The sequence below is a fragment of the Cynara cardunculus genome (assembly GCF_001531365.2).
Source record: "Cynara cardunculus var. scolymus isolate 2C chromosome LG 7, CcrdV1, whole genome shotgun sequence".
NCBI classification, from domain to species: Eukaryota; Viridiplantae; Streptophyta; class Magnoliopsida; order Asterales; family Asteraceae; genus Cynara; species Cynara cardunculus.
In genome coordinates, this window is record NC_037534.1 from 8,319,043 (window position 1) to 8,381,486 (window position 62,444).

Here is a 62,444-nt window from a genome sequence, read left to right on the forward strand (position 1 = left end):
AGTTTTTCAGATATTCTTAGCCTTAAGAATTCTTAGTCATAATGATATGTCAAGCAAAAAACCCTCTTTTGTATTTTCAACTTCTCAATGTTCCAAGTCTTTAGATTTCAACCTTATTATAGCTCCTGATGTATGTTCAAAGTGTCACAGCCACAATTGTCACCCTTAAAGGCCGAGGTAATTCAGAATGAAGTTGGCATCTTTATCGGTCAAAAAAATATGCTGACAAGGTATGCAAAGGTTTCGCATGAAAGAGTGTAATTGACTTAGAAATCTCATGGTGCCTAGCTTCAAGATGGAAAAAGATGAAGAAGGGACAAGAGTGGACACCACATAGTACGAGCAAGCAATTGGCAGCTAAATGTACTTAACGTGACGAGACCTGACCTAATGTATCTGGTAAGTTTAGCAAGCAGAAATATGGAAACGCCTAATCAGCTGCATATGCAAGCTGTCAAGAGGGTATTCAAATATGTGAAAGGCACTACCGACTACGGGGCGTATTACAAGAAAGATGAAGGAGCAGAAGAATTGTGGACTTCTTCAGATAGTGATCATGATGGCGACTCTGACGACAAGAGAAGCACTTCTGGGTATGTGTTTATGCCAAGTCTCTTGATCTTCTAAAAAGCAACGAGTGGTTAGTCTTTCCACAACTGAAGCCGAGTATATTGTGGCTGCTGCTTGTGCATGTCAAGCTGTTTGGTTGGGTAGGATTTTGAACAGCCTAGATGGGGGTAACAGTAAGTGCACTATGATACAATGGGATAATTCTTCTACACTCAAATTGTCCAAGAATCCATTTTTTCATGGGAGAAGCAAGCAGTTCCAGGTTAGATATCACTTCCTTCATGAGTTATCTGATGATGGTGTGATTGAGTTGAAGTACTGTAGAACTCAAGATCAAGTTGCTGATGTGATGACTAAGACCTTGAAACTCGAGGTCTTTGTCAAAATGAGGGAGACGATGGGTGTATGCGAGATGGCATTAAAGTGAAATGGACAGCAGCAGCTCCTGTCCAGTTCAGGGAAGATATGTTAAAGTTATTGCCGAGTTTGTGCTGTTGTTCCATAATAAATTTCAGTAGCCAGTGTTTATTCCTTTATTCTGTTTTTGACGATTTCAAGGTAGGTTTTCCTTATTTGTAGGATTCAAATATCATGGGTGATTTTTCTGCTGATTTCCAGCTTTTTTCAGTTGTAGTTGGCTATATAAAGCCTTAAAAGTTATTCAATGAAGTCAAGCTTTTGGGCTCTCAATTTCTGTTTGTTTTCTTATTTTTTGTGAGTTTCAACAATTCATACGAATACAGAAGACTTTTAGCATTTAAATAAACACAGTGCATACCTTATGCGACCTCTTCCCAAGTGAAACAAAAGTTGTGCCAAAAGAATGCTGACAACTTCAACAGTTTCACCTTATTATTTGAAGAAAAATAAAAAATCCAGAAGTAATCACGTCTTCTTCAATTGGGCATTTTCTGTATATCATTTCTTAACATTCTTATTCATATGCAGTTGGGCCTACACACTTTTTTCAGAAAACTGGTTGCAATTTTGAGTTTCCTTTTGACTTCTACTCAAAATCCCATTCATTTATTTTATAGAAGAGACAATCAGATAGAATAAGGCTGGTGACTATTCCCTCTTCAGACATTAATTATGAACGATTATGTACTAAAAATCAGTAATACAGAAGAGATACTTACTTGATCTTGCACATTCCAACTGAAATGTTTACTCAAGTCAAGAGCTCTATCATAAAATCTAAAATGAAACAGATCTATTTCTCAATATAATCTTCAGATTTGAAGATTCACAACCAGTGGCGGATCCAGGAAATTTATGGACGGGGGCACATAACAAAATACCATATCATTAAAAATAAGTAGTTACATTATACAACTGTTCTCTATGAGTTTTCATCATTTGAAAACGAGTCATTACGTCTTCGTTTGAAACGTTAGTAAGTCCTTTTTCTACGCACATGTTACACAACCATTCAGAAAATCATCACAAACTGGAAAGGAAAAAGAACAGAGCAATGAACACCATCCTACTCTAATTCAAAGTTTAACCAGATGAACAATTCATAAAATCGGGTATATTCAAGAGTAAATTAAGCGAAGAAACAATTGACATGCATATTCTTCTGTCATGGGGTTTGCTAAAGACTTGGAGCTTTTATCCAGATTCTCTCGTGGCCTCATGGGATTTTATTTGGAGCTTTTTATCCATTGATTGGCAAATAGCAAAGCTGGAAGAATGAACAGTCTCTACTCTCCAAAAGAACCAAAACTATTGCAAAAGTGTTAGGTACTCTAGTAGAAGAAAAGGGAACACCAAATTGCAGGAACAAGTGATGAAGTGAGCAATAAAAGAAGAAATTGAACCTTTTGCAGATGAAATAGAACCTTTTGCAGATGAAATCGAACTCCAAAGCTTTTGTTTGAAGAAAATCAGCAATCGAACCACAAATCGAACTCCAAGGAAGGCTCGTAGGCGCCGGTGGCTCGTGGTCGGAAGATGGCCGAACGGCTGTAGGTTTTGGGCTGGGGTGGGGCCACGGGAACAAAATTCTGGCTTCTTGATTTCCTCTCCCAAAATCCGTCAATTAACATTTTAGAAAATTCGTTGGACCGTTCGTTCAAATCGATCAAACCAAATTAAGCGGACCGTTTTTTACCGTTAGAATAGTCTATGATAAGGTGTTGGAATTGTTTATAAAAACAATTTATCTATATTATTATACTAGATTATAAAGTATTTGATAAAAACTCTTAAAAATTATTTTTTATGCATAAAGTAATGTTTATTAATGCATATTACTTAAAACTCAAGATTGCAACTATATTGACATATTGTGCGTAAGTACAACTTATCAAAGCTTCATATCTTGATTCGTGTAACTAACTGCAGATAAACATAATCAAATACAGGATAAACAACTAAAATATAATTAGAATAATCATTGAGTTCTAACAGAATACTTAATTATTATCTTTATAAAATGTTATATTATTAAACCAAAAATAAATTATTTCRTTATTAAACTTAAATTACATTATAATAAAAAATTAAAGAAATTACATAAAAAATAAGAACTTTTAAATAGTTGATTTGATATTAACATTGATATATTTTTTTTAAAATTTTTATGATATTTCAAATTTATATTTTATTCAAAAATAAAATCATTATTGCTTTCTTAAAAACACATAAAATCGTATTATAACATCGACAAAGACAAATAATAAAATAGAACATTAAAATCGAGATGTGTCTCGTTGCATTACGCGAGTACTCTTCTAGTTAATTTATTACGGTTACGGTGTGGTACCGATAATAAGCATTTTTGAATGTTTGGATAAACAACTTATATCAATGTCAAACCGGTAATAAGAAGTTTTTAAAAAAGTTAAATTCTTCTAACTTATAATAAGTTGATAAGTGTTTTTTTAGAAAAGTATAAGTTATTTCAAATAAGCAATCCCAAACACCCTGTAAAATTTCAAACCGTTTGATCTGGTCTTGTCTAGAGTTTAAATGTTTTTTTGAGTTGTTTGACCGAACTAACCTCCAAAAATACGCATATTAGTTATATTTAGTTTCTCATATTATATAATCAACTTTATGGCACAATTAAAAAAGTTCGTACAAGACATTATGTTATATTCTTTATTTTTCTATCGACAGTGTCTATCTAAATTGGCAAAATTCCAGAGTCAGTCAAAAATTAAATCCAAAATTTCAAATTGTTTTTCGATTTGCTCAATATTTGTCCAAAATTTCAACTATTGTTAGTGGATTTGTTTAACATTTTTTCAACTTGATCAGTGTTTTTTAGTTAATAGAGATAGATGAATCTTTTATAATTTGATATCCTACTTTATAATAATGTTATATTGATAGAAATTTTGTTTTGAATGTATATGTTATGTTTTTCTAAGTTTAAAGCCATAAAAGGCCCAAACTACCTAAACTGGTCAGAACAGACCGTCTTTTATGGTTTAGGTTGACCGGTTTGGTCACATGTTGTCAAATCGAGCTATGGTCTGGGTTAACCGATTTGGTTACATGTTGCCAAACCGCTCGGTTTGAAAATTTTAATAGGAAAGGCATTGTGGTTTGGTTATGGTTTAAGGGGTTAAATCGTCCAAATCGAATCATAAAACACCCCTGCCGCCAATCTTCACAACTAAAACCCCAAAGCTAAAATATATAAGTTGTACAGATCTCGGGTTAGTTATATGAGAGAAGAAACAAATGTTACCCAAAAAAACTAAATATCATATTTATATAACCTAAAGTTACAGGAATGGTCCTTCAAAAATAGACTTAAAAAGTTGAAAAATATTGTGTTCGTACTCACCCCTTTTACCAAACCTCTTTGTACATCCATTTTTATCTCTTTATGTAGCGTTTGGCACATACACGTAATTGGACTGAACTGGACAGGATATAACTATACAGGACTAGAGAGGACTAAACATGCAAGACTAGATAGGACAAGTTGTCTGTCTGGTGTTTGGTACAACTAAGACTGGATAGGACAGGACTAGACAAGTTGTCCTTAAAAATTGTTTGATGATTTTATATATCATATAATAGTTATAAATGACACAAATTAAGGTTAGATCAAGTTCAGGGATTAGTACTTTTTAGTTTTTGTCTCATCTTGTTCCACCTGTTTTGGTGGAACAAAGAAAAGCTTTTTTGTCTCACTTTGTCTCATCCAATCCTAGTCCTTGTCCATGTCACATGTCGTGTCAAACGTTGGACAGTGAGTTTTTTCCCTGTCCCATGTCACGTCAAATGTGCATGAGTTTTGTCTTGTCTTGTTTTATGTATAGAACACATATATTACCACGTAGACAGTTGATACATCGCATTAAATTTGATGGATACAAATACCAGTGTAGAGATCCTCCTTGTGTGTGTAAGAAAAAAAAACACTTACTAGTTATTAGTGTATTTCAAGAGAGAAAACCATGTGTGCTTAGTGTGAGATTCTTAAGGGTGTTTAGCTTTCACTTATTGGTCTTTATGACTTAACGGGCTTATTTGCACAAACATTTTGGCTTTTTACGTGTAGCTTAATGAAAAAAAGGCCAACTTATTCGCACAGTCAATAATGCTCACTTGTCCAAGTTTGGCCAACAAAATTACCTTTCCTACCCCTTAACTGAAAACACGTGACCTCTCTTCACGACGACTCTCTCTTCTCGCCTTATAACCTAGTCGCTACCAGTACATAGATGGCCTCTCTTCACGAGGCCTGACCTCTCTTCACGACATTTGACTTCTCTTACCGACGACCATCGCTCCACAATGACCTCCCTTCCTGACAACCTTCATGTAACACCCCCAAAATTGGGAAAACAAAAATTTTCCATAGATAAACCATATATGTGGTATACAAAATCCCAAAATACGAGCTTTACCCAAAAAGGAACAATAAACATCAGTTAATTACAATTTTAAGTAAATTGGTTTTAGGTTAACAACCTCCTAATCTAATCCTTAACAAACTAGATTACAATCGGGTGTCATCTAAACCATCAAAAGACTATGTCAATGCTTGGTGTCCCAAAAGTTTTTCCCCTAAGCTCTCTCTACTATAGTCGGTCAAACCTGCTTGGCAACCCCACCATTAGGACCTAAGATACATGTCTACACAAAACAGGTATTATGCCAAAAAGTCTAGTGAACATGAACATGAACATGAACATGAACATGAAATAAGCAAGAGCAATATAATTATCTAAAACCATTTATAATCCATGTATAAAATTTGTTTGGAATCAACGCGAGAGACTAGTATTCATTGAAAGTGAAGGGAACACATAAGTATGTCACTCCTACAACGTTTTCGCGTGACATTTCAAAACTTACAGTCCAAGTGTCCCAAAGACCTCTTAACAAGTTTTATCTTAAGAATCGGTTGATCTTATGTCTATTCCTACGAATAACACCTCAAGGCTTGACACACTTAATGTCTACCTCCAAGGTAACACCTCAAATGGCGGAGTTCTTAGTGCCTACCTTCAAAGTAACACCTAAAAACTCAACCCTCCTAATACCTACTTGAAGATCCATCCACTCATTTAATGACAAAATGGGACATTCATACAATCTAATGAGGTAAATATACTTCGTAACTCAAATGAAAGGCTAGCAGTCCAACCACCATGTTTCTCATATTCAATAAAATCCTCAATTTACAATGACCCCAAGTTAGGTCAACAATGTTACATAATAAAAACCCCAAGACTTTAAGCCAATCTTCATGTGATCACTTTCCAATTAAGGTTTAATCATGGAAAAGGATAGATTTATGACCTCAATAAAATTTCTTCCTTCAAATGCACAAAGTGTCCTCAAATGAGGTTATATGACTAAATCATCAAAAAAATGAGATAATACTTGAAGTAAGGATAGAAATGTAAGCAAGGTAAACATTTTGAGATGTATCTAGTTTTACAAAGCATTTTTAACTCACTCGCTTGGTTTTCTTTATAAAAAACCAAGAAATCGATTTATCATGTATCTAGTTTTTTGAAGTTTGATCCTATACTTGAATCCTTTAGCCTAGAAGCCCTTAAATGCTCCCAAGAAACCGATTTCCTGGACTTGAGTGCTTCTAAGCTGAATTTAATGGGAAGGGGGACAGGTAGATATGAGAATTTAATGAAATAAGAGATGAAATCTCGCATTTATGTCACTGCTACGATTTGTGACATTGGCATGCGACCCTAGGGTCGCGGCTCAAGGGTCACTCGTGTCTAAAAAGGACACTCACGGTACATGAAAGTGCTATGTTGTTCTTGCGATGCTAGGGTCGCGGCTTAAGAGTCGTTGATCCCCAAATCTCCTAGGTATTGTACAAAACTTACGACCTTGGCATGTGATGCATGAGTTACAATGTTAGGGTCGTACCTCCCGTTATTTGAAATTAAGCAGATCTCTAGTTAGCATCTTGCAGTTGCGACTTGTACAATAGAATAACTAATTGCAACTGATTCTCAAAATATTATATACTAAAGGTAAATCCAAGACCACTGCCTTTTCATATCCTCTTCGGCTTTCTAAGTCAAGTTTGCTCCCTGATGATGCTTACCTTGAACCTTGACCACAGTCACTTCTTTGTGACGAAATTCCTTTGACCTTCTTTCTAAAATGGCGTCAAGTTCTTCCACACATCGGTTGTTTCCATCCACATGAATTTCTGATAAAGGAACGACACTTTCTTCTTCCGCCAAGCACTTACGCAAATAACACACGTGGAATGTTGATAACTATGAAATTTCAAGTTTTAATATATGTTAATAGACTTAAAACCCCCATTTTTGTGTTGTTTTATCCTTAAAATATATTTGTTTGTGTCCCTTATTATCTTTATTGTTGAATAGGAATAAAAAGGTGTAACATAGTTTTTTTAATATGCTTGGCAATTGCCTCTAAATGTGTATTATTTATTTAATAAGGTAGATTATGTGTTTTTATTATGCTCTATAGAGGACTTGTAGCAAAATCTTTAAGAATTTGAAGGGTTTCATAGGTTGTTATAGAAACCAACAACTTCATTCTCTCGTTCAAAGTTTGAATAACTATGAACTCAAGGTCTTCAAACTTTGTCTTCAGATTTAATATTTAGCGCTCGTCGGGTCTTTAGACTCGTAAAACTTTGAAATATTCTTTTCCAGAGATCTGAAGAATGTCTCTTCAGACTTGTAAAACTTTGAGGTTTTCTTTTCTAGAAATCTGATAAATGTCTTTCAGCGTATAGTTCAACCAGAGGAGCTCTGGTCCTGAATGATCGTGAACCAGAGGTTCTGGTTGCTCTTTCAGTGAATCCTCCATCCTAGCGTTCAGAGACTCTGGTCGTCTAGAGGGTCTCTGGTTGGTCTGAATTCTGGGTGGCTTTGCTTTTGGCTGTTCAATTGAACCTTAAAAGGCTTGTAAGATGAGTTGTGGAACCTTCACACTGACGGGCTAAGTAGGAGACCCAGAGGCTCTGCATGTGCTATGCAGAGGCTTTGTATCTGGGAGTTGAGCTTTGTATCCGAGTACTTGGCTATTTGCGCGCAAGACTTCGGTCTTCATACCCTCGGTGTCTGAGCTCTGTGACCAGGATCTGCATCCGAGCTCTTGGTTTCGGGCAACTTTATGACCAAGTCCTTTTAGACTATATCATCTTCAGACTTTGTCTTCATATGTGACACTTAGCATCCAGAGCATAGTTCATCCAGAGGGGCTCTGGCCCTTAGAACTTAGTATCTAGAACCAAATGACTTTAGTATCCAGAGGTGCTTCGGTCATCCATAAGAGCTTTGGTCCTGAATGCTTGTGCACCAGAGGCTCTGGTCTTTAGAACCAAAGGCTTTGGTTACTCTTCCAGACTTAGCCGCTTTAGTAGTGCATATTCTCTGAACCTTCCATTTTTGGCCCAAATTATTTTAATTAAACTTTAATAATATTTAGGCCTATTTTATTCCTAACACCTTTTCTTTCATATATACAACATACATCATTTTACATCACCATCAATGTTTTTGCTTTAGATATACATGGTTTTTAAGTAAGCAGATCTTATTTTGAATGTTTCAAAAATAAAAAAAAGGTGAATGAAAAATATGATAAACCATGAAAGCCTTTTTGAAGGGGGTGCCTCGTAATTTCGTTAGAAAAGAGTTGTAACCTTTATCTAGTATGTTGTAGTTTCTCTTTAGTTGCTGGTCTCCAAGTGTCTTGAATATAGCGAGTATTCCAACCTCCATGGATAGCTGAACAAATTAAATCACACCACATTAATTAATTGTTAAATGGTTCTAACAAAAATCGTTAATAAGTACATAAAGATAAAGACAAAACTTTACTGTGACTTCTATGTTTTTTTTTTTGAAAGGTAAAAAAGAAAGGACGAGGAGGAGAGCTTCGACATGACCATCACCCTCACCAAGCCAACCAATATATAAAACAACAGATCCAGCAAGAAGCTAGACACAAGAGGATACAAAATTCACCACAACAAGCGAGAACAAAAGAAACAAAAACGAAACATCCCCAGACGAAAGCCAAAACAAACCCAAACCAAAGACAAGCAAAGAGACTAAACAAACCTTTTTCATCTCATGAAACGTGTTGACCATGTGGACGTCTGCCCATGAGTTCAAGGCGGAGACTAATATTGCTTCAATATTTGAGAAAAATTTAGAACCTTCAAATTGTTAACCGAAAATAGTAATATACACTACAACAAAATCAGGTCTATATGACGTTAAATTTTTTTAAGTATCCTAACAGACCATTTTATAATACTCAATTTATAGAAACAAAAAATAAAACGTCCTATCTAAAGACGTTGTAATAAGTTTATAAAATGTTTTGAACGTCTTAACAAGAGACATTTTTAATACAAATCGTTGCATTAGAAATTTTACAGGATACTATTTAAAAAAGTATCATATAAAAACAAGTATCGTATAAAAAGATGAGTTTATAGGACACTAAGAAAGCGCCCTATAAAATTCTCAATGTGACGCTTTGTAATAAAAGTGTCATAAAAAATTGGTAGGATGTCTAAAAGTGTATTATAAACTTTATTACAACGCCTTTAAATACGACTCTTTATATTTTAGTCATATAAACTGAAGTCTTATAAAATAGTCTATTAAGATCAATTGAAAATTAGTGACGTCATATACACTCAATTTTATTTATTATGTTTTTGGATTATTATAAACTAATAGGAAAAAACTTTAGATTAGTAATATAACATTATATGGTAACTTAAACATTATTTTTTTATGATATTTTAAAACAAATTTTTATATACAATTGATATTAATAATTTAATATATAGTAGGTGAAAGGAAAAATAACAAAAACTAGAAACTGCAAAGTAAGAGACTCAAATCCCTGACCTCAAGATAGGGGCCAAGAGATAATAACCATTTAAGCTACCATCACATGTTTTTTTTTTGATGTTCATACATGGTATTTCAGTAAAAAAACCGGCGCGACATGGCCCCCAAAAGCCCCTATAGTGTTCCGCCACCAGGAGTCGGGAGGGAAGGTCGAAGGGAATTAGGGAAGCGTTTCTGCGTTTGATTATTGGTCTACTCGAGGTGTCAATCAAAGAGGCGTTCGATGTCATACAGTCATAGGTGTCGATCGAAGAGACGAATCTCTGATATAAACGAGCTTGGGCTATGAATGATGCCCCTTGGACTGTGGATGCCCTAGGCAAAGACCCATGTCGCCGGGTCGGTCCCGGAGAGAACCAACTTCATTTCTTGATTACGATGCTTTCTTGATGCAAAATAGGTAATTTCTTGAGTACAAGTTCCGAGAAGGTTTTTGGGTGAATTCACTCCATCCAGACCCCCGGCTGAATGAGATGCACTCGGCTTGTTGGGATTCGTTTGTTGAGCACAAGGGCTACTCTTGTAGTAGCCTAATTCTTCAAGGATTTTTAGAAAAAAAGGATCTTTAATATATAGCAGCTGTAGCAGTCATTCTTAGAATAGTGGTACTCCTAGAGGTCCTAGGGGGCTTATTTTGAGGCTTATTAATGAGTTGAACAACTTATTCTCACAGCAGCTTATTGACACTTTGGCTTATCTGGTAAGATGGGTAAAGTGTGTTGTCCCAGTTCAGTTCAGCCAGAAAAAACCACCTCTACCCCTGATATTTTTACCACCCAAATCTGAAAAAAATCGAACCTGACAACGAGATCTCTCCACTCCAAATCCGAACTAAACTCTCGATTTCTCCGAAGACGCTCCTTCAACCGTACGCAACGATTTCTCCACTCTCGATATCTTGAAAGGTACGATTTTTCTTCCACCCACTGTCGATTTTTCTCGATTCGATTCATACGTCGAGTTTGCTTCAATTTCTTCAACTCACTGTAGATTTTGTTATTGTTCTACTCGATTTTGCTTGTTCGATGCCTACATTGATTTCTTGTTATAATTTCTACTCGATTTCTTGTTCGATCAGAGCATAGCATGACCGTAGGTGAGTGTGAGGTAGCCTGCAGGTTTGTTGCTCCAGCTCCAACTTCTGCTTTTTAAATCTCTTTCAGGGGCTGTTTTTGTTTGTTGCTCCAACTTCTGTTTTTGCAGCGTTGGTAAAATATAGAAATGCGATTAGTTAAAGTTAGGGAAGCAGATTGTACCAAAGTTCAGTTTCAACTGGTTGCTAAACTTGTTGCATTTTGTGCATGAAGGTCTTATAGTTTCTGAATCTGGCTTCAACAAAATGATTCAGAATACTCATCATCAGACTTGTCAATTTTGTTTTGTACATCTTCTTTCTAATGTATTATTGTGTACATATTTTTTCTAAACCGATTTTGCTTCTACTGATTTCTACTGCTTTGTTTGAAGCACCATAATAGCACCCATATGGAAGATTCATACCGAGGGGTAAATATGTCATTTTTTTTTCATTCAGACCGTTGATTCAGAAACAAAAAGTAAATACCAACGCCAATTTTATCCGTACAGGACTTGAAATTTGGTAAACAACCCCTTAGTTGGCTCTGATTTCTCTTCCATTAAATCGATAATCAAATGCAAATAATCTACTTTGAGTACAGATTTCGAGATGCGATTGTGCTAGGATCTTGCAATTTTGTTCCAAAATGTGTGAATTTGTGCATTTCTTTCGGTTCTATTAGTGTTGTTGAGTATGAAACTGAAATCATGGTGATTTGACTGTTTTTATAATTTTGGCAGTGGAGTAAACAATGTGGAAACTAAAGATCGCAGAGGGAGGGAGCCCATGGCTGCGTACGACAAACGATCACGTCGGCCGGCAAATTTGGGAATTTGATCCTAAGCTAGGTTCCCTTGATGAACTCGCTGATATCGAAAAAGTTCGACAGGCCTTTCATGACAATCGGTTCGAAAAAAAACACAGCTCAGATCTGCTTATGCGCAGTCAGGTACATTTTAATGAATGCCACCCGTTACACGAGCCGGATATAAGGTTACAAAATGTGTTTTTAAAAACACCCATTTCTAATTGATATGCAAGGATTTTACATTGGTTTTATCTGAAAAATCCAAACACATATAGGAGATAAAAGTACTTTTATTCTATGTATATGAACATATCTGCAGGTTGTGTTGGTACTTGTTGCCATTGAACGAGATTAGAAAAATGCAGGTTATAATTTCCTATTTACATGTATGGGGTCATTGCATTTTGGTCTCTCTAGTCAAAAGGTAGTCATATTGCCTAAATGTTGAGTTACATGATTGGTGACCCCAGCACAAGACAAGATATGATCAAATGACGAAAGATACGAAGTACAAGTCATATGAATGAATTAGATGACCGAGTAATGAATGATATGGTCCTACCTCTAGTGTCAGCATTCTATCCTCTCAATTCATGCCTTGTTCTACCTTATCTAGGTGTGGACCTATGGCTTGAATATCCCTGGCTAGCACGTGTTTTGCCTTGCACGCCTATGGACAAAAAAGGAAAAGAAGAGTGAATTTGCATGTCATAAGTAAAGTTCATTTAAATCCTTGTTAGTTTACAACTGGATAATTATCGTAGGCCTTTCCTGTTTGTTTAAACCAGGCTAGTTAGTTATAGGATAATAGTTAGGTTTTTGCTCTGGTCAGGAAAAACCCTCACATACATGGTTTAACTTGTTCTTTTCTCTTCAACAGTTTTCTAAACTAAACGAAACTTCTGATGGTAGGTGAAACCGTTCCAGAAAAGGCTGCTTTTGTCTGGCTGTAGTAAAAAATTTGGAGAAAAGTCATTTCTAGTGGTTCTTTACATGAGGATAGCAGCTAATCTCTTATATCTTTGGCATAAGGAAGCATGAACGCAGGGCGTTCCAATATGAGATACGGAACAAGTGCCCCCAAAATTTTGTGGGTCCAACTAATCATGTTTTAGTCTTGTGTTCTAACATCTATCCCAATTATACATGTTTTAGCCCAATCATAACGTTTCAGGCTTTAACTCTTTTAGCTGATTTGGTGATTCCTGATTAAAAAAATAAATGTAAGAATGAGTCTATTTAAGTGAATTTCATATATTACCTTGTATTTTTAAAACATTTTTGTTGTTTTAAACTGTAAGAACTTTAATATAATATATGGTATGAATTTTTGTATCTTGTTATATTTATTACTCGTCAGTTGATCTATATTTTTGTTGTAGGTGTGACAGGGCCTCCAAAAAAATTTGTAACGGCCCTGCATGATTGCCACCACATACACATGTTGTTATGTATAATCGATATACATTTAATCACAGTTCCGTTAGGTTTCTCTCTCCCCTACGGCATACAGATGTACTTTGTCCTCCCATATTTATAAGATATGTATTCTGTTGCCTCTTGGGGATTTTCAAGATATTTCTTATGCTAGTAACTGCTGTGTCTTAACCCATTCTACATTGTGTTTGTTTGGTTAATGGCAGAAGTACTGAACTTGAAATGCCTTCATGACATCAGATGATGAAATATTTAGATTTTTTTATTCCATAAGCTTCTGTTCTCGGTTCTAAGCTTCTGTTTTTGGTTGTTCTAATGTATCCTTGGACATCTAATACTATTTTCTGTTTTTTTTTAAAAAAAAATTGTAGTTCGCAAAGGAGAACTCACTCTCTGTTTTCCCACCAAAAGTCAATATAAAAGATGCTGAAGATATTACGGAAGATAAAGTAACCAATGTATTAAGAAGAGCTATTGGTTACCATTCGACCCTCCAAGCAGATGATGGACATTGGCCAGGAGATTATGGAGGCCCTATGTTTTTATTGCCTGGTTTGGTTAGTCTTATCTTTTCTCACCAAGTTGTAGCATTTGTACTACAGTGTCTTAAGTTAAAAACAATATTTCCATCCCTGTGAGAGTGCCAGCTGCCAGAAGTATCTTGTAGTTTAACTTTCCAGATATTGCAGTTGTCAGCATGGAAGCCTTTAAATTTTATCTGCAGATGCTACCTTCTTTAAGTGATCAATAATCAATGTAAATGCTGACTGTACAAGTTAATCTGATGAATCAGGTTATTACTCTAACTATTACTGGGGCACTGAATGCAGTCTTATCCAAAGAGCACAAACGGGAGATGTGCCGTTATCTTTACAATCATCAGGCATGTATAGTTTAGTGTTTTTCTTTATTTGGATATGCCCTTATGATATTTCTGTAACTGTAGTTCTAGGCAACAATCACTGGACATGTATAGCTTAGTGTTTGTCTTTATTTGGGATATGCCTTATGATAACTGCATAAATGTAGTTGCTTCTCCTATGTTTTGAACTTCCTTTTATATCTTCTGTATTTTTTATGTCATAATTAGAATAGAGACGGTGGATGGGGTCTACACATTGAGGGGCATAGCACCATGTTTGGTAGTGCCCTGAACTATGTTACTTTGAGATTGCTGGGTGAAGGAGCTAATGATGGAGAAGGGGCAATGGAGAAGGGGCGGAAGTGGATCTTGGACCATGGCGGTGCTACTTCAATAACATCTTGGGGAAAGTTCTGGCTTTCAGTATAGCAACTTGCCCCTGATCTTGTTTATTTGAATCTATGTTACCTATCTATGCGTCTTATATTTTGCTAAAATTAGGTACTTGGGGCATTTGAGTGGTCTGGAAATAATCCGATGCCCCCTGAGATGTGGATCCTTCCATATTTCCTTCCGGTGCATCCAGGTGAGTGCTTTGTATTCGTCATCATGATGCAAATATTATATAATTTGTAGTAAATCTTACTTCTAGTTTCTTCAATTCAAAATATTTCATCAGTTTAGTGGTAAATTGACTGCTAAAAACTTTATTATTTTTGTCATGTTTTCGTTTTTTGGAAATGAATCACGTTCATAGCGTATGGCTAATATTCTTAAAAGCTCAGATCTGGTGCAAGAAGACAAATCTATCTGATTAAACAAAGTAACAGCCATGTGATTGAGCCCTATGCTTTTACAACCGTCAAAATTCAAAATAGTGGTCACAACCGTGATTTGATATAGTGGTTATCGGATGGTAAAGCGGTCCATAAAATAATTAGAATTATATATATACGTATATATAATACTTTATATAGTATATGTATTCAACAAAAAATATACAGTTTAAATATCAAAACATCAACTTAAACAAGTCAAGCTTTACTCAGACAAAATAGCAAAAGAGTTTGTATAATTCTTGAACCCGTTGACCGTTAAACAGAAGTTGTAGGTTAAAAAAGACCGGTTAGCAAACCTGTCGACTGTTTTCCTTGTGAAACAGTGGAAGAACCAAAAAAACCTTGTGGTGGAACTTGGAAGAACCAAAGAAGCTAAAGGTGAAAAAACTGCCATTTTTAGCAAATAGCGGCTATAGCACCGCTATATTCGCTATTTTGAAACCAAATAAGCGCTAGATAGCGGTATTTAGTGGCAATAATAGCAGAAACACTATTCTGACCGCTATTTTACCATCGCTATTGTTCCCAAGATAGCAAACCGCTATTGCACCACCATAGCGGCATGATTAGCAACATATTTACATGTATTCTTGATGTAGTATGTAGATGAAGTTTCATGGATGAATTTATTTAACATCAATCAGTTTGATGCTTGTATATCGACTCGTGGCTTTGTAAGTATGAATATGTATAGATAGTTCAGTCTGCTCATCATTGGATGTCTAGGTTTCCTGCTTTATTGGCATTGTGATGTTGATATGGTTCATCAGATGCTAAAAGTTAGTTACTATCTGACTAAACCATTACCCCAACATTTCAGGTAGGATGTGGTGTCACTGTCGAATGGTTTACCTGCCTATGTCATACTTATATGGGAAGAGGTTTGTTGGACCTATCACATCTACAGTTCTAGCCTTGAGAAAAGAGCTGTTTACTGTCCCCTATCATGACATAGATTGGAATGATGCACGAAACCTTTGTGCTAAGGTTTGTATACTTGTTCCATTCGCTTACTTTCATGTACATACTCAGCTTTCATGATGCTTTGATATTTAGTTCACAACAGCACATACCACAGACTGAAGTTTGTAAATGTCCCTGGTTATTTCTAGTCAGACTATTGAGTCGATCATAGTTAGATGCTTTAATATAACAGAGTTATATTTTTTTTCTCGTATGATGGCATATAATGGAATGGTAAATAGAACACTTCTTAGATGTAGTTTGATTACTTAATCCCAGTTGATAAATATCTTATTTGTCGTAAACCTTGCGGCAGCTGAGAGAAACCCTTTGGGAATTAGAATAATCTTTCTCCAAGCAGCCACTTATAGGTGATATTAATTTCAGAGCTCAAATTGGTTTTTTGTTATGTTAATCTTCAATCTCAATTAATTGTTTACGAAATTCAGAATGGTGTACTTGTCTTTCTGCACCTTGTATTACAAGATCATCATACTAGTAAAACCACCCAAAACAGGAAACAGAAGAAAGACACTATTAAGTGTCATACTTTCATCTTATGACATGCTGCAAGATGCATCTACTTTCTAATATTACAGAAGGTAACTTTGTTCTGCTCCGAATACAAATACTGAAATACATTTTACTCGATAAACCAATCCTTAGTATCTTTATCATCATATTCTTTTCATATTTCTGTTTTCTCTAAGACTTCCTTTGTTATGGTTCGACTTGTTCCTGTTCCTTGTTTGACCTCTTTTTGAATCAATGGTGCAATTTCATTGATGATTGAAATCATTATTGAACATGTGCATGTAAAGAAAAAATTGGATGCTGTAACTCGTTTTTTGATCAATTGGCTTCCCTTGACTAATGTCGTTATGGTTCCTTCTATACTTGAGTGCGGACTTATATGGCCTAAACTGATTGATCCTTCTGCAAAGAGAGTCTATGTTTCCAGGAGTGTTGGACTTGCTTGCCTTACTTTCTGTCCCCCTTTCAAGTATTTGGTGTTTAGATATAGGCGTTATGTCATTCTACATTTTTGATACTTCTTTGGATTTCGTCTGGGTTATTTATTTCTCAGTTTGTGGCAAATTATTGTATCTATATAGCGGTGCTTTAGTTAGTGGACTTAGATTTGAAAATTTATTTTTAAATGGTAAAAGAGCCACAACTTTAGATAATCAACCCTAATAAAAAAAACTGGTATGAAAATTCCGTACTATTTTCTGATAACCCTTTTGGATGTGAAGTGTCGGTGTTTTCTTGAGTAGTTAGATTGCCATTGTTTATTATTAGGGAATCTCCGATTGATTTGATTCATATTTTAGTATCATATTCCTGTGTAGTAATCATGCTAGATGATAGGGTAAGGGTCTTGCATGAATGTGCAATTAGAAATTCAATTGAACGAAAAAAGTTGGACCTATTTTAGACCTACTCATTGATTTTCATTGGACATCACTTACGAAGGAGGCTGACCAACCAACACCATCCTCTATCTTCTATAAATTCAACTCCAGATTGGCAGACACGTAGTGAACAATGATATTTTGTATGCTTTTTACGGGGAGCTATACAGCCTGACATCAATGTTATTGCAATGATGTTAAATTGCTAAAGTTTTCATTTGGCTATTGCAGCATCGCCTATAAAACGTTCTACTACGTCCAATGCTTACCTAGTCTCTCAACCATACTCCTCATGTGCACATAGGCTGATTGCTCTGTCCTTGTGAATTATGTGCCCCCAATAAGCTAGTAGATGAGTTTGAGGAGTGATATCCCCCGGTTTCTTAATTATTGACTTTCAGATTCTGTAGTAGCTAGGACAAACCTCATGTTGTGACCCTCGTTTTTTATTTGATGTTGTGGGGGGGGGGAGGGTTAGCCTATGCTCGGATAAAAAGATTCAATCTATCTAATCATTGCTTTCTAGAGATGTTTATGGAGTCCAAAGCTTCTTGTAGGATTTATTAGGCTAGATAGCGGAACTAGGAGCATGACTTAGCAGATGATCTAGTTGACGATTCATTAATTGATGTAACAGATGCTGGAGTACAAGCATGGTCTGTATAGGCTTATATGAGATAAGTGTTACTATTGTCACAAGCCACTTCATATGAAGCTGGCCTAACTGGAGTCGAATCAGGTTTCTTGACTTAAGGGAGCGCAACACACGTTGCTTCCATTTTAAGTGTTTAGTTTAGTGAGAAGGAGCTCAACTTGATTAAGATTTAAGACCTGCCATGCTTTTTAGGAACATACTGCTTCAGACCTGAGACCCAAGCCCAAGGCCCTTGGGCTCATCATGCCATACCCAACCCTCATACCTCAGGTCAGTAGGTAACTGCTTTTGATGTTTTCCAGATCAAGGGAGATTGCATTTTGCATTGTGCTGTCAATGACTGACTGTCATGATTAACGATATTGTTGATATCTGTTTTATTTTGTTCAGGACTCCAATAAGGATGATAAATTCTGTTTCACTTGTTACCATGAAGCTATTTTTAAATAATGCATCTTACTTATTTGCAGGAAGATCTTTACTACCCACACCCACTCATACAGGACATACTTTGGGCAACTCTTGACAAGTTTGTGGAGCCTATACTCATGAGATGGCCTGGGAAGAAGTTGAGAGAGAAGGCTCTTTGCACTGTGATGGAACATATCCATTATGAGGATGATAACACTCGCTATATATGTATAGGGCCAGTAAACAAAGTAAACAACTATGTCCCTTGAGTTTCTTTAATTTATGTTATGACATATCACATATCTATCTATGTTTTACCGATGCTGGCATTTTAATATGTACCCACTACTAAAAGTGAAAACTAGATGTAAGGGTGTTTTGTTCAAGTTGGTGCAAAAAGTGATATAGATTGTTACAATCAGTAACAAGATGGTTTTGCATCATTCTTGAATGGCATGGATAGAAACTGGGACTATAGATGTTATTTCTTCCTACAATCTCCTGATTAAATCATTCCTGTTGCCCCCCTTCCTGCACTATGATGATACTCTAATCTTTATTTTGAAAATAACTGTGGGTTCATGATTTTGATACATCCAAAGCCTTATCTTTCTAAACATAAATCTTTTATTCAGGTGTTAAATATGCTCTGCTGCTGGGCAGAAGATCCAAACTCAGAGGCTTTCAAGTTGCACCTCCCAAGAATACATGATTATCTGTGGCTTGCTGAAGATGGCATGAAAATGCAGGTATGACACTTAACAATCTTAGGTGCTTTAAGTGATTTGGTTTGTCACTATGTAGGGCACCAAATTATCAACTTCTGGGTGACTTCACATCATGCAATCATTTATATGAAATCTCTTCTTTGTCTACACAAACTACCATGAGGGGGTAAATGGAATCTCATCATACAAGTACTCATTTAATGCAGGGTTATAATGGTAGTCAACTATGGGATACCGCTTTCGCCATTCAAGCTATTATTTCTACAAACCTCATTGAAGAATTTGGGCCAACACTAAAAAAAGGACACATGTTCATAAAGAAGACACAGGTGAAACCGCAGTTTCCCTGATTGCAAACTTTTATCCTTGGTCACATGACATTCAAAGTAGTTATCCTTGCTTCTTTTTAATTGCTTCCTTTCGCTTAAAGGTGTCAGATAACTGCCCTGGCGATCTTGATTATTGGTATCGTCATATTTCAAAAGGTGCTTGGCCTTTCTCAACTGCAGATCACGGATGGCCCATTTCAGATTGTACCGCAGAAGGGCTAAAGGCAACTATCTATTACACTCCATCCTAGTGCTTCCAGTTTTTAACCATTAACATGCTTTTTTTCTTTAAATTTAGGCTGTACTCATGCTTTCAAAATTGCCATCAGAAATCGTTGACGAGCCCTTGGATGCAAAGCGGCTGTATGATGCCGTCAATGTTATTCTATCTTTACAGGTAATTCTGGTTGTAGTAATCAGTCATTCACGTTTATAAGCGCGTTGCTTGCAACATAATGCCACTTCTTGCTTCCCATATCAACCAGTATTTCACCTCAGTTTCTGACAAGTCTGGCCACTGTTTCATTGCAGTTGCCAAAAGAGAGTTGGCTCTCCAAAATAGAACATTAAGTGACATATTTTAGATATGAACTTGAGAAGAATTTAGAACGAATATATGAGCATTTTATGTGATACAAACTAGGGTTTGACAAAGATGTGTTATGTTGTTAGAGTCTTCAAGTATATGATATGACTATGATGTACAATGAAGCTTGAAGTGGAAGTAAAATAGTCGTAATATAAGTAAGAATAATATCCCAAATATAACTTTGAGCTTGTAAGAGTAAGCCTAAATCTGCTATAATTTACAACACCCCTCAAGTTGAAGCACAACGTCCATAATGCCTTAACTTGAGAACACTAGAAATTTGATTTCTAAAAGATTCTGACCACAAAGAATTGAAGGCGGAAGAGCCACCAAACTGACCGTTAGATTCCTTTTAGTAAAACAAAGTGATGCAGATTGTGAAAATTGGTTCTTGCTTGCCCCCTGCTGGTGTGAGGGTGTGTATGTGCTCTGTATGGCAACTCTTGCTCGACCATGGGCATCTTTGTTTTTGGCTGTTAAACTTTTTGACAAAATATGGATCTAAACATTCTGAATCTCTGAGTTCTTTCCTTTTCTTCATTGCAGAATGCTAATGGTAGTTTTGCTACATATGAACTGACTAGATCCTACAGCTGGTTAGAGGTACCCGTGCAATTTTTATTAGATTATCGACTGTAAACATATGGTATATTGTTATTATACTCACTGCAATGCTGTACCTTGTTCATATACAATTCTGCTACTGTGATTGGGTGGTTCATTGTAAGCTGGTCTGTCATGAATACTTTGTTTGGCACTGTTTCATCTAAGAATAATGGATTTAACACACAAGTCGAATTGTCGTTATATTTTCTTTTACAATTAGAAAATACTCATCATAGCAGTGAAGGGGGAAAATCATAACAGTGTGGAAATGCAATGACCAAGTTGATTAATGTGTTGTATTCTCAATTATGTTCACTGCTTCTTATAAACCAATGGATGTTTTTGGAACTGAGAAGCAGGTTTTCTACCACACTCGAACCGAACTCCATAACTGGGTGCTCCTGGAGTCCTTGAGAGGCAGCTAAGACCGCATCTGGTCTCTCCAAAAGACACTTTTCTCATGGATGCATGACCACTCTATATGATGAGTTGGTATTCAATTCAAAGTGGGGGCCTACTTTTCTGTTAATGTGGACCCCTTATGTCCTGTAAGTACTTCAGGGATGGGTTGACACAATATGTGGCTTTGACCTTGTCTCTGAAATGTGGGATATGAGATTGTGGAAGCAAAGTGATAATTGTGGTTGTTTGTAAGAAAAAAAAGAGATGAAAATTCACGCAATTACAATTTAGAATATTTAAGAAAGAGAAACATTCATAACCTACAAAGTAGATATTAGGGTTGAAAATTTAAATTAAAAGGAAAAAGATGCTGCTTACACCTGAGGTATAGAGAAAGGACACAAGTTGACAAAGCCAGTTACAAATATATCCTTGATAGACCTGAGATAGAAGGAGTACCTTTTGTAGATGTTGAGCTTGACATTGAGGATTTCTATGACGGACTAGTTCTATTTATTTCGAATATTCTAATTCTCATTTTAGACACATAACCTTTGGGCATCGTAATAACTGTGTTGATCACTTGTTTATTTACTTGTTCGGTTTTAGACTAATCTTCCCATACGTACACATATACACACCTCATTTCCCAATGTTCAAAATTGCCAGTCATAGTGTGACATAATTTTAATATCATTTAGATGTAATCTGACATTTCTATTTGTCTTTATAACCTCACTTTCAGTTGGTCAATCCTGCTGAAACTTTTGGTGACATTGTTATAGATTACCCGTAAGATATCAGGACCTCTTTTGCAAATCTTTTATCTATTTTATTTGTATGCTGTGGATCTTTGTGCCTGTTTACCGACACTACGATCTTTCAGATATGTAGAGTGTACCTCGGCTGCAATTCAAGCTCTGGTGGCATTTAAGAGATTGTACCCTGGGCATAGGAGAGAAGAAGTACAACGTTGTATTGATAAATCTGCTTCATTCATTGAGAAAATCCAGGCATCAGATGGTTCATGGTTTGTTTTGCATTATATAATCGCAATGACAGGATCCTATGTGCATTATTTTGTCTGTGTTGCTGTACTTTGTGCATGCTGCCTTTGTCACTCATTTGATTGTCAATACACAGTTTATGCACAGGAAATGTATATTTCCGGCCAAATTTATGCACATTTGATTCAATCTAGAATTGATTGTAACATATTGGAAAATGCTCATTAGGTATGGCTCGTGGGCAGTTTGCTTCACCTATGGCACATGGTTTGGAGTCAAAGGGTTAGTGGCTGCTGGAAGGAACTTCTCTAACTGCTCTAGCATTCGCAAGGCTTGTAACTTTTTATTGTCTAAACAACTTGCTTCGGGCGGATGGGGGGAGAGCTATCTCTCTTGTCAGAACAAGGTCAGAATAGAAATTCAGTTAATATGACATTTATGTTTTACTGAATCACATGTACCAAAACTGATGACTCGCACTCGTTTCATGCTTGCATTAATGTGTTAATGTTTTCCATACAGGTGTATACCAATCTCGAGGGAAATCGCTCTCACGTGGTAAATACAGGTTGGGCTATGCTAGCTCTCATTGATGCTGAGCAGGTATGCATCCAAATCCACTGTCAATCTTTACTATTTTATGGGCTGTTTACCAACATTTGTGGGTAAGTGCTAACCGAAATAAGAGGTCTGTTTGAGATAAGAGATCTGATTATGATAAGTGCTGACTCGGAATTATTGTTTATTAATTATTCGTAACAAGTGCTGACAGAGTAAAAATGACCGTCATACCCCTCAGTTTAGAGTAATTGCTTACTTTGGAAACTCTAAATATAAAATAAGATAAACTAAAAAATCATTATGATTAAATTCAAAATTATAAACGAAATCTATTACTAAAATAACACATATAGTGGGTTATTGTATAATAAAATAAAAAGTATAAGGATTATGTTTCATGGACTCTATATCAACAAGGGGTAAAAGGAAATTTTCTAAAATGAGAATGACTCACATAATCATAGTGGCCTGACAAGTTTGTAAAGGTAAATGATATTTAGACAACATGGGATTGAGCAAGTAAAGTAAGATCGGTTTCAACAGCATGTCGATGTCTTCGTTTAACAAAGCCATTTTGTTCGCTTGTATGTGGACATGAGAGGCGATGGGTGATGCCGAGAGGAGAGAAGAATTGGGAGATTCCGAAACTCGCGTCCCTAGTCTGTTTGGACAGATTTCAGTTTGGTTTGAAAATGCCTTTCAACCATCGCATGGAATTGTTTAAAAGTGGCATAAACATCATATTTAGTTTTAATGAAAAAATCCAAATAAATCTGGAGTAATGATGAAATAATTTTGACCATCAAAAGAAGGAGCAGGAGCGGGGCCTCATACATCACAGAAAACTAAATCCAAAATGTGTGAACTTTTATAAGTAGATGGTAACAAATGAAGTTTAGACGATTTGCCAACAAAATATGAATCACAAAAAGTACTAGCACACTTATTTTGTAAAGGTAAATGATATTTAGACAACATGGACTTCAAAAGCTGTGGATGTGGATGTCTAAGTCTTTGGTGCCATGTGGTGGAAGAGGCACGTGCGATAGAAAACGACATTTTCTGAACAGGTTGAGGTTGAGGAGGACAGAAGGAGTAGAGACCACCATTACTTGGACCCGTGAGGAGGATAGTGTGTGTGAACTTGTCCTTCACAACAAAGAAAGTAGAGTGAAATTCAAAGTACACATGATTATCAAAACAAAAATTTTGAACAGAACGTAAGTTTTGTTTTATGTCAAGTACGTGTAGTATGTCTTTAAGGGAATAGGTTTTGTTTGGTGAATAAAGTTGTGAGGAACCAATGTGTAGAATGGGTAAACCCTTACCATTGCCAACGTGAAGGTTGTCCTCACCGTAGTAGGCCTCAGAGTTATCGAAGCTAGATAGGTCCGGTGCAACATGATGGCTAGAGCTCGTATCCGGAAGCCAAGCTTGTGACCGGTAATCTGTAAAGTTGGTAGAAGGTGGTTGTCTTGTCCTCATAGGAGCAGGGTCGCAATTGGGGCAATGAGACGGGATATGACCAATCCCACACCTGTTGCATGTGCCAAAAACAGTGTTTTGATTAGAAGCCCAACTAAATTGATTATGGTTACCTCCTTCTTGACTTTTGTTGTTGTAGTTTCCTCGTCCGCATCTAGAATCACGTCCACGGCCACGGTTATTCCCATATCTGTTGGTGTTAAAGGCCTGTGCAGGCTGTTTATTAACAGGCTGAACTTGAAGACCAAGTTGTGACAGAAATAGCTGAATAGCTTGAAGTTGATCCAGTTGAGGAGTGGATGAGATGGCACCAGGAGCAGCTGAGTTGCGGTTATTCGTAACAGTCGTGAATGCTTGAGGCGGAGAGATGTCAGTTGCAGATTTCTTGATCATATAGTCATGGTCTGATAACAGGCCATGAAGTTCTGCAAAGGCGGTTGGGAATTGGAGACCAAGGAGTGTTGACTTCAGCTTGTTGTATTCTTCTCTAAGACCCGAGATAACCAACATCACCAAATCTTTTTCTTTCATTGGTTCGCCTATATTGGCGAGAGCATCGACATATTTCTGAGCCCTGATCAGGTATGTGGAGGAGGTTTCAGCAGGCTTCATCTCTAATTTAAGAAGCTAAGTTTTTAGGGTGTATTCCCTAGATGATGTGTGAGGAGCGTAAGCACGTTCAAGAGACAGCCAAAGATCACGGGAGGTAAGTCCTTGAACATGTTGGAACAACGCCTCAGAGATTGTAGAAATAATCAACATCCGTATATGTGCATCATTGGAAACCCATGTTGTGTAGTTAGGATGCGGTTGTGGCGGCGGCACTGTGGTGCCGTCGGTATCTTTTCCAGATGATGATGATGATGAGATAGTCAGCGGTGGACAGGGAATGGTGCCATCAACATAGCCGAACAGGTTGCTTGTAACAAGGAACGGTTGAATCATTGCCTTCCAATAGCCATAGTTGTTTGGTGATAAAGTGAAGCCAAAGTTGTGGGAGCTATGGGTGGTTTTCTCGGTTGGAGTGAAAGCTGCAACAGTTATCATTGGACAGAAGCTACGGCAGCTGTAGGGTAGAAGACGGGTGCAGTAGTTTTAGGGTTGCCTTGTGATGGTAGAAGGTGGTTGGCAGAAGGTGCGGTAGCCGCAGGGTAGAAGACAGGTGCAATAGCTTTAGAGTTGCCTTGTGATGGCAGAGGGTGGTCGGTAACTGTAGGGCGGCAACTGTAGGGTGTCTAGGGCCGGCTCTGATACCAAGATAAACTTGGTAATTTGTGTATTGTATATGTAAATCATGATTACAATCTGGGATATATATAAGAGATACATTTACACTCTAGACCCTCTAATATAATTATATATATATATATATATATATATGTCACACTTAATTGTCTAATATCCTAGCATAAGATTTTAAGGTTGGTATGGTACTGAGTTATACTTTTTGTGGCCTTGTTTAGCCTTCCATAGACGACTCTTGATTTCGAATAGTTGGTCAGCATTGCCAACAGCCCAAGATCAGAATAAGTTTCTTGCACCGTTGTCCATACATGATACATCAACTACTGATGGTAAGAACTAGTACGTCTTTCTGACATTTGGTTCCATCAAATTAACCAACCAATGACAATCATGGAATTCTCTTCTGCCCACTTCTGGTACCCTTCTTCACCTTCCCTTGGCCTAATCACAGTAGTTGAGAGATAACCGAACTTGCTCTTGCCTTAGACGTATATTTTTACTGATTGTAACCATTATATGAAGTTTCCTCCATTGAGTTTGTGAGAGGTAATGGAGCTCAGATGTTCAGTTTGAGCAACTGTATCTCCCTCTGTGGGTCGAGATGACTTGTAGAAGTAGAACTTGGGTTGTGATGTTATTTTGTCCTGCCATTTGAGTTAGACAGTGTTGATCCCAAGTAATACTTAGAAACATGAGCAAATAATAATACCTATAAACATGAATGATTCAACTATAGATACAGAAAGAGAAATCCAATGCTTGCAGGCGGTGACAACAGTTGACGGTGAGCCGTGGCAAAAAGAACCGCAAGTTGTTCAATTTAAGATCCGGGAAAAATTCGAAACCGTTCAAATTAAATGGTTCAATCGGGGTTATAGAAGTCAACTATTGATGACTTAATGAAGAAATCGAGTGATTGTCGATCAATGATTGAAAGAGATCGACTAGAAATGACTGTCCATTGAAGAAGAAAATTGACGAAGCCATATGAAAGCCGCTTCTGATGAAGCTGTTTGGAGATGAGACCTTGGAAATCAACTTGTGATGTCGACTGTGCTTTGGTACCATGACAATATAAGTATTTTAAATGGTATAGGAAAGTTTCCTGTATACTCCTGGGGCCTACAGGTGATAAATATTTGTAACGCAAATAACATAAAAAATCATCATACAAGTATACAATCAAATTCCACCAACAGAGTTGCAATACCACGAAGTTGATCTTTCATCAACTAATGATTGTATCCTTAAGTATCAACCCTATGGTTCCATGAGATATCATAGGACTCTATATGATGCTTGTAGAGGGACCTTGCATAATGGCTAATCAAAGTAATTGAATAAGCTAAATAGTCATGTATGAGACATATAAGTTAGGCTTCCTACCATATGTTGATACATTTCTTGATACCGTAACAAGTTCAAGACTAGGATCAATGCTGATTTGCATGTAGTCTGGCCAGTGTTGTCATAATTTTGTTGACAAGTAAAAATTCTCTTCTCAATACGAAAGGAGCTATTTTAGTCTCCCTAATGCTTTGATCTCAAACTCCTTGCTGTAGAATCTGTTAATCCTTAATGTCGCTTGCGGTCACAATCATGTCATTAACGTAGAACAAGAATGTTTAATGAACAATCTATGATCCCTTTGACATTGTTTGCAATCCATGGCTGACATAACTTTTGCATATTTTCCAAAGCATATATCTGGTGATTGCTTAGGGCCATGAAATGCCATTTTAGGCTTATACACAGTATGGGCAGCCACATTTTTTTCATATCCCGATGGAATTTGCAACTAAATTCTCTTCAAGTTTACCACGCAATAATGCAATCCTGACATCTGCTACAATTCCAATCATATTAGCTGCAAATGATAGCATTATTGCAAACCTTAATAATAACTTGAATGTAAAATACATTGAACAAATTAGTGAGAACAATGAAGAATCACCATTCGCCCAAATCTAGTTGCAGAAGCAAAACTCTGATGTGTTCGGCCCAAGTCCTAGACTAAAGGCTTAATACCATAAAAGAAATTGATTATATGTTGTACGATAGTGGATCTGATGGGATGAGATAAAAATACTGAAATAACATAAAACTGTACTCATAAGCCTATAAAAAGGTACAACAATGCATAATTGAGAAATTGATAGAAGTTACTATAAACTTGTCCCAGAAGTTATTCAAGTTCCAAGAACTAATGGGAAACTGATTTTATACTAATTTTTTTTTAAAGTACAGCAATGAATAATTGATTGAGCGTTTTAGGGGGTGTTTGGGAAAACAACTTATTGACTTATTCCGGTGTGGCATCGGTAATAAGCACTTTTGAGTGTTTGGGTAAACAACTTATACCGGTGTCAAACCGGTAATAAGGAGTTTTTTAAGAAGTTAAACACTTCTGACTTATCATAAGTTAATAAGTGCTTTTATAGAAAAGTCATAAGTTGTTTCAGATAAGCAATCCCAAACACCCCCTTAGTGTAAACTTTTCTAGGACGTTATTCAAGTTTTAAACTTTTTTCAGGCCAAGAGAGATCCAACGCCATTGCACCATGCGGCAAGAGTATTGATTAACTCTCAGATGGAAAACGGAGATTTCCCACAACAGGTATCTCATGTCATTTTGATTGTGTCTGGCAAAATCGTTAAAGATATATCTACATGTGATTGCACATTTAGATTTTAATACAAAGAGTACAATTTCGGGAATTTTGTAAATACATATTGAACTCAGAGGCCAGGTGCCGTTAACTCAACCAATTTATTTTACTGGATCACTTGGAGATATCTTATATTACATAGTAAAGCACGTAAGTGGGAGACTATGTGAACGACCTTATCTATATCCCATCACAAAGCTTTGATGCTCATTTGTACAACGTATAACGGAAGCTAAAAATTGGCTGTATGATAAAGAAACAACAACACTGTTGACTTGCTTCTTATTTGTTATTCTTTCAGGAGATCATGGGGGTTTTTAACAGGAACTGCATGATTACGTATGCTGCATACAGAAACATCTTCCCTATTTGGGCATTAGGAGAATACCGCTGTCGAGTGCTTCAGGCACCATGTTAAATTTACTTTCACACTAATCCTCCATTCATTCAAATCTTTCTTTGTTTGCCTTGAGTAATCTGAAAGGGTAGTTCCGATTGTTCTATTTCATCAATCTTCAACTTGTGGCCCAAGATTTATAGGCTTAGCTGCTATCTTTGCTGCTCTTATGGATTCTTGAATGGGAAAAATGTATCAAATGCAATAAAGTTTTGTTTAGTTTCTAGCTTACTCATGCAACCACAGTGGATACAAATGCTACTCTCCTGTCACTAAAAACATTGAGTGGTGTACTTAAGACGACTAAAGGTTAGGGGTGAAGAGGAAGCAGACACACATCGTTTCCGGGAGGCCAATCTAAGTTAGGAGTCAAACCGAGTTTTGCATAAATGTATGAGTTCTAATCTACATGAATGTATCCCTTTAAGGTTATTGTTGAACTTGATGATGTCGACGCTCCTATAGCACTAAGAAAATGAGAAAGATCTTGCACAACGCACGTTAGTCAGTAACCTTTAGCTGGATAGGCACCAAGTTTGCAATCTAGTCCCTCGTCCAGTGAACAAGTTAGTGAAGAGGAAGCAGACACACATCGTTTCCGGGAGGCCAATCTAAGTTAGGAGTCAAACCGAGTTTTGCATAAATGTATGAGTTCTAATCTACATGAATGTATCCCTTTAAGGTTATTGTTGAACTTGATGATGTCGACGCTCCTATAGCACTAAGAAAATGAGAAAGATCTTGCACAACGCACGTTAGTCAGTAACCTTTAGCTGGATAGGCACCAAGTTTGCAATCTAGTCCCTCGTCCAGTGAACAAGTTAGTGATATGAACCAAGTGGGTCTATCAAAACAAGCTGAATGAGGATGTCACTGTAACCCGAAACAAGGCGCGACTTGTTACTCAGGGATACAAACAAGAGGAAGGTATAGAATATGATGAAACCTTCACGCCAGTGGCTAGGCTCAAATCAATTATATTATTTTTAGCCTACAATATGGACAAGGATTTCAATTATACCCGATGAAGGTAAAGAGTGCCTTTTTGTTAGCCCTAATTTTCATATGTCAAAGTATTGTAAAAGAAACCAAGAATTATGAACCAGAAGGCTTTTGTACTAGAAGTTATGACATAACTAGAGCTAGAGCCAAGTTACTCAAAAGCAGAGGGTGCCCAACCAGAAGTTAATCTCGAAGAGGTAGAGCCTCTGGTCCATCTCCAGTGCTCAGTGTTCAACTTTGAAGATCTCTCTAAGTGCTGTAACCAATTATAGCCTGCCACATCAGCATGGAGCGGTGTTCCACTTATCCATGTGGAGCTCATTCATTGGAAGATGTTTTGACTTTCTTTATTTAGACTATAAATAGGAGATCCTTTAGGGTTTTCAACGATTAAAACACTTAGAGAGAGAAAACATTTTTGAGAGATTTTACACATTTGAGTTTGTGTTCTTGGTGTAATTTTAATATTCTCATATTGCAATCAATACACATGATGACGTTGGTGATATACTTTCTTGTTTGTATTTCTACCTTCATCTTCATTACTGTTTTTAGTCTATAGTAGTAGTTTATGCAAATTTGCTATTGCTCATATCGTTTCATTTGTGTAACTACTTGTAAAAGAGAATCTGGGTTCTTACAATTGATATCAGAGCTTACTGATTAATCTATTGATCAGATCGATCCAGTTTGTTATGGATTTTTATTTTTTACTAGACTATTTCTTATTCGACTTTGAGATCACAGTCGAGATCCTTGTTTTTCCAGTTTTTGCGACAAGTTCATAATTCTGGAAAATCAAGTGATTAATTACTTTTCTTAAAAGAAACAATGTGCAAATTTTCTCTCTCAACAAGTTTTCATGGCCAGTTTTAGTGATAAACAAAGTTTTTCAAGTTCAATTTGATAAATACTCTTCGTTTTTCTGTCAAAATGGCAAATCCTGTGTGGAACTCCTTTACTGCAACAACCTTCTCCACAACCACCATCGACCACCACCGTCCATTGCCACCTCGCCTCCACCACAACTATCATCACTACATCAGCCACAACCACCTCCTCCATTGTTGTCAACCGCCACTACCACCATCTTCACGTCCTATATAACCATTGTCGTCCACCAACCACCACTGCCTCTACCTCCATAACCACCGTCGGCCACAGACTACCACCACCCATCGCCGCTACTACCGTCGGCCACCACCACCTCCACTATAACCAAAACCACCTCATCCACTGTTGTCAACCGCCACCACCACCACAATCTACCATCTTCACGTCCTCTATAACCATTGTCGTCCGCCAACCACCACTGCCTCTACCTCCATAACCACCGTCGGCCACCGACTACACCACCCATCGCCGCTACTACCGTCGGCCACCACCACCTCCACTATAACGAAAACCACCTCCACCACCACTATTACCATCAATTATATCAAAAAAATTATTAAAATTTGATACCATTATATATGTATGTATTCATTAATATGAAAATTATGTAAATATATTTATAAATTAAATTCTTTAATAATATACTTTATTTGTGTTAATTATAACTATTATATAATGTTTAAAATCATCAAATAACTTTTGGGAGTAACTTGTCTAGTTCTGTCTCGTCCAGTCCTAGTCATACCGAACACCAAATATAGATTTGTTCTATCTAGTCCAATCTCGTCCAGTCCTTTCCAATCATGTTTGCGTACCTAAAGAAGATGGAGACAAGGTGATGGATAACAGATCGTCTACATATCTTTCTTGAAGCTTTACGATGGCAGTTATCACTATACTCTTGAAGGGAAGGAGATAGATGATGTTCACCAGGAGACAAGAAGGGGGCAGAAAAGGGGGGTTTCATAGGATTAGGGTTGTGGTCAAGGTTGGGGAGGGAGAGGGGGCATCGATGTGTATATAAATAAAACATTATTATTTATATATTATTTTATATAAATAATAAATAATTAACCACAAGAATGGTTCTTGATTGGTTTGAGTTTGACTCCAAAAGTCAAAAGTACCACGAGGTTCAATGTTCAAATCTAAGGAGGAATAAAAATCTTCTTGTGGTTACGGAGGTTCAAATGCGGTGACTCCGGGCTATCTGTAAAGCAGGTGGTCATCCTGGGATTAATCGGCTCGATAGCGAATTGGATATCCAGGTTAATAAAAAAATAAAAATAAATAATAGGTTTGAAAGCATTTGATAAGTTTCAAAAGGTTTTACCCTCAATTTTTTTAATAAAAACATACAAAATGGCATAATTATCATCACCCAAATATATTATTCAGGACTACAAGGGTACCCGTACAATGTAACAAGATACATCTCAATTTTAATGTTTCGTTTTTTTTTGTCTCTGTCGATAATATAAAAAAATAGAAAAAAATATTGATATAGTACCAAAATGACTTTAATTTCTTCTTTTTGTGTATTTTTTAATTCATTTTTTTTGGGTTTAATAATGTAATCTTTTATAATGATAATAATTAAGTATTTTGTTAGAACTCAATGATTATCTTAATTATATTTTTAATTTTTTTATTTAAAATGAGATGTTTATTCTCTATGGGTGCGTTTGGTGCGCAGACAGGACAGGACGGGACAGGACGGGACGGGACAGGACGGGACAGGACAGGACAGCTGTTCAGCGTTTGGTAAGACAGGACAGGACAGGACAGAACTGGTTAAAATGACCAATTTACCCCGTGAGTTGTTTAGTGTTTTTTCACTATGAAATCAAGTAAACTCTCATAATCAATTCAGCAATTATAATCAATGTAAACCAATTCATCAACAACAACATTCAGCAATCATAATCAATTCAGCAATTATAATCAATGTAAACCAATTCATCAACAACAACATTCAGCAATCATAATCAATGTAAACCCTAAATCGATTGCTGTAATCCTCTTAGCATAAACAAGCTGGTAAAAATGTAGTTGATGTAATCCTCTTAGCATAAACAAGCTGGTAAAAATGTAGTTGTTGTAATCCTCTTAGCATAAACCCTAAATCGATTCAAACCTAGCAAACCCTAAATCGATTCAAACATAGCGATGGAGAAGGAGAAGGTTAGGGCAATCATATACCTGATGAAGGAGAAGGTAATGTGATGGAGGCGGATTGTGTGTATGGACTAGAACTCCCGTTGCCGTCGAGATGGAGGGTGTGCGATGGAGGGTGTCGTCGCCGTCGAGATGGAGGGTGTGCGATGGAGGGTGTCGTCGCCGTCGAGATGGAGGGTGTACGATGGAGGGTCGCCGATTGAGGCTGTGCGATGGAGGGTCGCCGATTGAGGCTGTGCGATGGAGGGTCGCCGATTGAGGGTGTGCGATGGAGGGTCGTCGATTGAGGGTGTGCGATGGAGGGTCGCCGATTGAGACGCTGTGAAGGGGATGAAGAAGACGGTGGAAGGGATTGAGGGTAAAGGGGTAAAAAATTCCTTGTTCTAGTTAGTTCCAGGGGTAAAGGGTGGACTTCCGTGTCCCACCCTTGTTCTAGTTAGTTCTAGTTAGTCCCACATAAAGCCATAACAAACATGGTACAAGTGTGTTCTGTTCTGTCCTGTCCCACCCTGTTCTGCCTACCAAACGCACCCTATTTGATTATGTTTATACGCAGTTAGTTACACAAATTCAAATATTAAGCTTTAATAAGTTGTACTTATGCAAAATTTACTTGTAATCTTGATTTTTAAGTAATACGAATCAATAAACGATACTTTATGCATAAAAAATAGTTTTTAAATTTTTTTATCAAATACTTTATAATATTATACATAAATACATTTAGCACATCAAACAAAACAGAACATGAATCACTGACCCACCTTAATCACTGACCTAATGCAGAGTTGACTACTCTAATTTTTATATCATGGGATCTGACTGTAAACGTTTTTCATATTGAGGGACCAAAGTGTAATAACCACGTAATCGAAGGATCAAATTGAAAAGTTTTCTCGAAACCAGCAGACAAATAAAAGCCCCAAACTTCAATTCAACAACTTCCCAGCTCTCTCTCTCTCTCTCTCTCTCTCTCTCTCTCTCTCTCTCTCCCCTTCTCACCCTCGATTCTCAGAGACGCACCGATTCTCCGATCATCGCCGCGCCATCATGTGCTACGGTTCCCAGCGATTACCACCGTCCGGCGAAGAAATAACTCCTTCGACTGTCAGGGCTCGGCCAACGACGGATGTAAACACGGCGGTGGTGGAAAGTCTGAGATTGCGATTGGCGGAGACGGAGGCACAGCTGCAACGAGCTAGGGCACGAGAGGCGGAACTCAGCAAAAAGCTTTTTGAGATGAAACGTTTCGTGTCTGTAATGGAGATTCTTCAAACCTATCTCAAACAAAGATTTCTCGATCAACAACATCAACTTTCCCTTCTTGTCTCTCAATCTCCGGTACCCAAATAAGTTTTCAGTTTTGAATAAAAACTAGAAGTGTATGGTTTCCATGATTTACTTTCAATATGCAATTCATGTATGTCTATTTGTGTATAATAATAGGTGTATTTGCACTCTTTTTGTCTCTTTATCGATCAATCTGATGTCATATCTGTCATATTTCTCTGGTTTACCAACTTGCATTTCCCCCAATTTCACAGATTATTTCTTAAATGGTTTTTAATTCTGCACTTAGTGGTTTAAAGGTGATATCAAAGGGCTTTGTGTGATGAACTTTTTGGGTCCAGTTTTGAGTGCCTTTTTCATGAAACTTTTACCTAGTTTCAGGGACATGGAATACATGGTTTCTTATCTAATTGGGAGCTCGTTTTCAAAAGCAGAAAAAATAGCAGATTTTGAGCCAATTCAACATCCTAGTTTCCTACCTTCCATTAAACTTTCATGTATCTTAGTGATATGTGTAGAACTAGAATGCTTTTTCTCCTAATTGTCATTGGCAAATGTTAGTTTGCCATCAATGGTGATGCAGATTCTAGGTTGACAATAATGCAAGAATATTATTTGAATTTGGTCCTTCTATGGTGGGGTGTAAAGGTCTTTGTCAAATACTTTTTGCTTACACTTCTTCTCAAGTCAGGTGTCTTCATGAAAACAGCCTCTCTACTCTTTTAGACAGAGAACAGATCTGTGTAGTTTGGTTTGGTTTATGGTGGACAGTAATGGTCATAGTCTGGAAATTGCAATGCTATACTCTTCCTCTATACTGTCAGAAGATATGATGTAATCTCTTGTCACATTATGTCTAAGTAGTTGGTCAATCATTTTTTGTTGATTAAAATTTGGTTCTGGCTTCTCAAAGTTCAGTTTTTACTGTGAAAATGGCATCATTTTTGCACTGCAATATTTGGTAACATTCATAAGTTATTATATGCTTATTTCCTGATAAATGTAAATTTGTAGTCAATGTTATGGTCTCCTACCCATGAGCATATGAGCTTTTATGAGTTCAGGTAGAGCACAGTTTGGGAAAAAGTATTGGAATAACTACAACAATATCGGGTTTATAAAATGCCAAAAAAATGTCCAATTGTCATGATATACTGCTTTATAAGAGTTAAGTTTATAGGACCGAACACTTGTGCGTTCTTGTAAAAGTTTTTAGGACAGTTTGGGACATCATAAACAAGTTTTGAGGACAGTTTTGAAATATAACATCCTGTTAAAAAATTTACGACATCATTTGGAAAATGTCTTATAAAAACTAATGTCCTGTGAAAAACTGTATTCATATGACGCTTCTTAAAAGTTTCTAATAAAAAAGGTAATAGTCTAAATCACTTGTTAAGTCGTTCCAAAGAGTGTTATAAGCTTATTGTAACACTTTTATATATGACATTATTATTTGGTCCTATAAACTTAGTCCCATAAAGCAGTCTATTTGAACCAATTCAGTAGTTCCATGGAGGACCAATTGCTTTCAGTTGTGTTTAGTTTATATGTTACTTTGTGTGTTATCATATGGCTTAGGAATTGCTTCCAATTTATGGTAACTGGTACTGGATTTGGAGGGATTATAACCTTTAAACCAACCAAACAGGTCCTTGAGTTTTGACAATAAGTTCTAAACATACAGTTGGGCTTTTGTTCATAGATGATAGAAAAATTGTTTTGGTGCATCTTAACCAACTTTGATTTGAAGTTAAAATCTCTATTTGAATTCTATCATATATATATATATATATATATATATATATATATATATATATATATATATATATATACTACCTTATAAACCAGATTTATCAAAAGTCTTAAAANTATATATATATATATATATATATACTACCTTATAAACCAGATTTATCAAAAGTCTTAAAAACAATTTTTAATGCACAAAGTACTATACATTTATGCACAAAGTCTTAAAAGTCTTAAAAAGCAACTCATAATGCATTAAGTACTACTACTTTATGCATTCAATATTAAAATCTCTTAATCTATAATTAAAATAAGGAAAAAGTTCAAAAAAACTCAATGGACTTTAGTGTTTGAAATGATTAAGTTTTTGGACAATTTTTTGGAACAAATAAGTCATTGGATATTTTAAAACCTGTTAAATAACTTCTTGGACTTTATAAAACCTGTTAAATACATCTTTAAGATAACCGGCAACCTCTTTAGCAGGTAAAAATACAAATTAATATATATACACACACACGCGCCACAAACATCATCCTTCATCCATTGAGAGAACCTTGTCCCTTCCATCCGGTGACCATCTTGGTCTCTCCCGACCCTCTTATTCTTCTCCACCGATCAATATTGAGATTGAGCTACGTTCTTCTTCGGCGACATAAACCCAAGTTCAAGATCGTGTTCAACCCAGAAACTTTTATCTAGAGAAGAAACCACAGGTGACCATCGAGATTGAAGGGAAAAACCACAGTCCATAGGTGACCATCGATATCGAGATTGAGCTTCGCTCTTCTCCCCTTCCCTAATTAAAACCTACCTTGAAAATGAGATAGTGGATTGAACTAGACATCACCAATGGGAGGAAGGAAACAATGAAGAAAAATAGGTCGTATATAAAGGAGAGTATTGGCAGCAAGAAGGGCAGCCGTGATAGGGGGTTTACGTTGAAGCATTCGGTACCTCCAATAGCAGCAGCGTGTTTTCTTCCTTTCCTTGAGGCTGAATCAAAATCCCTCACACCCATCTTGATCTTCTTCCCCTCCAGTGCTGGAACATTTTCTTCCCCCTCCTTATCGGTGTTGCAAGCCATTCCTTGATGTTGAACCAAAATCAAAGGAGAAATCCCAAAACCCATCTGAAATTGAATCACAAATCAGTCCTTGAGGTTGAATCAAAATTACAAACATGTTCATCAATCATCATCAAAACCCATTTGAAGTTGAATCAAACCTAAAAATGGAAAACCTTGACCCTTATTTTGGGCAGCAAATCATCGATTGTGAATGTAAACAGTAAGCAAATCGGTCACTAAGAGCAGATCGAATTGAGTATAAACCGTAAGTAGTAAGCAAATAGGTCATCTAATTTGTATTTTTACCAGCTAAAAAAAGGTTGCCGGTTATCTTAAAGATGTATTTAACAGCTTTTAGAAAGTCCAAAGAGTTATTTAATAGGTTTTGAAATGTCCAAGGGTTTATCTGTTCCAAAAATTATCCAATGACTTAATCATTCCAAACATTAAAGTCCATTGGGTTTTTTTGGACTTTTCCCTAGTACAGGTTACCAATGCACATTATTATCTTTTCTTTTTATGTTCCCAAGATGCTTTTGACACATTTCACTCATGTCTTCCCCCTTTCATACCTCAATGTCTTCTCCTCATCCCCTAAGGTGAGATTTAAACTGATATTCACCAAGAGTTATTAAACGTTCTCTCATTCATTGCTCTAGAACTCTCGGTCTTGGTTTTGGTCTCTTGATTCTTTGCTCTTGGTTTAAATCGAACACATTTATGGAGTCGTTTAAATATGTTGGATTTTAAACTGTCATATAATTTTTTTCATCGATAGGCTGTAATTTGAACCATAACTCTTATTTATTCAAATTGTATTAATATGTAAAAGCCATGTGTAACTTATATCATCGTTAAATTTTCTCTAATAAAACCCGTGAAGTTTCAAAATCGTTAAAATTCATGGCTCCCGCTACATTGCACAGGTACACAACTAGTAGGATATAAATCATGTATGGATATGCATGTATGTACTATATCAATGTTAGCCCCAATCTTCAGCTTTTTGTCTCTTGGAAAGTGTAATAGCATATATTTTGTGTCTCTCTGTCACAAAATAAATGTTTTAGAAAAGTTTACGGTTTTAAAATTGTATAATTACAAAATGACAATTTTATCTTCAACAATAAAAGGAGTAATGGATTTCTTACTATCATAATTAAGGGTAAAATTGAAAAGCAGATATATGCTTTTAAGAGCGGACTCTTATTTTGAAACAAATTAAAATAGAAAAATGATCATTTATTTTGGGATGAAAATGTTTTAGGAGCCTGAGGAACTCATGAACAGAATCATAATTCATAGTTTAATTGACTTTCTTGGGATGGTGTTGAAGATTGAAATCAAGTTGAAAGCTTCTTATATTAAAAAGTAATTAACATGTTGATTTTTCTTTTGCAACTATGATAGATTAGTGCAAACAAGTTTGGATTTTTGGGCTCTTATAGGTAGGAGTGCTCAAAAACCCGACCAACCTGATAAACCCGGTCAACTCAACCCAACCCAACGTGAAATAACTCAATCTGATGTCTAATCGAGTTGTAAAATTTTCAAACCGTCGGTATTGGGTTGATATTGGGTTATTATTATTTGAACTCAATCTGATGAACCCAATATCCAATTATTTCTTGGATTTAATATGATTGTTGAATTTCTTTTAATATATACATTAGACAATTACACTATCACATATGCTATTCATATACACATCTTTACAATCTATTCACATCTCTATATAACTCATTCGTATATATGTTCAGTAACTGTACACATATATACGTAGATTGAGAAAATTAACTGAATGTAATATACGTAAGAAATATGGATAAGTTGTATCAAATGGTTGATGATGAAAAAGAAATTATGAGTAGAGAAATAACATATTTAAGGTTAGAAGAATATTGTAATGTACCAAAGTATCAACCCGACCAACTCGTATGGTTTGGTTTGGTTTGGTTTGGGTAGGGTTGTACTTTCGTTTGGGTTAAGATTTTCAAACCGCAAGCATTGGGTTGAGTTGTTCAAACAACCCAACCCATGAGCACTCCTACTTATAGGTCATCTATTCGAGTACGTTCAAGGTCATTGGGGATTTTTTGGCTATTTTTTAGGGTCACATGAAATTAATTGAGTTGTGTGCAAGTTAACTCAGACACCTATGATCACCAAAAAGAACATATTGATTTTTTGTTCTGGTTTGTTTTTTTCTTTTTAGGGAAATACTTGATGCATGTGATGTTAAAACGTTTTTGATTTGGGATTTGGGGTGTAAAAAGATTTGTTGTTTACTTTCTTTCAATAGTCTCGTCCAAGGTTTTAAAAGGCGAAATCGAGCATCGAGGCATTTTCCATTAACGAGGCAAGGCGTAAGCCTCGAGACGGAAATATGTATACACCAAAATATGTATATATACTACACACACATACATACATATATATATATATATAGATATATATGACGTTTTTAATTCGGAATTTGGGGTGTAAAATAGTTTGTTGTTTACTTTCTTTCAGTAGTCTTGCTCAAGGTTTTAAAAGGCGAAATCGAGCATTTGGTCGTTTTCGATCAACGAGGCGAGGCCTAAGCCTCAAGGCGGAAATATATATATACACCAAAATATGTATATATACTACACAAATATATACATATATACACATACACATTTATATATACTATATATAATACTAAATTACTAAGGGTAGTGGTTTAATGGTTCTTGAGAGTGAAAGAATGATGTTGAGAGGGTGTGAAAAAAATTGTTGCCAAATCACATTTTTAAAAGGTGAAAATATTAAAAGTACATTTTCGGCAATTGGGTTTTGCCTTTTAGTTTTTTTAAAATAATAAAAAACACTTATGGTATAAAGAGTAGTACTACCATTGTCATAAAGCTTATAAAAAACCCAAAAAGCATTACCCATAAATTTTCGCTTTTGGTTCTATATTTTGTATTAAAACCGAGAATTACATATATGTTGTACAAGTTAGGAAAGTAAGACATGATCCTAAACAATTTGACTGTGACAAATTTACTAACAACCGAAAGAGTGAAAGAATGACGTACTCTTTCATATCTAAAGTACTTGGATGGTTTTTCAGATGGTGAGCCGATTTTAACTAAGAAACTATCACTCAGAAGTTCTTTCAAGACATGAGAGTTGCAACATATGATAAGGATGACCTCTTATAGCTACCATTGCATTAAGATTAGAGGGTGTTTGGTTCGTTTTAAGGAATGAAGATGAGATTAGTAATTAGAAGATGGTAGAATCGGAATCATTATTTTCATTCCATTCAATTATATTATTAGAGATTTCTTAAAATTAATTAATAATAAAAAAAACAAAAAAGAAACTTGATAGTCACGTAGTCCATCGCATTATATCATCTTTCTAATACCACCAACCAAACACCCACTAAATTTTGCTAGCCAACCTTGACGCTTGTGTTCTTTATTTGATTTGATGATTCATGCATGTTTGTACTTTTCATTTCAGCCATTTAAAGTCGATGTAGATACTTGTTAACCTAACTCATCCTTATGTATGAAGAGGGAGCGGTAAAGGAACTATGATACTATTAAAATAGTATTTTTAGAACTTACTTTGACTGGCATGCTAAACATGTTTCTATACTAGGATGAGTGTGGTAGAGTTGGTGAGTCAAACTTGCTAGAAAGTTTGCACTGCAAAATCCGGCATGCCAGTAGTAATATTTGTCAAACTACTATTTGACTTTATCATGCATTAATCTTCTTTCGGCTAAATGACAAACCAATCCACTTTGGTAACGATCTTGACCTTACTTCAACTAGTCTTCGATTTTGTTGGAGGTTTTTTTTTCTTGGATCAATACAAATAGTTACAAGATTTTTACAAAGAAAAACCTTATCTTTTATATTCCCAAATATAAGCTATAGTTCATATTCCGGTTATTGTCCACAACAAAATGTAATAACATCAAGAAAAAAAATAGTTACATAGACAGGGTTGGATTCTGGTGAAAAAGAGAGTTAAGATGAGAAGCGTAAGAAGGAATCTCTACCCTTATATGCATATTAGGATGAGATGAATCAAGATGCACCAGATCAATCTATAACAACCAAAAAAAAATCTTTTATAAATGATACTATAGAAGAGTAAATTTTGTAAGAATAAATAAGAACTAAATTTAGGGGGGGTTTAGTGGAACTTTACCAAAAGTTTGGAGGATTAGCTTGTATGATGGAGAGCTTAAGCTTGGTTTGAAGATGAAAGAAAGTAGGGAGGATTGAGATTCTAGTGGTTAATTATGTTACTTTTTTTAAGAGTAAACACGTTCTTATTTAAGTTTGATTGTCAATTTCATACTGACGTTGGACATCATGTACGATCATGCATGTTTTCCTTAGTAATATTCGGAACAAGTTTGGTTTTCTATCGTTGAAAAACAGTAGTTTTGAGGAATGCACAATGTAAAATTTACAGTAAATCTAAGAAAATGGGTTTTGGAAGGTCTATGCAAATCCAATTCTTAGGTCACTGTGTGTGTGTGTGTGTGTATAAGGGTGTGAGTACTGTGTTTATGGAAATCAAGGGGGACCAACATCTTTTATATACATAAATACGTGTATGTATATATGTATGTATGTTAATATGTATGCCCCGGGTGTTTATGGAGTGTTCTCACGGAGGTTTTGGGGGACCAATCTCATGTTTCATCCTATCATAAGAGATGAGATATGCTTGTAGAGATGGGTATTTGTAGGAATGAAGATGGTATCATGGTTTTTTTTATATATCATCTGTTAACTAATTATAATTGGTATGTAAAATTTTATATCATGTACCAACCAACTATATCTGTTACCAACTTCTTTTGGTTGGTACATGTTGGTGCGGTATTGTATCAACATTGCAAAAGTTGAAGTTAGAACTTTATTTAAATTGACATCTTCACCAACTAGATCTAGATGTACTAAAACGATCGAACATCACATAATATGTTGCTATGTGTTGTATCATTTATCCCTACCTATAACAATATTCAAATAATCTTAATATAATACAAGTATTCACTATTAGGGGTTGTTTACCAAACGTTTATCTGGATAAGCATTTACTAAGTCATGTTACCTCACCGGATGAATATGGTAAGAACCATGAATCTTATCCGGTAAGAGCGAGAGAAGGACTAAGGGGCCGTTTACCAACATTTATCGGGGTAAGCGCTTACCAAGTCATGTTACCTCACCGAATGAATATGGTAAGGACCAAAAATCTTACCCGGTAAGAGCGAGACAAGGACCATGAGTCTTACCCAGTAAGTGAGGTGACGACTCTTACCACGGTAAGCGCTTACCGGATAAATTGTTGCATGCGATGTCGTTTTGGTGGACTAAAATCTTACCCAATAAGTAAACAATAGTGTTAAGTTTTACCGGTAAGCACTTACCGGGTAAGTGTTTGGTAAACGACCCCTTATAGTCTACTACAAACTGCAATTGATGAGTGTCGATGGACCGTGGAGGTGTGAACGAGTTCCTAAGGTTGTTAGAGTAAGGTGAATAAATACAATCAAATTTTATATATCAATCCATATTATAATTTAGCAAAATTTGGAACAGGATAATTTAAAATTTAAAATTTAAAATCAAAATATGTTGTATAACTACTTAAACTTAATAAATAAATAATTCGGTACGGTACGGTATTACCATGGTACACGACTTCATATATTTATGTTATACCTTTCAATTCCAACAAATTCTATTTTACGAATCAAATCTATCTTAAATTTCATTTTTGTTCTTCATTTTATGGTATCATTTAGTCGTGTAAACGATACGAGACAACTCGCGAGCTACTCGGTCAACACTCGATTGGACATATTAACGAGTCGAGTCAAGCTACTTAATACTCGACTTGAAAAAGCTTTTGAGATACTCGATTATTTTATATATAATTAGTTTTAAAATATAATCAGTTTTTATAATAAAATTTATAAAAATGTAAATAATAAAAATGCGTTATATTTTAGATATTTGAACAAAATTATGCATTTTTTAATTATAAAAACTAATCAATTGTTTTTTTATATTAAAATCATAATTTAAAAAAGACAAAAAAAAGGATAAAAGTGTTGGTGAAATTGTCTCACATTAGAAGAAAGATGGTAAAGGAAAGAAGGAAAAATGTTATAAAAAGATAAGGAGGTGAATAAAATTTATAACTTTGTCTTTTTTATTATGAAGTTTGAAGTGGATCCCTTTAATTTTATAAGAATTAAGACAACACTTTTAAGTTTTAAAATTTATAAAAGAAGACCCTTAAAATTCATAAATTTCAATGGTCGAGCTTGTTTCAAGCTTCAAATGAGTTCTAGCTCGAGTTCGAATTTAAAAAATTGCAATCAAGTTCGAGTTTAGTTTTTAACTATTCGTTAACTTTCGAGTCGAGTTCGAACTTGATAAATGACTATAGAGTTCAAATAAAGTATATTAATACTTGAGCTCGACTCGTATCATTAATATCATTAATGATCTCAAATTCTAGCTTATCTTGGATTTCATACCTCCTCCTAAGTCCTAACTCATATGAATATTGTTGCCCAATGGTGACTGCCTAACTTCTTCAAAAAGATACCCATTTCCAGAGTGTAGGCCCGATTTGCTTTTTGGACAGGGCAAGTAATTGTGCCCACCAATTACATATCCGGGTCACTTATATCAAATGCTTACCTACGTTTATTAGGATATTTACTTTAAAAAATAAACATGCCAATAATTAAAAATCTTACCGGGTAAGAGCAATGACAATTGACAAGGACTAAGAGTCTTAACCGGTAAGTGAAGGTAGCGACTACTTAACGGGAAAATTGTTGCATACAATATCGTTTTGACAGATCAGGAATCTTACTCGATAAGGTGATTGAGAGTGTTGGTAAACGCTTACTCGGTAAGCATTTAGGTAAACGGCCTCACACACTTGGTTTCAGTTAACCATGATGGATTATGCGGACCCTATTAAAGATGCCATGTCTACTTCTGCCAATTGCCGCCTGTTAGTCACCTCTAAGAGGCTGTTTGTTTGGTTTTTCATTAAATTATGTATAGATTGAGCAATCTATGTGGATTGGTAAGATTTTTGTTTGACAAGGTTTTTCATAGATAAAATAAGCATGTTTTTTAATTTGGAGGAACATGTTTGGAGAAAAAAAAAAAAACTTGCATTTCTACACAAAGCTTCCAAGCTTACTAAATAAGCCATCTTTTATATCGTTAAGCCACTACCATAGTTATATATAACTAATCGAACAAGTGGCCTAAAATAATATTACAGCAGTCTGCTTGTTAAAACTAATTGATTCATTGATGAATAAATGGAAGATGTATACGATTTCTATGAGCTATTCATCATCTTCATTCCAATTTTGGTTTCAAAAGCTTCCAACTTCTCCGTAATGGAGTTAATAGATACAAACTATACAATATATATATATATATATATATATATTATATCCTCAATATATGATTTACAACCTTTTGGAGCTTCAAACTTCCGTCTGAATCGACAAGAACCAACACTCGATCATCCGAAGAGAAAAAGAGAACGGAAAACAGGAAATTTCCCACTAAAACATCGATGAAATCCACCTTTGGACGATGCTCGACTGCTAAACGTGAAAACATAAGCAGCATATGTGTCCTCTGATAGCATCTTCGATGCTGATCATCGTAAACCATTGACCCTTGATTGAGCTTGTGACATCGGCAAAACACGAACAATGAGATATTGTGTATACAAAAGATTTCCGAAAAGATGGCTGATTCGATCTCGATCTCGATCTCAATCGATTCGTCATTCCATAACGAGTTCCCGATGACGATTGAGTTCTTTGAGATACGTTTTACACGTATAATCCTCCAAATCGCAGGTGTCTGCAATCAATGATCTCCCGTCAAACGTTTTCTGTCTCAATTCCACGGCCGGGCTCTCCCCCTTTAGTATCTGTAAAACCCGTTTGATATTTGGGCGCATATCGGGCATGTGATGAATGCACGATGAAGCAATCAACATTGCTCGTTTTAATTCCACAAGGTCGTAGTCATTTCCTAATCGAGGATCCACGAGTCCCTTCCCATCACCTTGCTCAAGCAACGGTTTTGCCTGTAACAACCGAAAAAATGAAATTTTGATAATGATTTGCAAAGATTCAACAGTTCAATTTGGGTTTACTGAACACCAAAAATGTCCAAGTCCCCTAACAAACTGTTTACAAGACTTAAAAGTTTATAAAACCAAAAAACTGTGTATCCTATGAAGGTGGTAACAACTTGTTAGCTTTTCATTAAGACCCTTTTGAGAAATGTTCTATGAACACACTTTTTTAGAAGACATTTTTTTTTCCAATTAATGTCATAGAAAATTAATAGATCACTTTATTTCAAGATTGTCTTAAAATTTTGTTAAGACGCACACAAAAACTTGTTGCAACGCTTTTTTATAGGACACAACTATTTGATCCTATAATAAAGTCTATCAAGACAAGTAGACATTTTTGATGTCATATAAACTTGATTTGTTTTAGTCATTTAACGTACCCAGATTACTAGGCTTTGTCGACGTGAATCAACAGCACGACGACCAGTGATAAGCTCGAGCAAAAGAACCCCAAAAGCGAAAACATCGGTCTTCTCATTAATTACTCCATGCATGAAATACTCCGGAGCCATATATCTAGAGAACAAATTCATAGAAACATCAACAAAAATGATTATCTGCTACTAACAGGAGTACAGAAGGATGAAATTTTTAGTACCCGAAAGTCCCTTCGATTGGGGATACAATTTGTTGAGCCCAACTTTCCGGGAGCCATTTTGCTAGACCAAAATCTGATATCTGATCAAACAAAAATAATCATGAATCAAACCAAACCACCTAGCATATCCCAGTAGAAGGAAGTTCTGTTAGGAACCCAAAATTGATTAGGAACCCGGTTACCATCCACGGCGCAAAAAGGTGTCCCTCTTTCAGGATGAATATTTATCATGAATGACGCTTTAATGAATATGGGATGTGTTATTCATCATAAATAACACATTCATGATGAATATGTTACAATATTCATGATGAATAATACCTCTGTATTCCTAATTAATATGCCACGTATCTGCTGTCAATGGTCCCCGGTTTCCAAAGTTATTTTAGGTTCCGTTCCATGCCAGTATCATCAAAAGTATGAAATTTAAGGGTTATTTAAATAATAAAAGATAGAAATGAACCTGGGGTTCGTAGTCTTCTGTTAGTAAGATGTTCGAGGCTGTGATGTCCCTATGAATTATGCGTTTGTTACAGTTGTAATGGAGATACTCCAAACCTTCTGCGATTCCAATGGCAATCTTGAACCTTATATTCCACTCCACAATCTCTTCTGAATCTGGAAATTCAAAATCAATCAACCTAAACTGGTCATTTTGTTTAATTGATTTGTATTATTTATAACTATATATATGCAAATAACTTAAAAAATATGTTGGAGGACAATCTAGTCATTTTAATAATTTTGTCATGTTGAGTTTACCAAACATGATACACACAACTTGTCCAATCATGTCCTAGTCGTACCGGACACCAAACAGACAAATAGTCCAACACAGTTAAGTCCAATCTTGTATTGTCTGCGTACATTGGCAGATGCACACTAAAGGCGTAGGGGGCACAGGCCCCCAACAGGCTAACCCCCAGAAACACCCAAATAAAGCATGAGTGGTAGGTTTAAAAAAAAAAAAAAAACTATTTATAGGCCCCCCAACAATTAAAGGTAAGGCTCCAAATCTAAATTTATGCATCTCATTTATAACTCTTACTTCAAGGAGTCATTTACTTTAAGGATCAATTAAACGCCCTTAAATTTCAAGTCTCAATCTGTTAAAAATCATTTTATTTTTCATATTTTGTTTGCTATAATACTAATGATTTGATTAATCACTATTTTCATTTTTTCCGACTTTCTTTTTGCATTTTATTGTTTTATAGATTTATAATTATTGTTATTTGTTAATTATTAATTTTTTTTCTTAATTGTTATTTGATTTAGGATTCTTTAATTTGTTATTTAATTCGGGTTTGTTATTTTGATTTAAGGTTTGATACTAGTTTGTCTTTTATTTTTTATTTCTTGGCATTTTGCTATCTGATTTCTTTTTTAACTGAATCTAAGTTATCGATCTCTTGCCCTCTAATTTATTGCTACTAACTATTAATGTATAGTGTGTTCATTTGCTTTGATTTAACTGAAAAGTAAAATATGTACATGGCAATATGATGTCTCGGTTTATCCGAAATAGTCAAAAATTAATTGAAAACCAAACCGAATAAGTTATATTTATTCGATAACTGAACCGTTTAATCCGGAAACCAAATAACCCGAAATCATATTGGTTCAAATGAGTTATTTGGTTTCAAATTTTTTTTTGACACTCTTAAATGTACCCCCAATAATAGAGATTTCTAGATCCGCCACTGGTTATAGGAACTGCCACTTATGGACAGAAAGCTAAGCTCGTGACAGGCTGTATGCAATGGCAAAAACCCGAGAGCAGTTTGACCCACGATTGGCCCCAAAATCCTTCACCTGGAGCCCCGGATCAAACTCTAAACAAATTTTCCTGAATTCCAATTTTATTTATGATCTCGTTATGCACTCGTATACTTGAGGTGGATCAAGGGGGCAGGAGACCCCTCTTAACATATTCATATGTGCACGGTTTTGGGCATCATAACAGTTATGACAATAGTTATATTTAAGTATAGAGAGAAAGAAGGATGGCTTACTGTGTAGTAAAGTTGCAAGGCTGCCATGAGGTGCATATTGGAGGACAAGGTACAAATCATTATCAGAACTGAAGCCGATCAATCTAGCAGCATTTGGATGGTTGATATGTGCAATGATCCCAAGCTCCGTTAAGAAATCCCCAACTCTATCTTCATCTTTCTTCTCTTTCTTTGTTATCTTCTTCACCGCAACAATTTGTCCATCCGGTAAACATCCTTTATACACTTCCGCATGCCCACCTTTTCCGAGCAAATTGTCTACAACAACCATTTTAATCCCAAGTCAAAACCACGGTCACCGTACTTACAGACCATACAAAACTAAACCCAGTATATTCCATCCGAAGGTAACGTCTATGGTTAAGATACGCAAACCTGACCTCGATCTAGCCCAAAAAGTAGAATAGTTATTTCCATGAAATTTCCACAGCATACCCAAGGGCCAGCAGTATGTGGGCTATTAGTAGAGTCCAGCTTCAGGTCAAGGGTTCAAACCTCACCAAAGGTGAGGAGCATACGTAGGTATTTGACATATATAAATATTATATAATTAAAAAAAAGACTCCCCACATGATAAAGTGTGTGAAAAAGTTAGCCCTAAAAGTTAAAAAAAATATAAAAAAGAGCAAGACTACAAAAAAGAACTTAGAGACAGGAAAGGCAAATACTGATGGATTTAAGATCCCACATTTGCAGTGTATTTTCAAACTGAGGGACTGTTTAGTCATTGTATGAAAATGTAGAGACTTATATGTAACTATTTATATTCTTGGAAGATGATTAACTAATGGAAACATCATCACATGCAGTATCTTGGCCATGAATATTAATGCGATGGGATGGAGGATGATTAATGAAGAACATGTGGGGTTTTTGGATTATTCTTTTTACAGAAAATGTCGAGTCGACCTAGGACTGCATCCATTCCACCCATTAAACAACACACATTTTGTCTTTTTAGACCCTCAAATCAAAGTCCAGGTGCACTGCCTGTGCCACAACCCATAGCCATCATAACTCTAAAGAAGCACATGCCCTACTTGGCCTCAAACACATGAACTTTTTCCAAATACATGACAATAAAATGTGACTTCTACAACCAACCCAAATCTTATCTTGAGGTGTTATGATCATTTATTAAGTAAAAGTTAGCCAAGTTGAACAGGAGAAAAAATATAAATTGTTATATTAACTGTTATATATATATATATATATATATATGATACTTTTGGAAAGTGTCTTATTCTTATATATGAAAGGTTAATTGGACCCTCTTCTAAGTGATCTATAAAACGTTACAAGAAACAGTTAGGTTGGTCAACTTCATCCTAACAACTTATTGTAACGTCTTTAGAAAATACACCATTTTTTTCTTCCATTAAACGCCATGAACGTTTTATAAGACAGTTTATTGCATGCAATACAAAAATGGTAAGAATTAAACCGAAACAGCTTGATGCGATGAGAGAATTAATTAATTATCAAGTAAAGTGCAAAACGACAGGTTGTCAACAGTGAAAGTAGGGTGTGAGTATGAAGTAGACGCAACACCTAGATTTGATTATAACGTATGCTCTTCGACCAGGTCCTTTTGCCCCCACCAGATTTATCTTTATTTTCCATTCTTGGTTGGAACTTATGATTTCATCAATATTGTAATAATTTTTATTATAAAAACATACATAGCAATTTTATAATAAATTTTTCAAAATCATAGAGAATCAAAAATAAAAATCCTTAAAAAATTATATTAACTCCGATGGATTTTCTACTTTTGAGATTATAATATTAATTACTTTTATTAAAGTATTTAATAAGATATTGTTTTTTTTCTCATAAATATTTATTTTCAATGACTTTTATTGGTGGAAAAAATGTCATTATTTTTACGGAATTCTCCGAAGTTAAAAAAATTTACCATCTCTCCTAATTTCTTATTTTGGAGAGTTTTAGAGAATTTATTGCAACAAAAAAATTAGCTCAAAATCTCTATTCTCTAATTTAAAGAATATGTTAGACATATATGCTTACCATTCTTTTTCAAAGTACGCATATGTATATCCAAGTGACTACGTAGGTCCAACCATGTTTCTTAACATCTAGTGGGGAGGGAATTCTAAGAAAACATAATGACCGGCACAAAATAAAATCTACATCTTTGTGTTTCTTATAGTAAAATATGTTCTTCTCGATTCACATATATTTACATGTATGGGTTTGGATCTTTTTATCTTTTTTTGTATTTATGAGTATCAGAGTCAGCTTTTGTACATCTCGTCTAATCCCATAGGATTCCCAAATTATTAATTAACATATTAAGCCATTTTCTGTTCCACGTGTCAGTTATGATATCTTTTCTTTCATGTCAGTTATGATATCTTTTCTAAAGAAGTAAAATCATATCTGAGCGATAACAAACTCCTTGCAATTTATTAGGCATACTAAGCATATAATTCAAATTCACAATCTTTAATTATTTTGAAAAAGTTACAACCATTTTGACAGTTTCAATCAAACATTTATATATCTATTTAAACATTCAAACAAGTAAATGAGACAAGAAATATAATCTATGCACCTCTTTTCTAGAGAAAATGTACTCCTTTTCATGTAAAAGAATGATACGACCAAGAACATTTTTTAATAGTATACTATTATCATATCTTTTATGTTGGATCATGTGTGTCTTTTTATAAAGGCCATTTTGAAAAAGTTTTGACCACCTTGACTGGTCTAGTCGACACTCTGGGACGGACTCAGTTAAGGGTAAATGATGGCATCTGCCTAAATCCCTCCATTATAAGGTAAAAAAAAAATTAGTTTTGTAAAAGGTGAAACCATATTGTTTTAGAAGATGCAACCGCTTTACATTGTGCCACCGTAAAAAAAATTCATGGGTCCATCCCTATCGACACTTATATATCTCTTTAAATGTTCAAACGTTTATGACATAAGAAATATAGTAACATGATAATACCAAGAATATTCTAATTCTACTTTACATAACGACAGGCAATGATCCATAATAACAAATGATAACAATAATATTATTGAAATACATATATCAATTAGATCCATAAAATACTTTTATACAATAAAAGACTTTGTAATGTCATGAAGTTGAATTTATTAAAAGGTTATATACATAATCATATAAAAAAAACTGGTGCAACTTTACCAAGTTACGCATGCTTTGACGCTGGAATGTCCAATTCATTTCCCATCATAATGCTTTCTTTATATGAATAATACTCCAATATTATTTTCTTAGCCAATTACTTGTCACTCATCAATCTAATAACATTATCTTCTCAAATTGTTCATTGGTCATCTTTTTTGCATAATTAATATATATTAATGATTTAAGAAAGAGAGGCGTTTACCGGTAAGAGTTATTACCTCACTTACCGTTAAGATTCTCAATCGATCATAATGGTGTAGTAAAGTCTTTTTACACGTAAGTTTTAATCAGGTAAGAGTCATTTATAAAATTAAGTTTATAGATTGTTTTATAGGACTTAAGTTGACAGGGTCAAAACAATTGTAGAAGGTTTTACTTCAAAAATGTCCTAAAAACCCGTTAATATGTCCAAAAATATCCTATAAACTTATTGTAACGTTTTTATATAGGACTCACAATTGTTTGGTCCTATAAACTTAAAGTACTATAAAACGATCTATTAAAACACTTATCATCATATAAACCTGATGTTGGCTCGATAAGATTGTTAGTAAATGACACTATTTCTCACTGAATAAAGTCTTTTACAGGGGTAAAAGAAAAAGACAATTAAACTTGATGGAAAACCAACAAAAACTTGGTATAATTATTAACCAGTAAAAGACGGTAAGCAGACCCTAACATGCATCAGTGGAGTAGTAAAAGTAAGCACAGATGGGAGGAACAAATACTTACCGGAGCTGAAGCTATTAGTAGCCGCCGTAAGTTCTTCAAAACTGAAATTCCGCCACGAAGGTTTGGGCACATAGAATTCGTTAATGGTGGCCTCCGAGCTATGATTCCTGCCCAATTTCTTCATGAAACTCTTCCTCGAAAGTTCATATCCAGCCACCAACGGGGCCGCCGATAACCTCCTGAATGATTTCCACTTCAAATTATCAATCAAATTCCTCCATGGCACCGCCTCCGCCTGTACTATTTCCGAAGTCGGAGACACCGGATTCATGTTGCTATTGCTGTTGTTTTCCCCGTCGCCGTCGCATCCTGCCGCCGCAGGTGCCTTGAACGACAAGCAGGAGCGTGAGGCGTAGTCATAACTGTTCTCGCTCACGCTTCTACTTATGTAGCTACTGTTATCGGAATCTGAACCAGATCCAACGACTTCCAACACGCCTCTTGGAGACGTTTGATCATCGCTTTCATTATCCTGATCCCGTTTGTTTTTCGAACTTTCATCCGATTCTATTTCAGGGCTTTTTTGGCTTCTCATTATACTCCTCGATAATCTTCGGGGTCCTAGAGCACAAACAGAAAATCGAATGTGATAAAAAAAAAAAACATATACAAATTACAATATACAATTCGAGAATCGAAGAACCATTACCTTTCATTTTGATAAGCTTAAATCGATGGGATGTGTTTTGAATCAAATCGTGAAGTTACAACAAGAGTTGGGGAAGTTATGTCCGATTCAAGCAATGTTCATGATTAGTAGTAGTAGCTGAGTGGGAGACGACGGTGATGGTGATGGTGACGGAGAAAGGGAGGAGACGGTGCCGGAGAAAGAATGGACGAAAATTAAATGGCACAGAGAGAGAAAGGGAGAGAAATAGTATGCGTTGAGAGGCAGGTATGATTTGAAGGGAGAGTGTGAGGAGGGAAGAAGAATGCTCTGGTTTCTGTGGTGTCATCAAACCATTTGTCTATTTTTATACACCTTTTTCCAATAAAAAGGGGAAATTCTTTTCTTATTTTTTTCATTTTTCTTTTTAAATTTATTGCATCACCCCTGATTTTATTTATCTTCAACTCTTTTCTTGTAAATGCTTATCGGTAAAATTTAATATTATTATTTACTTATTGGGTAAAATTTTAGTTCATTAAAACGATATTGTTTGCAACAATTCACCCGGTAATGCTTACCGTGGTAAGAGTCGTCGCTCTCACTTACCGAATAAGACTCATGGTTTTTGTCTCATTCTTACCGGGTAAGATTCTTAGTCCTTACCATATTTATCCGGTGAGGTCATGTGACTTGGTAAGCGCTTACTCGGATAAGTGTTTGATAAACGACCCCTAATTCGTCTTTCCAACTAACACTTGTATCTTTATGTTGTTAAGTGACTTATGTTCCGTTTAAAGAAGGGTATTTTAGTTATTTTACAAAAAAAATTGGTGATGTATCATCTTTAAAAAATCAACCCCCTACCCCCTAAGACATTGTCCATCTTCCTCTAAATCATCCTCTCCTTCCTCCCTTGCTTCTTTGACACTACCACAAACGCCTGCACGCCCACCACCACCATCGCATGCATTAGGGGTGCTTAAAAACCCGATGAACCCGACCAACCTAATCCGAGGTAACCCGATGCATGATCGATAAAAAAATTAGCCAACCCGACCTTATTGGTTGGAATCGGGTCAGGCCCAAAAAAACCCGACCAACCCGATGAGCCCGACCTTAATTTTAGCTTTGAATTGTAGATGACAATCATGACATGACCAACCTCAACGTCAAGAAAGCGAAAGCATCGGGGTTGGAAACGTCCAAAACTATTGTTGTTGATTGATGTATTATCATTTGGTTTAAACATTTTTATTGTAATATCTAAATATTTGATGAACTTGCATATTATCTTGAATGGTCGGTCGTATTTCAAAGGAAAGTTTCCTTTATTTTTATGTGATTTTACGTTGTTTAAACACAACCCGATCAAACCGAACGGGTCGGGTTGGGTTGAAAATTTTCAAACCGCCAACATTGGGTTGGGTTGGGTTGTTAAAACGGCTCCAAACCGATCAACCCGGGCCGTGAGCACCCCTAGCATGCACCTTCGTCGTTGTTTATGTGTCGGTTTTTGCTTCTATGATTGTTGATTTATGCTTGTGTCACCGTCGATGCTTCTACTTGTACCACGACGCAAGGGTTTTGATTGTGGAACCATAGTCAATTAGGGCTTTTGATTTTTGGTATTCATTTCACTTTGATTTACGGTTTTTTGATATGGGGTATTTATATAATACATGGGTTTTGTATCACAAACTTTCAAAACTAATTTACACCAATTTGTTATACATGTTCATAGTGTTTGTTGTATATTCTCATTGATGTTCTTAAATGTTAAATGCTCATAATTTTCTTCAGTGAAAAGGTGGCATCACATTAAGAAACATAATGACCAAGACGCTCTCAGGTTAGGGGGCACGAAGGGACGCTTAAGAGGCACTTGATGTCCATAAAATGGAGGGACGAAAACCAAAATAAAATGCAGATGGTAGTAGGAGATTCGTAGTAAGCAAAATCGAAGGACGAAAGCCTGAATTTCCACAAACCACATAGACAAAAAATGTATTTAACTCTTATTATAAGTATATTATGATGAACTACGTTTTTCGTCTTTGTGGTTTCGTGAAAATTTTTGGTTTTTTTTAGTCTTCATCATTGTGGTATGTAAATCATTGTTGTTTTCGTTCCTAGGGCAAATGGTGTATGTCTATTAGTCATTACCTCAAAGGTAAATTGGTCTGTTCATTTTTTTCTTTCAGTTTATATATATATATATATATATATATATATATATATATATGTATGTGTGTGTGTGCGCGCACACAAAGGATCTTGTGAGAAGGAGTTTTGCGGTTAGAAGTGAGATAAAGGATCCGGACCCTTGATCACCTTTAATCGCAAATTCACCCATGAATTGCGCTTGATACAGGGACTGATCTGGTGTATCTCATCCTAATGTGCATCTAAGGTAAAGATCTATTCTTACGCTTCTCACTCTAACTCTTCTTCTCACTGAAACTCAACCATATATATATATATATATATATATGTGTGTGTGTGTGTACGTGTATATATATGTGTGTGTATAGTGTATGTATATATATATATGTGTGTGTGTGTGTGTATATATATATATATATGTATATACATCTATTTATATGTATATATGTATGTGTATGTATATAGGAGTGAGTTCATTTGTTAACCCAATATATGGTGTTAACTTTGTGAACTCATCTCATCCATTGATCTTTGAAATTTATGGTTGAGATCAATCATAGCATAAAATTTAATTAATTGCACAAAGAGGCAACATAAGTAAACAATGTTTACAACGGTATTTTAGGAAATGATTTTTTTAATATGAGATTCAACTTGTTCACTCATGAACACATGCTTAAGTTCATATAAATGTTATATCAACAAGTTTTTATGAACATTCTTATGTCAATTCATGTTTGAAACATCATTCATGAGTGAAAAAATATTCATGGTTTATATGTACATATTATTCATGATCTTTGATAAATCTATTCATGGTCCACCAATAAATACATTACTTTTAATGGGTGGTTAAAAATCAACTCAAATCACCACAAGTAATCATGTCTTATGTTCCCTCCCCCAAAAACACACACATATATATATATATATATATATATATATATGGGTTATTATACAACCATTTACATTTGTATAACCAATACAACTCAATCTCAACCGTCCATTYAATTTGATGAATATATGATTTCATATAAGTTTTGATTGTTTTTTAATATAAAGTATTGATCATAATTAATGAACATATTCATTTTCCATAAATATTCAAATCATAATAAATGAACTCTTATCATTTCTATAAATATCTTAATTAATTGAGTTACATTAGTTGTACAAATAAACATGATTGCATTTGAAATATACCTTTTATATATATATATATATATATATATATGGTTGAGTTAAAACGAGAACATATCAAACTAAGAAAACACAAAAACATTTATATCACATGTGATTTTACAATCAAATTACACGTGATTAAGAAACATGGTCAAATGTGACCTAGGTCGTGGGCCAAGGTACACACGTACCTTTGGTTTGACCATGTTTCTTGATCACATGTGATTTGACTTAAAAATTATATGTGTTATAAGTGTTCTTGTGTTTTTTTTTACTTTGACCGTGTTCTTATTTGAAACTCATCTATATATTTATATGTATGATGTATGTATAAAATTTATAAAATAACGACAAATACTGAAAAAACACTAAAATCTAAGAGGTCATATGGGGCCCACAATAAACACACAAAAGCGTCTCGATTGGATTTGTTGTTTCGGTCTAAGAGCATCTCCAGTGGGACATTCTTAAACCTAGTGGAGTGTTTCATAAATTTGTACACCATTAAGAGAAATAGGTAATTGACAACATGTTAGGGGGAAATGTACCTTCATAAACATGAACTAGTTTATTTAAAATGGTGGGACTCAATCCCATTAAATAATTAGTATTTAAGTCGGAGGACAGTGGACGGGGGACGGAGAGAGGAGAGAAAAGAGAAAATACCTAAAATGTACTTGCATTAAAATTTTAATTTAAAATTACCAAAACTATAACTTTCCTAATTTATCTATTGATTTGTGGTTGAGATTAGATTCTACGGTTATCACAAATTACTCAGTTCTCCCTTGAATGGGTCCCTATATGTATATATATGCATGTATGTATATAGGCGAATGATCGTCTAAGAAACAAAGTTAAGGTGAGAAACGTAAAAAGTGACATGGACCATTGATCACCTTTAATTTCAAACTCATCCATAAATCGCGCTTGATATGCGGATTGATTCGGTGTATCTCATTGCATCTTATCTCGATGTATCTCATACCCAACCTTATATTTATATAATATATGTATGTGTGTATATATATATATATGTATATATATATATTATATTTTATACCGGAAAATAAAAGGACAAAAATAATAGAGGTGGTGACTGGTTGAGTGACGGCGTAACTCCCGCTTATTATTTGAGTTTGGATGGTTGATTCCAACTAACGATATCAACCAAATAACGATTAGGATGTGACTTCTAAGGGTATTTTCGGTATCATTATAGATTTTTAAGATAAATAGATATCTACAAGAAAATAAATAAAATAATCGTTATAATATATCGATAATATTAAATTAAAAATCAAATGTATTTATTAAATTAAAAATCAAATGTATTTATTAAATTATAAAAATCCATCTTATTTTTGTATTTTAAAATTTTAACTTTTTCAACTTATTATTGAATAAATATAACCTTTTAATTATATTTAAATCATAAAAACAAACTGAAGGGTCGTCTATCAAATGTTTATCCGGGTAAGCGTTTATTAAATCATGTTACCTTACAGGATGAATATGACAAGAATTAAGAATGTTACTCGATAAGAATGAGGCAAGGACTGAGAGTCTTACCCGGTAAGTGAAGACGATAACTCTTACCATGTTTATGCTTATTGGATAAATTGTTGCATACAATTCCTTTTTTGTTGACTAAAATCTCACCTGATAAATAAGTGATATTGTTGAACTTTACCGGTAAACGCTTACCGGATAAGTGTTTGGTAAACGGCCTCTAACTGATTAACAAGTTTAGATGCATTATAAGCATTATGCTCTACTAAAACGGCACAATCTTTTATAAGTTTTAGATTTTTTTAAGGGAAAACACTAATGTTTTATTTTTGCTGTATAATGCTTTATACGTTGGAATCTAATAAAAAGGCTTCGGTTTGTAAGCGGGTGGTGAAAGTGGGTAATTGTTGACGTGGTTCGGGAAGTGGGTGAGGGAGCCTAGGGGAAAGGCAATTGGTGAGTTGGAGATAGAGATCGATGGTTTGATGGCCTGGTAAAATGGAGATTTTTCGGTCTAGGACCTGACATGGTTGATTGACAATAAATTTTGCAGGTTTTTGGCAATGTCTCCCAACTGGTTGGAACTTCTGCATACCTCAGAAGGTTTGCATATTTTACTGGCGACTTAGCTAGGTAAGGATCCCAATGCGAAAGATTCTTCATTTCAATGGGGTAGACCTTAGTTCCAACCCTCCTTGTGGTAACACCGAAGAAACTATCAAGCACTGTTTCTTCTCATGTCCCTCTAGCTTTTCTTGTGGAAGGACGTCTTCAAATGATGGGGTTGGAACTTGACCCCTTCAATTTCCTCTTATGATTTGTTGATTGGATCAGACTCTTGTATCGATTTGGGTTCTAAGAGTTGGGGGTTGTTTGTTTATCTCTTAATAGTTCCATTAAGAGTCAACCTATAAATCATATCTTATTTGGCAAAAAAAAAATCTGTCTCTTAATAGTTCTAAAAAATCTCTGAATGATTTTGTATCATGAGTCTCTCTTAATCATTTAGCATCCTAATTCCATTGTAAACAACTACCGAACAATTATATTTCATTTTGCACTATATCGTGAGAGCCTCTTGATCATTCTGCACTAAATAATTCAACAACTACCAAACAACCCCTTACATTTTGAACGCAGTATTGTGTATCACTCTTTATTTAATCTAGAAGCATCGAAACAATCGTGTTTTTTTAAACAGATCGAATGGTGACCTTGATTGGTTCTTCACGACACAGCTCCTTTCGTTCCAATGGATCTTGAAGCCCACCAAAGATTTCAACTTATTGTGGTCAGAATGGTGTGGAGGTCCTGATTCTGTTGGCTATTAGCTACTTCGCTTTATGGGTGTGCCGTGTTAGGTCTTTTTCAGTTTGGGTCTCGTCTTGTGTTTGTTCTAGCCGTTTCCTCGTCTGGTGTTATTCTTTTGGTGTTTGGGGGTACTTTATGCGTCTTGTAGAAAGGTTTTGTCTGTGTTTTGCTGTTGTTGTTTCTCTTTTTGAGTCCTTAATAAATTTTCTTACTGCCTTTAAAAAACAATTTTTTATCCTGTTATATCTTATGCATAGGTAGATACCTAGTTTACATTAAATCATGTAAGTAAACACTAGAGTAGTTTTATATCCATATTTAAAAATTACTAGACTAAGGAAGGCCGTTTATCAAACGCTTACCCGGGTAAATGCTTATCAAGTCACATAACCTTACCGGTTGAATATGGGTAAGGACTAATAATCTTACCCGGTAAGAGCGAGACAAGGACCAAGAGTCTTACCCGGTAAGTGAGAGCGATGACCTTTACCACAGTAAGCGCTTATACGATACCATTTTAGTGAACTAAACTTCTATCCAATGAGTAAATGATAGTGTTAAATTTTACCGATAAATACTTATCAGATAAGTAATTGTAAGACTTCCTCCAACTGGTTAACAAACTCGCCAATAAAATTTTGTCTATCAGATATAACTATATATTGTTCACACCGTCAAAAACACTAAAAACTTGTTTTTATTTTGATGTTTTATTTTTATACTTAATAGTATTTTATATATTAATTAATATATTTATTTTGTTTAATAATTAATTATTTTATATTTTATTATTATTATTATATAAATGATATTTTTTGGGTTTATGGTCGGAAATGGCCAAAGGCAAATGTCGTCACTTCCTCCTATGCTTATTATATTAAGTTCATTAACAATATAATTTTAAAAAAATAAATTAAAATTTAAGGTCGGTGTGCATGCACCACTACGTAATTAGTCTCATGTTGAATTTCACGTACACAAAATTACAAAATATTATTCTTTTAATAATTGTATATAAAAAAATAGTAATATATGGCTCTCCATCGTTGGATATGAGATGCACAACATAACCCACAAGGGTGGTGCCTGATTGGTTTGAACTTGGACTTCAAAGGTTAAAAGTGTCTGTAAGTCTCAGGTTCAAATCCAATGAGAAATAAAAATCTTCTTATAGCCGCAAATGTTCAAATGCGGTGACTCCGGGCTACTCGCCAAGCTGGTGGCCACCTTGAAATTAATCGGCTCACATAGTGGGTTGGATATTCAGGTTAATAAAAAAAAAAGATGCACAAGATCAGACACATTTAGATCTGGTTTTTCAAACCCGTTTCTAATAAACAAAAAGACCATCGTTTAACTTTGAGTGTGAAATAAGTCTGATCTGACTGTTTTAAACCAGACTTTTAGTTTTATGGGACCGAAGTTTTGAAAAGATATATGACCTGATTAGGATTTTTGACCTACGGATCGAGTCCTTTTCAAATAGAAAATTTATTAATTACACATGCATGATTGAAGCAAAAAAGTAATTCATTCATTAAACAGAGAACATCTTATAATCTTGTCACATCAATTTTTTATTACGCACATTTTTTATAAATCTTTCACCCTCAATCATGAAGCAATTCATGATTTATATAATAAAAAATTATCTTAATAAAAGTTATAATAGTTAAATATATTTATTATAATTAAAAGACAATAGTTAAAATTTTCTTATTATAATTACACAACAATAATTAAAAATAGATAAAATTAACTAACATTATTTTTTATGTAGTTTCGAATTTTAATTTTATATCTTTTTATATTACTTTTTATTATTAATATTTAATAAATTATATAAATTAATTAATATATAGAAACCGTATAAATTGGGGACAGTAAAATTAAAGTTTAAAAAGTATGAAATACAATAAACAAAATTTATAGAATGAATAAAATGTAAAAAAGTAGGCATATTTGATGTTTTAGAAGAGAATTGAGTATCATTTTGAGGGTATACTGGTAAAATATAAACATGTTTCACTTTGTTCCATGGGRTGGAGGTGAAACACGTATGTTTCATTCTGTTTATGTGTGTTCCACATAAAAGTTTTGTACGTGAAAGAGTGATTCATGTTCTTTTTTGTTCTGTCATGTCCAATGTACCAAACGCACCATAAATGACTTTCTTTAGTATTAATAAATCTGGAAATTAATTAAACTACTTATTCTCGACCATTAGTTTCATCTTTTAGTCATTTCTCTCCAACTCTTACCAAAATGTCACTACCTCCACAAGTGGCACGTTCGTGACATGCGGAGGTAGGTAAACAACAATTTTCTTACAATTCCTACCCAAGTCCGCAGGGTGAGACATCTGTGACTTGTGACAGATAAAAAAAATCAACATTTTCAACCCTGGCACATTCGAAACTTGCAGAATGTTTGACCAGGTTTGACCTCCACAATTTTGGTAAAAAATCTCATTTTTCACGTTTTTCAGATATATCTTACTTGCAGATATGCACTATTTTTTTCAATATGGTATGAAAATTGATTCTGCATTGTATAATAATTGTACAATTTTCCAGTACATTGATTAATGGTTATTGGATGATTTTAATTTATCTGAAAGAAGAAGAAGAATAAGTAAAGTGATCCATTTTGGATTCTTTTTGCCTTTTCTTTTTCCTTTTTTTAAGGCTCACCTTTTTGTTTTCTTCCATCATTTTCTTTTCGTTTGAATTACAACATAGTATAAATAAATAATGATAACTAGACATAAGGAAATTACTGAAAAATGTAAAATTTCATTTAAACTGGACATATATCGATTTGTTACAATGGAAAGCTTACATAGAATAGATTCATTTATTCCTCAAAGATCAGATCTTCAAATTTCACGTCACCAATACCCCTACCAGTTTGATCAACCCAGTTTTGGAGCAATGACTTTACACCATCTGCAAATGTCTTTCGATAATAATCTTTTGGAGCAATGCTGAGAAGAGCATGTAGATGTCTTGTATCAGCTACATGTAACTCGACATTGTTGAAATCTTGGATCATTGAAGAGATAATATAAATACATCCCTACAATTGGAAGGAACGATATTGTTCCATGTGGCATTGGATCTCCAAGGGGCAGAGTCAGATCAAGATTGGTGGTGATAGGAAGATTACTGGATAAAACAAGGGACTCAATAATCTTCGGATATGTTTGAATCTTAAGAGGAAGAAGATGAGCATTTGATGGTTCTAAAGGTGTTGAGGAGTATGAACGAACAAAGGTTTGAAAATATCTTTCAAAGACTTGAGGAGCAGGAAATCTGAATTTCCTTTTGATGTTGGTTATATCTTGTATAAGTGTCTGGCTTGTACATACTTTTGCTGTCTCGGATAGCCTCAATAATTTCCAGCCAATCAGTGTAGTCGCAGATGACTAACCAATGAATATCTTCATCTTTGCCACTAAAATCATCACGAACCAGTCTGATTTTAATTAGTGGATCCTTGTACCCATTTTTTATATCTAATTACTGTAGCTTTGATTGTTTTGGCTTTATGACTTCTTATGGTGTAAGTGTTGTTGAATTCTTCAAGCTTCTTATCTCTTTTTATTTGAATAGCTTTGACTGCAGCGAGCTCTTCTTGAGAAAGATTCACATCCTGTAGATTATACTAAAGATCTCCTTGTGGCCATGGAGGTTCAAATGCGATGACTCCGGCCTACCTGCAAAGCAAGTGGTCGCCCTAGGATTTGTCGGCTCGCGTAACAGGTTGAATATCCAGATTAATAATAATAATAATAAAAGATATGTCTCTGGCTTTTCTATCACTCACCTTCCTCCAGCCAGTTAACAAATTCACGACTAAAATTTTCTCTATCAAACAATGATCGTTAGATATAACTATATATTGTTCACATAGTAAAAAACACTAAAAAGTTGATTTTTATTTTTATACTTAATGGTATTTCATATATTCGTTTAATATATTTATTTTATTTAATAACTAATTATTTTATATTTTATTATTATAATATAAATGATATTTTTTGGGTTTATGGTCGGAAATGGCCAAAGGCAAATGTCGTCACTTCCTCCAATGCTTATCTATACTATCTTATAAAGCATTTGGTTAAAACTCTTAAGATTCTTAAAACTTTTAAAAACTTTTAAATCCGTTCATCCCTAAACGATTTCATCTCTATCCGATTTCATCCCATACATGAATTCGTGTAACTAACTGTAGATAAACACAATCAAATACAGGATAAACATCTCATTTTAAATATAAAAAATCTAAAATATAATTAGTATAATTATTAAATTCTAACAGAATACTTAA

The 62,444-nt window shown here is 35.1% G+C and overlaps 4 protein-coding genes across 5 annotated transcripts in view; 2 read left to right on the forward strand and 2 right to left on the reverse strand.

The window, feature by feature from the left end:
• Window positions 1-2,567, reverse strand: part of LOC112515106 (pentatricopeptide repeat-containing protein At5g42310, chloroplastic-like) — a 10,070-nt gene extending 7,503 nt beyond the window's left edge. Inside the window, exon 1 of the mRNA XM_025121762.1 lies at window positions 2,394-2,567. The gene's annotated coding sequence lies outside the window, so the exon portion shown is untranslated. The remainder of the gene's footprint in view (window positions 1-2,393) is intronic.
• Window positions 2,568-10,670: 8,103 nt separating this feature from the next.
• Window positions 10,671-28,646, forward strand: LOC112515286 (cycloartenol Synthase). Of its 2 annotated transcripts, XM_025122006.1 has the most exons (20): window positions 10,671-10,834; window positions 11,008-11,047; window positions 11,748-11,956; window positions 13,624-13,809; window positions 14,046-14,135; window positions 14,343-14,537; window positions 14,616-14,700; window positions 15,774-15,940; window positions 18,457-18,645; window positions 19,033-19,146; window positions 19,332-19,454; window positions 19,556-19,678; window positions 19,753-19,851; window positions 20,590-20,646; window positions 21,797-21,843; window positions 21,938-22,081; window positions 22,287-22,464; window positions 22,581-22,661; window positions 27,883-27,966; window positions 28,320-28,436. In XM_025122006.1, the coding sequence occupies exons 3-20, from the start codon at window positions 11,759-11,761 to the stop codon at window positions 28,434-28,436; spliced, it is 2,277 nt and encodes a 758-aa protein (XP_024977774.1). In that variant the 5' UTR covers window positions 10,671-10,834; window positions 11,008-11,047; window positions 11,748-11,758. The 2 variants fall into 2 exon arrangements, with proteins under 2 accessions (XP_024977774.1, XP_024977772.1); XM_025122004.1 differs by lacking the exon at window positions 11,008-11,047 and having other exon boundaries at window positions 10,672-10,834; window positions 28,320-28,646.
• A 4,843-nt stretch (window positions 28,647-33,489) lies between these two features.
• LOC112515956 (protein SKIP34) lies at window positions 33,490-34,031 on the forward strand. The gene has a single exon (XM_025122942.1). It carries the CDS (start codon window positions 33,540-33,542, stop codon window positions 33,840-33,842), a length of 303 nt encoding a protein of 100 aa, XP_024978710.1. The 5' UTR covers window positions 33,490-33,539; the 3' UTR covers window positions 33,843-34,031.
• A 10,386-nt stretch (window positions 34,032-44,417) lies between these two features.
• LOC112515852 (receptor-like cytosolic serine/threonine-protein kinase RBK1) lies at window positions 44,418-52,242 on the reverse strand. Its single transcript, XM_025122800.1, has 7 exons — window positions 51,981-52,242; window positions 51,332-51,892; window positions 47,416-47,673; window positions 45,864-46,018; window positions 45,401-45,480; window positions 45,183-45,318; window positions 44,418-44,748 (listed from the first exon to the last, which is right to left on the reverse strand). The coding sequence occupies exons 1-7, from the start codon at window positions 51,985-51,987 to the stop codon at window positions 44,440-44,442; spliced, it is 1,506 nt and encodes a 501-aa protein (XP_024978568.1). The 5' UTR covers window positions 51,988-52,242; the 3' UTR covers window positions 44,418-44,439.
• Between the last annotated feature and the right edge of the window lie 10,202 nt (window positions 52,243-62,444).

Coding starts and splice junctions, on each gene's coding strand:
- LOC112515286 (XM_025122006.1), top strand. CDS start 11,759: ATGTGGAAACTAAAGATCGCAGAGGGAGGGAGCCCATGGCTGCGTACG. Junction 19,455..19,555: donor TGTTCATAAAGAAGACACAG/GTGAAACCGCAG, acceptor TTTCGCTTAAAG/GTGTCAGATAACTGCCCTGG. Junction 19,679..19,752: donor GTACCGCAGAAGGGCTAAAG/GCAACTATCTAT, acceptor CTTTAAATTTAG/GCTGTACTCATGCTTTCAAA.
- LOC112515852 (XM_025122800.1), bottom strand. Junction 47,674..51,331: donor TACTAATAGCTTCAGCTCCG/GTAAGTATTTGT, acceptor TGGTTGTTGTAG/ACAATTTGCTCGGAAAAGGT. Junction 45,481..45,863: donor CAGAAGACTACGAACCCCAG/GTTCATTTCTAT, acceptor TTGTTTGATCAG/ATATCAGATTTTGGTCTAGC.
- LOC112515956 (XM_025122942.1), top strand. CDS start 33,540: ATGTGCTACGGTTCCCAGCGATTACCACCGTCCGGCGAAGAAATAACT.